Source organism: Malus domestica, chromosome 07 (assembly GCF_042453785.1).
Source record: "Malus domestica chromosome 07, GDT2T_hap1".
In the NCBI taxonomy this organism is placed as follows: Eukaryota; Viridiplantae; Streptophyta; class Magnoliopsida; order Rosales; family Rosaceae; genus Malus; species Malus domestica.
In genome coordinates, this window is record NC_091667.1 from 17,170,571 (window position 1) to 17,242,659 (window position 72,089).

General features: G+C 37.8%; 4 protein-coding genes, 1 long non-coding RNA gene, 1 other non-coding gene and 1 pseudogene across 6 annotated transcripts; 2 read left to right on the forward strand and 5 right to left on the reverse strand.

Moving 5' to 3' along the window:
* Window positions 1–4,426: 4,426 nt before the first annotated feature.
* LOC103439127 (CRS2-associated factor 1, mitochondrial-like) lies at window positions 4,427–23,907 on the reverse strand (annotated as a pseudogene).
* A 1,913-nt stretch (window positions 23,908–25,820) lies between these two features.
* LOC103446659 (uncharacterized) lies at window positions 25,821–27,758 on the forward strand. Its single transcript, XM_008385791.3, has one exon. The coding sequence runs from the start codon at window positions 25,821–25,823 to the stop codon at window positions 27,756–27,758; it is 1,938 nt and encodes a 645-aa protein (XP_008384013.3).
* Window positions 26,337–26,443, reverse strand: LOC114825291 (small nucleolar RNA R71). The gene has a single exon (XR_003773933.1). It is a non-coding gene; the product is annotated as a small nucleolar RNA R71 (small nucleolar RNA).
* A 20,296-nt stretch (window positions 27,759–48,054) lies between the features above and the next one.
* On the reverse strand, window positions 48,055–50,202 carry LOC103439114 (glyoxylate/hydroxypyruvate reductase HPR3-like). Its single transcript, XM_008377667.4, has 3 exons — window positions 49,520–50,202; window positions 48,371–48,913; window positions 48,055–48,275 (listed from the first exon to the last, which is right to left on the reverse strand). Exons 1-2 carry the CDS (start codon window positions 49,973–49,975, stop codon window positions 48,389–48,391), a joined length of 981 nt encoding a protein of 326 aa, XP_008375889.1. The 5' UTR covers window positions 49,976–50,202; the 3' UTR covers window positions 48,055–48,275; window positions 48,371–48,388.
* Window positions 50,203–54,782: 4,580 nt separating this feature from the next.
* On the forward strand, window positions 54,783–55,677 carry LOC139197292 (uncharacterized). Its single transcript, XR_011582535.1, has 2 exons — window positions 54,783–54,977; window positions 55,070–55,677. It is a non-coding gene; the product is annotated as an uncharacterized lncRNA (long non-coding RNA).
* A 7,068-nt stretch (window positions 55,678–62,745) lies between these two features.
* Window positions 62,746–64,797, reverse strand: LOC103439098 (glyoxylate/hydroxypyruvate reductase HPR3-like). The gene is made up of 2 exons (XM_008377649.4): window positions 64,220–64,797; window positions 62,746–63,622 (listed from the first exon to the last, which is right to left on the reverse strand). Exons 1-2 carry the CDS (start codon window positions 64,673–64,675, stop codon window positions 63,098–63,100), a joined length of 981 nt encoding a protein of 326 aa, XP_008375871.1. The 5' UTR covers window positions 64,676–64,797; the 3' UTR covers window positions 62,746–63,097.
* A 6,300-nt stretch (window positions 64,798–71,097) lies between these two features.
* LOC108173690 (uncharacterized) lies at window positions 71,098–71,586 on the reverse strand. Its single transcript, XM_017333234.3, has one exon. The coding sequence runs from the start codon at window positions 71,584–71,586 to the stop codon at window positions 71,098–71,100; it is 489 nt and encodes a 162-aa protein (XP_017188723.3).
* Window positions 71,587–72,089: the final 503 nt, after the last annotated feature.

Consider the following 72,089-nt stretch of genomic DNA (forward strand, 5'->3'; position numbering starts at 1 on the left):
TCTACTTCACCAGAAATCTTCGACAGAATGCCCGTAATTTCCGCAAAGTTGAGTGTGCATGTGACAGGTGCTGACAAGGCTGAAAAAGCAGGTGCCTCTTCGATTTCTGAGATCGGCCCTCGTGGTCTCTGAGCAGCCCAGCTTTTGAGAAAGCAAGCGCCTCTTCGATTTCTGCGATCGACCTTCGTGGTATTTGAGCAGCCCAGCTTTTGAGAAAGCAAACGCCTCTTCGATTCCTGAGATCGGCCCTCGTGGTCTCTAAGCAACCCAGCTTTTGAGAAAGCAAACGCCTTTTCGATTTCTGAGCAGGCGCCTCTTCGATTTCTGAAGCTCCATCGAGTGCAGATTTTTATAGAGGCTGGTATTAAATTCCAAAGCACACTTGAATCTCCACCAGTAGAAGCTCCCTTCTTGCATTTCTAAGATCTTGATTTGTCCGACCTCTTTTCTCTTCAACACCTTTGAAAATGTCTGGCCCCTCCGACCGTCATTTTGACTTGAACCTTGTTGAAGAGGCAGCCACACCTTCTCCAGACAACATATGGCGCCCATCCTTCTTATCCCCTACTGGTCCTCTTACCGTTGGGGATTCCGTGATGAAGAATGATATGACCGCTGCGGTGGTGGCCAGGAACCTTCTCACTCCCAAAGATAACAGACTACTTTCCAAACGGTCTGATGAGTTGGCTGTTAAGTATTCTCTGGCTCTCAGTGTTCAGTGTGCAGGTTCTATGTCTAATATGGCCCAACGCCTATTTGCTCGAACTCGCCAAGTTGAATCATTGGCGGCTGAAGTGATGAGTCTCAAACAGGAGATTAAAGGGCTCAAGCATGAGAATAAACAGTTGCACCGGCTCGCACATGACTATGCTACAAACATGAAGAGGAAGCTTGACCAGATGAAGGAATCTGATGGTCAGATTTTACATGATCATCAGAGGTTTGTGGGTTTGTTCCAAAGGCATTTATTACCTTCGTCTTCTGGGGCTGTACCGAGTAATGAAGCTCCAAATGATCAACCTCCGATGCCTCATCCTTCTAGGATGCTGTCCAGTACCGAGACTCCGAATGATCCACCTCCGGTGCCTTCTCTTTCTGGGGCTCTGCCGACTGCTGAGACTTCTCCTAAGCAACCTTTGTGAAGGCTCCCTCTTATTTGTTTATTTTGACTCGTGTATATGTACATATTTGTAACTTCTTAGAGATATCAATAAATAAGCTTTGTTTCATTCAACGTATTGTGTTAAATACACCAAAGCCTTCTTCACTAAGTTCTTTGAATTTTTCTTTTGTTGAAGCTTGTATGTTGAAGCTTTGTGAGTGGAGCATGTAGGTTAAGGTAGTGTTCCCTTAATTTCCCAAGTGGGGGAAACTTCTCGATTAGAGACTTGAAAAATCCAAGTCACTGAGTCGGGTCGGCTATATGAATCTTAGAACGCCATTGTGCTCGATCCTGTGTCATGTCCTCCGTTAGATCCAAGTACTCTAAGTCTTTTCTTAGAGTCTCTTCCAAATTTTTCCTAGGTCTTCCTCTACCCCTTCGGCCCTGAACCTCTGTCCCGTAGTCGCATCTTTTAACCGGAGCGTTAGTAGGCCTTCTTTGCACATGTCCAAACCACCGTAACCGATTTTCTCTCAGTTTTCCTTCAATTTCGGCTACTCCTACTTTACCTCGGATATCCTCATTCCTAATCTTATCCTTTCTCGTGTGCCCACATATCCAACGAAGCATCCTCATCTCCGCTACACCCATTTTGTGTACGTGTTGATGCTTCACCGCCCAACATTCTGTGCCATACAGCATCGCCGGCCTTATTGTCGTCCTATAAAATTTTCCCTTAAGCTTCAGTGGCATACAACGATCACACAACACGCCGGATGCACTCTTCCACTTCATCCATCCAGCTTGTATTCTATGGTTGAGATCTCCATCTAATTCTCCGTTCTTTTGCAAGATAGATCCTAGGTAGCGAAAACGGTGGCTCTTTGGTATTTCCTAATCTCCAATCCTCACCCCTAACTCATTTTGGCCTCCATTTGCACTGAACTTGCACTCCATATATTCTGTCTTTGATCGGCTTAGGCGAAGACCTTTAGATTCCAACACTTCTCTCTAAAGGTTAAGTTTCGCATTTACCCCTTCCTGAGTTTCATCTATCAACACTATATCGTCTGCGAAAAGCATACACCAAGGAATATCATCTTGAATATGTCCTGTTAACTCATCCATTACCAACGCAAAAAGGTAAGGACTTAAGGATGAGCCTTGATGTAATCCTACAGTTATGGGGAAGCTTTCGGTTTGTCTTTCATGAGTTCTTACGGCAGTCTTTGCTCCTTCATACATATCCTTTATAGCTTGGATATATGTTACTCGTACTCATTTCTTCTCTAAAATCCTCCAAAGAATGTCTCTTGGGACCCTATCATACGCTTTTTCCAAATCTATAAAGACCATGTGTAAATCCTTTTTCCCATCTCTATATCTTTCCATCAATCTTCGTAAGAGATAGATTGCCTTCATGGTTGAGTGCCCTGGCATGAACCCGAATTGGTTGTCCAAAACCCGTGTCTCTTGCCTCAATCTATGCTCAATGACTCTCTCCCAGAGCTTCATTGTATGACTCATTAGCTTAATACCCCTATAGTTCATGCAATTTTGTACGTCGCCCTTATTCTTGTAAATAGGCACCAAGGTGCTCTTTCGCCACTCGTTTGGCATCTTCTTCGTTTTCAAAATCCTATTGAAAATGTCAGTGAGCCATGTTATACCTGTCTCTCCCAAGGCTTTCCACACTTCAATCGGTATATCGTCTGGGACCACTGCTTTTCTATGCTTTATCTTCTTCAAAGCTACAACCACTTCTTCCTTCCTGATTCGACGATAAAAGGAGTAGTTTCACACTCTTCTGAGTTACTCAACTCCCCTAAAGGAGTACTCCTTTCATGTCCTTCATTGAAAAGATTATGAAAATAACATCTCCATCTGTCTTTGACCGCGTTCTCTGTAGCAAGAACTTTTCCATCCTCATCCTTGATGCACCTCACTTGGTTTAGGTCCCTTGTCTTCTTTTCCCTTGCTCTAGCTAGTTTATAAATATCCAACTCTCCTTCTTTAGTATCTAGTCGCTTATACATATCGTCATAAGCTGCTAACTTAGCTTCTCTCACAGCTTTCTTGGCCTCTTGCTTTGCTCTTCTATACCTTTCACCATTTTCATCGGTCCTATCCTTGTATAAGGCTTTACAATATTCCTTCTTAGCCTTCACCTTTGTTTGTACCTCCTCATTCCACCACCAAGATTCCTTTTGGTGTGGAGCAAAGCCCTTTGACTCTCCTAATACCTATTTTGCTACTTTTCGGATACAGCTAGCCATGGAATCCCACATTTGGCTAGCTTCCCCCTCTCTATCCTACACACACTGGGTGATTACTTGCTCTTTGAAAATGACTTGTTTTTCTCCTTTTAGATTCCACCATCTAGTCCTTGGGCACTTCCAAGTCTTGTTCTTTTTTCTCACTCTTTTAATATGTACATCCATCACCAACAAGCGATGTTGATTAGCCAAGCTCTCCCCCGATATAACTTTGCAATCCTTACAAGTTATACGATCCCCTTTCCTCATTAGAAGAAAATCTATTTGTGTTTTTTACGACCCACTCTTGTAGGTGATCACATGTTCTTCTCTCTTCTTAAAGAAGGTGTTGGCTAAGAAGAGATCATATGCCATTGCAAAATCCAAGATAGCTTCCCCATCCTCATTTCTCTCCCCAAAACCATGGCCACCATGAAAACCTCCATAGTTGCCTGTCTCCCTGCCCACGTGTCCATTTAAATCTCCTCCTATAAATAACTTCTCCGTCTGAGCAATTCCTTGCACCAAGTCTCCAAGGTCTTCCCAAAATTTCTCCTTCGAACTCGTATCCAACCCTACTTGAGGTGCGTACGCACTAATCACATTGATGAGTTCTTGTCCTATTACAATCTTGATTGCCATATTCTATCTCCTACCCTCTTAACATCTACAACATCTTGTGTCAAGGTCTTGTCCACAATGATGCCAACACCGTTTCTCGTTCTATTTGTGCCCGAATACCAAAGCTTAAACCCTGAGTTTTCTAGATCCTTTGCCTTAAGACCAACCCACTTAGTTTCTTGTAGGCACATAATATTTATCCTTCTCCTCACCATAACTTCCACTACTTCCATAGATTTTCCCGTTAAGGTTCCTATATTCCACGTTCCTAAACGCATTCTACTCTCTTGAACTCTACCTTTCTATCCTAGCTTCTTCACCATCCCCCGTCTAACAGGATCAAAGTACTTCTTTTGTGTGTCCTGTGTAAAGTTGATAGGAGCATATGCTCCCAAACAACTTTGAGTGGAGTCGTTCGAAAAGAAGTTTCTATGGCCCCCTTGCTCATTTAACACTGCATCCGGGTGCAGATGGAGATACAGCGACCCTTGCTCACTTATCACTGTGCTCGGGCCACACAGCGGTAAGCTTAAGCGGAGAAGAAAAAATAGGCTTAACAAATTACCTGAAGTTTGCAGCCTATTTTCTTGTAATCACTCTTCTCAAATCCCTGGCAATCTACCCGAATCAGCTGACAGCAGAGAAAAACATCTCCGACCATTGATACCAAACTACCATAATAACCATTCTTGGCTGCAGTTTCAACAAGATCGTAAATGATAAGTAGAACTAGAAACGTATGTCAGTTCTCAAGTCATCCAGCCCATAAACCAGAAAAAGTATGTACCAAGTTTTGTTAAAGCCAGGGATAGCTAATCCTCTCTTTCTCATTTCCTTTGTTTCTGCAATGCTTAGGCCATCAATTTTGTAGTTTTGATCAGCTTGGGATATACAAGCTTATGTGGTTTCCACAACATTAATGGAATCACGGGCCTCTTCTTTGGGTTATAGTTCCTGCCCCTGTATAATACAAGTACACCACCATGTCTGTGGATGATTTTTCCAAAGGTTTTGTCCTGCAACATACACATGAAACATGCATTTAGCATTTCTTCCAAGTTCCAAGAAATAATAATGAATCCTGTTATCGTTCTCATATATAATTCAATTCATCATGCAAAGAAGATTATATGTTGCATTCGATTATTTATTGATCCAAAAAGGCGCCTTTCTAGAATGTATGTTCCATAACGTGAAATATCAGTGTTACATTGTTTCAACACCTTCTCAATTACACAATCCCACCTTTGATTCCACACGCGCCCTTCTTGCCAACCGGGCAGCTTCTTCCTGAGCTATAAATTTTCAGTTTTCATTGTCAAACAGCCCCCCCCAAGATAATGATCTCAAATGTCAAGGGCATCTATATTAAAATGTCAAACAAGTATAAAACCTTGCAGCAAGGTTGATGATTAAAAGAACTTTGATGCTTTAGAGCAATTCCACCCCTAAAGACTTTGCGCCAGCACCCAGCGCATTTATCCACTCAAATGAACAGTAATATACCACAGTGAACAGTAATAGACCAAAACATCTCCACCACTAACAAAAAATAGCCTAGTCAATTTTATTAAAATATTATTAATTTTTACTATAAAATAATAATTTGGTTTTTTAATTTCTGACTTTTCTCTCCGACTCCTTTTTCTCTGACTCCTGTCGTCTTCTTCTCCTTCTTCTTCTTCCCACTTGCCAGAAATCAATGGCAGCAACAACACCATTTGCCCCAACACTCAACTAAGAGAGGGAGAGAAGGAGAGAGGCACAGGCGCATTAGCATTTCCCCCTTTGATTTTATTTTGCTGGTGAAAAATGGATCCATGCCCATTTGTGCGGGTCACAGTGGGGAATCTCGCTCTCAAGATCCCCGTCGCCTCCAAGCACGCTCGCTCCGTCGTTCACCCTTCCTTCTCCCCATGCTTCTGCAAGATCAAGCTCAACAACCTCAACCTCCCCCCTCGCCTCCAAGCCCGCTCGCCTCCAAGCCCGCTCGCTCCATCAGGATGGGTTCCAAGGATCGGGATGGGGTTCTAGGCGTTGAATGGGGTTCCAGATGAGAGAGATGTGGCCATGACGTTAGCATGGCGTCAGATGAGCCGTCTCCTTCCTCTGTCGATTTTAGGCCGGCCTGTGGACTGGCTTGGGCTGGGTGCCAGTCTATTCCACGGGCTGGAGTGGATTGACAGGGTCCTAGCCTGGTTTTTTGACTGGGTGCTGGGCTATTCCACCTCCGGTGGAACTGCTGTGCAATGTGTAGTATATAGTTGAGAATTCGTAAACACAAAAGGACCTATGTGAAGGTACAACACAATACCATAATGCCAAAGACATGAGGAAAAGAGAAAAATGAAACAGTAAATAGTTCCATCAGAGGAAAGATGCAGCGCGGTAATTAGAGAACATAAGATGCCTCAAGCTGGTTGCAAACATTTTTCAAGTCAACAGTCGGAACACCTATAAATTTTATCCTCACTGCCCCATCGAATTTCCAATGGTTATGAACATCATTCAGCATATTGTGGGTTAAACCATCTCTCCCTGCAAGAAACCAAACCATAGTACACAATAAGATGATAACAGAGATAAATAAAAGGGGGGGATGAATAAACATAAAAGACACTACTTGTTCTTGTTAAGTAATTGCTTAGTGATGTAGAAACCTTCAAACACTGCAAAGGGGATTTTTGATTGACTAGTGATTGCATCAACAAGTTTGACAAAATAAAACAAATGAGAACAACCGGAAGAAGCAGACGCGCCAAATAGAAACCATGAACATAAGGCCATACTCTTATTACTCACCAAAAGCAGTAAAATCAAAATCCAAAATACCATTATTATCAAATACTCTCCCCAGCTCCCATATCCGAAACCTCAAAACCATGGCAATCAAAATAAATAGCAGACCCCAACCCAACAAAAACGGTAGAGAATACAAAAAACTCAAACTCGATCCATCAAACAAAATCGAAATAGACAATGTACGATACTCTGAACCTCAAGGCAACTCAAACCTATATCGATTACAATAAATACCCAATTCATCAAGCATATTATGGTATCCGAAAAGTTGAAATCTTCTCAATCACAAAAAGTGGAGAACCCAAATATCAATTCCCCACCCAAAAAAAGGGCAAACGCATAACTCCATCCAACAAAGCCAACGAAACACCAAACAAAATTCATACCTAAATTAATTTGCCTCTTGGTTTTAGGCCTTTGCCACTTTTCCACTAAGATTTTCCTCTCAGCTGGACTGAGAGGCTCTCCTTGAACCTTCTCTCTCCTCCTTCTCCATTTCTCCCCCAACTTCGGGTCTTCCTCCACTCTTTCCATCGACCTCACCTTCGGGTCCGCGGCCGGGGCACACACCCCGACCCACTCGCGGTCGATTTGCCTTGGCCCAAAAGGCGAGTACGGGCTCTTGACCCGTACGGTCAAGGGACGACGACGGGGTTTCTGCTTTTTCTTGGGGATATAGTCAGGGTTAGGGTTATGGTGTTGGGGGTTTGGGGAAATGGTGGGTGGGGGTGGAAGGAGTAGCGGTGGTGGAGTTTGGAGAGGATGAAGAGTGCGAGTGGGTTTGGCTTTTGGTGGGTGAGCTTGGTGACCAACATCACATCACGTGGAGGTTTTTATTTTTTATTTTTTTTTATTTTTTATTTTTTTTAAAGGGAGCTATTAATGGCAAACATAGCCTATCCATCCCTTCCAGGTCTAAGATGTTATGAGAAATTTCACCTAACTCATGGCTACAGTTAAGTAGACTCACCAGCTCAAAGCATCAAACACGGGACTTTCCATATTTTTCTTTTTATTGGGGAGCTACAATCCACACCCTTATCATAGAACCACTTGCTATGGTTACGTGGAGGGTTTTTCTTGGATGTGTGATGAGTGTGATGAATCTTTATGTATGCCGTATTAGAGCAACTCCACCCTTGGAGTCATCCCTCCTGGCAATCCACTATTGAATCCACCCTATTGAACGGTAACTGCCTTTAATGAATAGTAACTGCCATTAATGAACAGTAATTACCTTTTGCATCTCCACCCTTGGAGCCCTCCCCCTGGCAATAGGTAATAAAATATTAGTTTTTTTTGTTTGTTTAAATAATACAAAATATAAAAAAAAAACATGGAAATGGGGCTGTAGGGCCTCGGGCTGACACAAAAACAATAAAAAAATGCCTGGCCCTCGGGCTGCAGGCCTGTCAATTCCCCACCCCCCTTGTGCTCGGGCTCCCACCCTCACACGGGCTCTCCAAGGCTAGAGGGTTGTCCACCGGGCCTCGGACCCTTTCCTCTCCCCTGTCCCCCAAGCACTGTCCAAGGCTGGACTTGCTCTTAAGTGGCAACTTCAACATAATATTGGGTAAGAGGATTTTTGAACATGAGACCCCACTCACTCTAGATGTATCAATATCAACATATGCTAGTATTCATTTGTTACTTTATTAATAAAAAGGGTTAATCTTTTACGACAAAAAAAAGAGGGGTTAATCTTTATCTCAGTTTACTACTTTCAAATTTATTGGTTTTCAACATTTCATACATCAAGTTTTTTTTGTCCTAATATGGTACCTAAAGTCATAATTCTAGGACAGCTTCATGCATCTGTTAAGTTTTTCGTCAAACTTTTGTTAATTGATGACGTGACACTCAAGTGGACAATGACTGGATGCCACATATCAATATGAGTGACACACCCCAACCCAGATATCCAAATGACACCTCAATGGCACGTGTTGGTCGACACCTAAGGGTGATGAAAGCCATGAGTGTGTGAAACTATAGGAATATGAAAGAATAAGCAATTCAAAAACTATGCAAGCAATAACATTCACAAAGCAGATGCAACACAGAATAAAACAGAATAACTATAATCCCATTTAAACAAAAAAGAAATAGTATTCAATGTTCACAATTCTGAATAAAGATGTACCAATATGTCCAGAGCATACCACTACATGAAAGTTCTAGAGAAAGTAAGACATCAAGTAACAAATGATCATAAAAGAAAGCCATACTCAAGATGAGGGATGCAAGTCACTGGTTGGGAAACGCCTCGATGCTCGGGTCGTACTATTCATCATTATGTCATGAGAGGGCGCAAAAAGGGGAAAGGTGAGTAGACCAAAGTTTATAATAATACTAATAATAATGAAAACTGATTTCTTTCTGAACATAGTGACCCTTAGTTTTGAAAACACATATAAAAATACATAATAGGTTTTTTCTGAAAACCGTAGCATGCCATGAAATCATTCGTAAAACAAGTATGAGTAAAACCATGCTCAATAAAGGTGCAATCATCGCCCGAAGGCAAAACCATAAATCTCATAAATACTGTACTCTCTAAGGGTATCATAGTTGCCCGAATGCAATACTTATCATCAAAGGTGAAGTTGTACGACACTAGGTTACGCTAGTGAAGAAACATGGTAGGCCCCATCATCCGAAGGTGAAGCTGTACGACTCCGAGTTACGCATGAGAAGAAAATATATACATCACACACCGACACTAGCCGTGGCTAGTGAAGCTGTCCGGCATTACTTTCGGCAATGAAGTTGAGGGTATAACATAAATATCTCACTGCTCCTCAACTGTGTCCTATGCTGTATGATAACCTGCTAGATAAGCATAAAAAACATACCTAAAAAATCTCATATCAAATCTAGAGCTCAAAAGCTCAAGTCTCAACACATAAATCCATGATAATTCACATTTGTAAATTCATAGAATTCATATATGAAAATTCCATAATTCATAACTCATATTCAAAAACCGTAATATAAATCATAACTATCTCGTAAATCGTAAATATAGAAATCTGGAAAACAATATATAAAACATATTCAAATCATGAAGTGTGAAGTGCATGCTAGGCTAATATTTTATAAAAATATGTAAGTTTAGAAGAGGTCCACTCACAAGTACTCCTCTATCGGAGAGCCACTTGAACTAAGGAGGACTGGATCATTTTCAACCGATGCACCTAAACACCAATGAAGACCATTTAATAAAACTTTACTAAAACGATGGAATTTCAAAAAATGGACAACGAATTTGGATTTGGCACGTCGAAAAACCCAAAGAGGGACCTCGGGTTGCCCTACATGACACCACGGGGCAGCAGCCTAGAAGGCCATGGACCGAGTTGAGTCGTCGGATAGTTATCTAGAAAATTTGCAGGCGTCGCCGTCCACAATGGCGAAGCATAGTACCTCCAGCGGAGGTGCGTGTGCTCTATGCGTCGTCCATGACACCCACCTACACGTAGGCCACGTGCTTGCCCAAAGAGCTGGGTTTGGGTCTAGGTTGGATCTGGGTTTGGGCTTGGGTTACATAGTCCCAAGGTTTAGGCCAGGTGTTGGATCAGATCATAGGATCACGGGTCAGGTCGACCCTGTTTTAGGCTGTGGGTTCGGCTGGAATCTGGGCAACACTTCTCGAGCTCCGTTCGAGCTCAAATTAACACCATTTGTAATTATTCAAAATCCAAAATGAAGCTAAGAGAGTAAGGATTCAAGTCGTATTACGATGGGGTTGTGTCAAGGTCGAGATTGGTCGGAAAATGGTATGCAACCTACAGTCATTTGCCAGAAAACTGGAAAATGCTTCCTCAAGCTGTTTTCGTTTTTAGACCTTCACCAAAACCATTTTTCATTCAACAACTAAGAATTCTAAACTACTAGATAAGAAGATCGAAGGGTAGTTTGACTTACCTTCGTCGAAGACGACAATAACTCGTCGGAAATGTTTGCATATTGACCATTATAGTGTCGGGAAAGAGAGAGAAATAGATGAGTGCTTGGTCGAGGGTGAGGATTGTCGTCACTGCCAACAAGTGGTGATGATAGTCTGGTGGTTGTCAGAGTGGGAAGAGCGATGGTGGTCTCAGTGGTTGTTCACAGAGAGGTGTGGACAATTAAGATGGGACAAAGAGAGAGAGAGAGAGAGAGAGAGAGAAGGGAGATGGTTCTAAGGTGAGAAAGATCACGAGAAGGTGAGGAAAAAGGCACCATAAATGGGGTGCCATGAATTAGCCATGTAAAGGCCCAAAGTGGGGAAAAAAAATCTCCACTTGCAAAATTACCAAATTGCCTCTATTGTTCAAAAATCATAGAAGCTTCGTTTTAGCTCCAAATTCGATTCCTATTGCGCCTATGCGTTCGTATTGATGAGAACTATGGAAATAAAATGAATGGAAAATTATAACATGTCTAAGGATAAAAGTCAACCTTCCCATCAAAAGGGGTATTTTCTAAATTTTACTAATTAGAATGCAAATTCCTAAGTAGGTCTTTACAATGGGCCCACATAAATATTAAAAAATTAAGAAAAAAATTAAAAAAAATTCTAATTCCAATTCCAAAATTTTGAAACTCTAGGAGTAATGGGTAAGAAAGAGAGCGATGATGAAGAACAGACGATGGAGATTTAGAGAGGGAAAGAGGTAAGAAAGAGATTCAACGGTGAAAGTGATAGGAGCATATTTATGCGCTTTAGTTAGCTAGTTCTTATGCATTTATGTTGTGTTTTCTTAGTTAAGTTAGTCTTTTAAGCCATTTTCATGTGTTTTCAGGTTTTAAGGACAAAGTAAGCAAAAAGATGCAATTTGGAGCATTTTGGAGCAAAATTGAGCTAGAATGGAGCTCATGCATATGGAGCACAAAGAATGGACGAATTTGAAGGATTGAAGAAGCTAGGAATGTGTTTCAAAGTTGAAGAATTGAAGATGCAAAGTTTCCTAATTGAAGTAGGAAAGTGCCTAATTGAAGATGAAATCCTAGTCAACAAATGATTCCTAGTTGAAGGTGGATTTCTAGAAAATTGAAGATTCCTACTCAAACAAGGTTTCCTACTTAAAGAAGGAAAGTTAAAGCCAAAGAATCAGCTCAAGTGAAGAAACCTTATCCAAAACATTATCCATAACCTTATCCTATCATATCTTATCCTAATCCTAATCCACCTATATTTCAGCTACGAGGGAGGATTCCTAACTATATTAGGATGCTTAAAATCAGATTTCTAGAAGACCTAATCCTTTCCTACAAAGGTGGCGCCTAGAACCCTTCTAGAAGCTTAAAAATCTGCCTTGTATGTTCCTCTAGAAACCCACCTTTTGCCGCACCCTATATCCTATTTCCCTTGGGTTTTTGACCTTCTAGATGTCCTATTTCCTATTAGGAGTGCATAACTATTTCCTAGTAGGATTGTATTTACTAAATCCTTTTCCTATGCTAACTTAGCCATAAATTCAACCTATATATATGTAGTGCCGCACCCTTTCATTCTCACCACCCTCTACCATATTTTCACTACACCATTCACCCAAACATCCCTCTTGTGCCCTGAGTTTGCAAAAGAGAAGGAAGGAGACTCTTGGAGCCGTGCATGCCATTCAAGGAGCTTGGATTGTTAGAGCGTTTCTAGGTGTTTTCTATCTTTATGTCAATGTTTAAATTTATTTATCTTTGTCTATTTGCGAACATGAGGAACTAATTTCTTTGTAGTTATAGGGGAATTCAAAGCCATGATCATATGTTTTATATGACTTGATTTCCTCCAGTTATGATTTCATAAATCGTGAATGTGGTTTACTTATATATTTGATTGATAACATGTTTATGTATGTTGATTGAGGGTCGACACTTAGTTTGCATGCATGAATTTGATGCTAGAGTATAAGAGAATTTCACCTAATCGTTATTAATTTATATTCATAAGTAGTAAAAGTCGCTAGTCACGATTGTGTTAAGTAAATCCTTGGCAAGAGTAACATGCGTATTCCATAGTTATGAATGCCTCGTCAATGCTTATGATTTCCATTGAACTTAATGATCTTTGATATGTGTCTCTATCATGCGTATTCCATAGTTAGGGTCCTTGATAAGAATAATTTGGTTGTAATGCGTATTCCATTCAATTCAATGAATTTAGGGAAATCTGATAATTAATTGGTGCAATCTAGTTAATTTGGGGCATTGTCATTCATGGTTTGTTGAAAGAGTAACTGGAAATCGAGTCGTATGCATATGTTTCATGTGTGGAGAAGGAACCCTCTAACTAGCTTTTCACCATTCTATCTCATCAATTTCGTGAGTCTTTAAAGTTTGTTTACAAAGTTTATGTTTTAAAAATTCAATTTCGTCAAAACCAAACCCCTTGCTTTTAAGTCTTGTTTTTAGAGTCAAAACTTGTTTCCTTTAAGTCTTTTGAGTCTTTTAAGTTTTATTTTCGTCCAAATCACTTGTTAGGTCTAGAATTGAGTGTTTTTATTGTTATTTGCTGTTTTGAGTGTTTTAAGTTAGTTTTGAGTTTATAGAGTCTAGTTTAGTGTTTTTTATCTTATATTTGTTTATTAGCATCCCTAGTTAATCCCCGGTCTAGAACGATCCCTACTTGCATCATTACTACAATTGTCATCAATAGGGTTTAATTTGTGTGTCAACTTAATTTTCACACCAGAAAGGAATAAAAAACTAAACCCTAAAATTTGCAAGAGAAATTGAAATTCAGGAGCACAATCAGGTGGATATCTCGCAATCTTCTAAAATTTAGGGTTTCACTCTGCAACCAATGAAATGGGCAAAAGAATAAGAAGTTTCATAAATAGGAGAAACAAGCCCACAATCTCTGTGTGTGGTACAGCCGCCGCATATCCTACCTTTAGAAAAGCCGCTGCTCTGCCAGTGCCTACCTTGATGCCTGTCTCAAAAACTATAACTGGAGTGAGAAGGCATTGTGCCGAAAGACTATCAGAGCTGGGAAGACTAGGTACCTAAGGCATGTGATGTGAAGGTTTAAGAGCGGCTTCTTGGAAGGTGCACATGTTGCTCCAAGGAGGAAGGGAGCTACTGCTGCTTTTTCATAAGTTTCCAAAGCCCATTAAACTCAAACCGGCTTCCTCATCAGCGATGTGGTTGTAAGGAGGGTGGGGCTAAGAGTCAATGGTAGAGATGCTGGAGCTCTTCGATGGCATCGGGGAGGTTGTTCACGGCCTAGTGGAGGCGACAGTGGACATCGAAGCTGTCTAAGGGAGGTAGAGATAGAGGAGATGAAGAAAGAGGTTTAGGGGGAGAAAATGAGACATGCGAAGAGGAAGCACAACGATTAACTCAGTGATAAAGGTGCAAATTGCAGCTTACCAATAAACAAAAGAAAAATGTCGAAGGTCCCGGGTTCGATGCTCCGAGCTGGTGATTCTACTTGACTATGTCCACGAGTAAGGAGAAATTTTCCATAGTCTTTTAGATCCAGAAGGGGTGGATAAGCGTGTTTTGCCGCCAATTGTCTCCCTTTTTAATTTTTTTTTTAATTTTTAATTTTTGTGTGGGCCCATCATAGTAACACATCGCGCCAATCATTGTCCACATGGGCACCACATCATCAGTTAACGAAAGTTTGACGGAAAACTAATGGATGTATGAAACTGTCCCAAAATTATGACTTTAGGTACCAGACTAGGACGAAAAAAACTTTATGTATGAAATGTTAAAAATCAATCAACTTTAGGGTAGTAAACTGAGATTTACCCTAATAAAAATTACACAATATGAACTTAAGACATCCCATCTTATGTTTATAGTTTCTTTAGTTTATAGTTTTAGTTTGTGTTTTTAATTTTGGGGGGACAAGTGAAGTGAGCACCATAATTTTTAGCTGTTTCTCAACAATTTAAGGAACGAGTTAGTAAGAAACAAGTAAAAGAAGATTGTCATGATTGACTTGGAAGTTGGAACGATTGGATGACTGAAAAGGGGATCGATCAATAGTTCCGGTTGATGTTCTTCGGTTCAATTTGCAACCAGTGAAGTGTGGATTGACAAAACATACAAGTAATTTAGACAAAAAGAAAATGCCAAATTGGATTAATAGTCCTCGTGGTGAGAGGGTATTCGAAAGATAGCCAATGTCGTAAGAAATCTCGGATTTAACCCCTTGTGGTGAAGACTGTTAGCAAATTTACCCCAAAAGTGTGATTTTTATCCATTATGCGTTAGATGTGGGAATAAATATGTCCATCCTCACTCTTCCTTTTTGTTAGCTTTCCTCTCTCTTCCTCTTTCTCTTCTCTCTGTGTAATTGTATCAAGGCTTTTGTCACGATCTATCACTTTGGCATGCCATAAGCACTGCAAGTAGAATATGGGGACTATTTGAATTGCAAGTTTGTGTAAGTTTTGTTTCAGAAACCATTTCGCAAGTATATATATCTATGGAATCTCCTGTTGTAAATAGTGTTCTAGCAAGACTTCAAACTTCCAAGGCTATAATGACCTTCGCTTCAAGTTATTTGGAGACAAAGTCAAACGTTGGTTCACCATTAATAAGTAGAGTGATCTTGCAATGTATGGCCATGAGATTGGGATTGCCCACACCAGGAAAGTGTTCTTTCCTCATGCTGTCGTGGTAAAACTATATAGAGAGAGATGAGAGGAGAAGATGGAGGTACACAGAGAGATAAGAGAGAGAGGCGGAGAGAAGAAAGCTAACAGAAAGAAAAAGTAGGGATGGACATATTTATCCTCACATTTAACAGACAATGGATGGACATCTCACTTTTGGGGTAAATTTGCAAATAGTCTTCACTACAAAGGTTTAAATCCGAGTTTTTTTTTTACCAAAGGGGCTATTGATGCGAAAATTAACTTAACACATAAATTTAACCCTTTTTTGACAATTGTAGTATAAGTATAAGTAGGGATCGTTCTGGACTGGAGATTAGGAGGGCTTGCTAATAACCTCTAAACGGACTCAAAAACATAAAACTAAACTTAAAAACACTTAACAAGACTCACAAGACTCAAAGCAAACTTAAAATACTCAAAACAGCTTAAAACAACCAAATAAACTTAAACTAGACACTAGGAATGACTTTGGACGAAAATTGACTTTTACTTGAATCAAAACATTTAAAAACACAAATTAAAACAGATTCTAACTAATTAGACACACTAAAGTAAAAGGGGAGTGAGTTTTGGACGAAGTTGAAACAAACAAACAAGTATGAAAAACTAGACAGATTGTAAAACAAATGTGAGAAATAAGATGATGGATAGGATAGCTAGAGGTTTTTTCTCCACACATGATATGTATGCAAACAACTCGATTTCCAGATACTACTTTATTGAACTATGAATGACAATACTCTAAACTAGCCGTGACATCACTAATTAACTCTTAGATTTTCCTTGTTTTATTGGATTGGATGACATCATTCGACAACCCAAAACATTCTTCAAAAGTTCCCTACATGACATCATAATAGAGATACAATCAAAGATCATTACGTTTAATGAAAATCATAAGCATTGACAAAGCACTTGCAACTATGACATCATGTCACTCATGCTAGGAATTGAACTTAACGCGATCGTTTATAAGCGACCTTCACTACATGTAAATATAAGTTTGTAACGATTATGTGAAACTTCCTTATATTCTAGCAACGGATTTATGCATGCCAATTAAGTGTCGACCCTTAATTAACAAATACAAATAAGTTATCAATCAAATAGTTAAGCCAATTGAATTCACGATTCAAGAGTTCATAACTAGAATTTATCAAATTATATTGCACACATAATCATGGCTTTGAAATCACCCCTAGCCAAGAGGGGTTTAGCCACTCATATTTACAACAAAACGAAAGGAAATGAATTTAAACATTAGAAACAAAAGAAACAAAACACCTAAACGCTCCAATGATCCAAGTTGGATAGCAAGCATGTCCAAGCACTTTCCTTCCCTTCCTTTGCTACGGCACAAGGTGTTGGTGAGTGTTTGAAGGTTTGTTTGTATGGAGGAATGGATGTGAAGATGAATGGATGTGTTTGGATGAAGGTTGTGTTGAAATAGGAGTGAATGATCTAACCAAGTATGAACTCAATTAATGTTACACACACTTCCTTTTATAGAGGAAGTGCATGGCAATGGAGGGGAACATGGAGTGGTGTAGCAATTGAGTGCAATGATTCAATGTAATGATGCATGAAATCTGAAATGATGGAAGGAACAAGGAATGGTGTAGCAATTGAGTGCAATGATTCAATGAAATGATGCATGAAATCTGAAATAATGAAGGGGACAAGGGTGATTATGCATGGCATGGGTGGAAATGCGAGTAAGTGGTGAATCAATGACTGCAAGGAGGTGAAAGGATATTGTGCACATGGTAGACAAAGGAAAGGAAGGTGGAATGATGCAACAAATGAGTCAATGGAGGGAACATGGATGATGATGCACGGCATAGGAATCCAAAGGGAGTGCAATGGTGGTGCACGACAATGATGGAAAGGTGAATAGTGGAGTGACACCCCTTTGTGGTTGAGCTCTTTGTCCTTTTTACATTAATTCTTCTTTTTCTTTAACACATTCCTAGCCTCTTTAGTCTTCAATTTAGTCCATCCACCTTGCTCCATGCATGTGCTATTCATTCCAAGCCCAAAACTGCTCCAAAATGCACCAAAATGCATCTTATTGCTTCATAAGGCCTATGGACCTACAAACACACGAAAATAGCTTAAAATACATAATTAACTAAGAAATAACAACATAAATGCATGAGAACAAACTAACTCAGTCGCATAAATATGCTCCTATCAGCTATCTTCCGAATACCTTATTATCATGAGGACTATTAATTCGATTTGGCCAAAAGAAAAATGAAAATTTACAGAACCAAACATTTTTTGTGTGGTAAGTTACAAACATTTAAGTTGATTCATTGATCAATAATTACAAGGCTATGCAAGGTTCTATACTGATTTCACTGTTGGAAAAATTAGGGTCTACTTGCAATATTAAATCATATAGAAAATTAAGAAACAATTCATGCAATTATATATCAAAATTAATGCATGCACATGAGTAACCAATATTAAATGAACATGACATAATGGATTAGAAAAACCTAAAAATTTGGTCAAGGCAAATGTTAGACACTTTGTCCTTAAGACAAGTTTACGCCCACTACGGTGCTCATGGTTGATTGGCGCTTGTCTCCCAAAACACAATGACCACGTCCTTGTAATAGTAGCACTCCAAATCACAAGGCTTCGTGAATCACAATTGTGTTGAAAACTCTCTTATATGGACTCGATGAGACTCTCTAATATTTCGTGCACTTTATATATGATTATGTAAATAATGAAAAGTTATTTATGATTACTCTTTGGAAAGTATGTGTGTGACAACCCGTCCCAAAATATATTTTATTGATGGTGAAATGGCTAGAATACCCTTGGACGTTGAGTTGTGTTGTGCGTTTGAGCTTAATATTTTGATCAATTAAATCATTTTCCTAAATGTTTGGGATCAATTAGGACTTAAGTTTTTTTTTTTTTTTTATGGGTGCCCAATCCGGACACCAACACGTGCAACCCTTTCTCTCTTTCTCCCTCGAAATCTCTCTCTTTGTCCGTACAATCGTACGGCTATTCACCATCCACCCTCAACCATTCGCAGATCGAGGTTATGGATGTTAGTATCGTGCTTCTTTCAAGCTCAGGAGTCGAGTAGTGGTTTTGGTTGGACGTGAAACCCTCAAAAACCCGAGAACCAAAAACCCCCGAAGAGGTGCACAGTGACTCCGTCGTGATCATGGAGGTTTCATCGAGTTATATGGTTCTAGTGAGCCTTAGAACTTCTTCATGAAGCTTAGGGAAGGATTTTGAAGGGTTTTGGACGTCGGGAAATCCCAGTTCGCGGAGTTGCAGAGGTGGCCGGACTGTCAAGGTTTTCCCAGCCAGATTTTGCAGTTTTAGGTCCCCAAGGTGGTAAGGATTTTGATCTGAAATATTCCAACACTCAAATTAAAACCCTATGATTGTAGTATATGTAAGTATGGATTGTTTTAGGCCGGGGATTTGAAGGGATGCTAATCTACTCAGTTTAAACTTTAAAACACTAAACTAGACTCAAAAATAGAAAACTAGACTCTTATGACTCAAAACTAACCAAATTGACTCAAAACAGCAAAACTAAGTTAAAAAGACTCAAAATGTGACATCCCACATTGCCCAGGGGAGTGATCCTTAAATGTATATTTCCATCCCTACCTAGGACGAGACCTTTTGGGAGCTCACTGGCTACGAGTTCCGTATGAACTTCGAAGTTAAGCGAGAATGAGGCCAGAGCACTCCTAGGATGGGTGACCCACTAGGAAGTTGCTCGTGAGTTCCCAAAAACAAAACCGTGAGGGCGTGGTCTGATCCTTAAATGTATATTCCCATCTCTGCCTAGCATGAGGCCTTTTGGGAGCTCACTGGCTTCGGGTTCCGTAGGAACTCTGAAGTTAAGCGAGAATGATGCCAGAGTACTCCCAGGATAGGTGATCCACTAGGAAGTTGCTCATGAGTTCCCAAAAACAAAACCTTGAGGGAATGGTAAGCCCAAAGTGGACAATATCGTGCTACGGTGGTGGAGCGGGCCTAGGATGTGGTGGACCACGGGTCAGGATATGACAATAATGGTATCAGAGCCAATCCCTGGTCGAAAGTGTGCCGACGAGGACGTCGGGCCCCTAAAGGGGGTGGATTGTAACATCCCACATCGCCTATTGGAGTGATCTTTAAATGTATATTCCCATCCTTTCCTAGCATGAGGCCTTTTGGGAGCTCACTGGTTTCAGGTTCCGTAGGAACTCCGAAGTTAAGCGAGAAAGAGGCCAGAGCACTCCCAGGATGGTAACCCACTGGGAAGTTGGTCGTGAGTTCCCAAAAACAAAACCATGAGGGAATGGTAATTCCAAAGCGGACAATATCGTGCTACGGTGGTGGAACGGGCCCGGGATGTGGTGGACCCGAGCCGAGATGTGACACAAAACAACTACTAAAGAGTGATTTGAACGAATTCTAAACTAACTTGACTCAAAATACTAAATGGGGATAGATTTGAACGAAATTAACTAAACTAAGACACCAAATAAGAACTAAGGAGGTTTTTGGACGAATTTGACAAAACTAAATAAATTGCAGCAAACCAAGTAAGTCAAAATGAAATTAAGGTGAATTCAAAGGTGAAAAGCTAGTTAGAGGGGCCTTCTCCACTCATGAAACATATGCACATAAATTGATTTCCAGTATTGTTTCTTCAAACCATGAATGACAATGCTCCAAATTAATTGTGAATGCACAAATTAACTCTCAAATTTCCCTAGATTCATTGAATTGAATGGACAACGCATCGTAACCAAATTATTCTTCTCAAGTTCCTTATATGAACAACATGATAGAGATATATTCAAAGATCATTAAGTGCCATGAAAATCATAAGCATTGTCAAGGCTATCTTAACTATGAACTGCATGATACTCTTACCAAGAATTTACTTAACACAATCGTGACTAGCAACCTTCACTACTTGTAAATATAAGTTTGTAACTATTAGGTGAAACTCCCTTATATTTTAGCATCAAATTCATGCATGCAAACTAAGTATGCATCCTTAATCAACACACGAGAATAAGTTATCAATCAAACATATAAGTAAATCACATTCTTATTTTACGAAACAATAACTGAAGGTAATCAATTCATATTAAACATATGTCCATGGCTTCGAATTCACCTCTAACTAAAAAGGAATTTAGTTTCTCATGTTCATAACAATTGAAAAGCAATCTGAAATAAGCATTGAAACTAAAACGAGGGAAGAAAGAACTTTTAGAACTCCAATGGTTGCAGGTGGCTTGTGGCACAAGGTCTTCCTTCTTCAATGGGATCCACGGCAAGACTTCTTCTTCTCCAAAATTGCGACTGAATGTGTTTTAGAATTATATGGGGGTTAGTAATCGAAATTATGGCTAAAAACATATATTTATAGGCTAGGGTTTGGCAGAATTTTCTGGAGGAGAATGCTTAGGGTTTGCGGCACAAGGCTTGGCCCAATCCAAGGGGGAAAATAACTAGGGTTTCTGAAAGATTTTAGGGTTTCAAGAAGGGAAGGGGTGCGGCACTCTTTTAGGCTTCTAGAAAGAAAATGTTTTGTGCAGAAATTGGGACTTCTAGAAGGATTTGGGGTGCCACCTTTTTAGGGCTTCTAGAAAGGTTGGTGCGGCACATGCATAAGAGAAGGGATAGGTCTTCTAGAAGGGATTTAGGTCCCCTTGTAGTTGATTACTAATCTTCCAAGACCTGAATTTATTTCTCCATCTCTTTAGCACGTTCCTAGCTTCACTTGATCTTCAAAAACTTCCATTCCTTGTGCTCCACATGCATGCAATCCAATCCAGGCCAAAAGTGCTCTAAAATACTTCAAAATGCACTTTCTTGCCAACTTTGCCAATTAGACCTACAGACACACGAAAATAGCTTAAAACATTATAATAAACACAAACTAACTATGAAAATGCAAGAAAAGAAGCTAACTAAGTTGCATAAATATGCTCCTATCAAATTCCCCCACACTTAGCTTTTGCTAGTACTCGAGCAAAACAAAACAAACAAAACAAACCTAAACCTTCGAACATTCGCCTCAGGGATTTCCAATGAAACATGACATATTAAAAATCACTACTCATATAGATTTTAGTTATCCTTACCCTCGTGCACACACTTAATCACAGTCACCACTCACTAGCTCGCATTTAATCAATTTAAAACAATGTTTTGAATGTAGTAATATGCCTTAGAGAATCCCTCAATTCCTTACCGGATATACACTCTATTTTCGCATAGAATTTCTGACTACACTCCCTATACTAGGTATATGTGAGAAGTTTGATGTAAAAAAAAAAAGCACTTTCTGGAATTATTAATGCATGTATATATATATGATCTCATGAAAGGAATGCCACTACTTAGACGCGAGAACCAGAGATACCATATGCTCATACTAATCTCAAACTCCACATATTGAAACACACAACAACCAAGATTAAAGTCTAAGGGTTGTAACGGGGCTAAGGGTATTAGCTAACAAAGAAAGGTAAGGATAAATAAAGGTTCTTAAAGTAATAGTAAACAAAGTAATGAAATCAACTTAGAATTCACTCTTGAATGCAGCAAATAACTTGAAACACTAAGGGGATTTCGTACATACTTAGGGTTATATTCAAACTTTTTAGACCCTTTCTTCAACAACCAATACTTGTGAGTTCATTCTCACTTATTTTCAACTTATTTTTTCTTTTCTTTTTTCCACTTTTTCTTCTTTTTCACGTTTTTTTTTTTTTTTTGCTTTTCTCTTTCTACTCATGTACATAACCTTCCGCCACACTTGATTTCTGCAATATGTTTGATCAAAAGGAATTCTCTCTAAGTCATGCTCCACTATACTTTAAGAACAAGGGTATGGATAATCCTATTCTAGGCTAGGTAGGGATAATGTGGCTAACAATGAAAATAGGCTAAAAAAGGCTCAAAGGGGTTAAACCTACAAAACAAATGCATGGGATGAAGGCTTTTTGGCTTTGGTGGTAACTACTAAACAACTTCATCTTGTTATATGTTATGCACTCAATTTTAGGCTTTGAATGAAATGGCATGAGTTCTAGTATTTGGAACTAAAATGATAAAACGCATTCTAAGTAGCAACCAAGCAAAGAATAATGAGATCATGCAACAACTTTAGAAAACAAGAAATCACAGATTAATAACTCTCCAAATAATATTTAGGCTCAAGTTTCTCAGGGTTGTAGCGTTAGTTTGAGTTCCTTCCTTCAAGCATGTTACAAAAACTGATTTTTTTCCTTTGTGATTACATGTGAATTCGTAAATGACAACTATAACCAAGCATAAACCAAAGAGCATATCAAACTTCCACCCATGTTTGTGGCTTTCTTTAATAGTCGTGCAATTAAAAATCAAATCCTCATCATTGTGTTGGAAGGTACCCTACGACACATACACACAAAAACGACTCTTTTTGGGTTTTTCAAAACTTTTTCTATATATTTTTTTCAAATTTTCGTATTTTTCTTTCAAAGCACACTAAAACACTTCAAAACACACTAAAAACACTTAAAAACAGTGAAAGACAACTCTAGTGGTGCTAGGTGATAAAAACTCACGAAGTTTCAATAAAAACACTTGTTTACCCCCCCCCCCCACACACACACTTAAACCAAACATTGTCCTCAATGTTTCAAACATAGACTAACACGCAGGCAAGTAAAGAACACAACTAACAAACACGACAATCATGGCAAAGTAAAAATAAGAAAGAAAAGGGGGTAAGAACGCAAATTTGTTTATGGAGTTAGAATTCCATCAAGCCCTCGTATAAACACATGGGTTGCCTCTCAAGAAGTGCTTTCTTTAACGTCTTCCAGCCGGATGATACCTCTATTCAAGCTTCAATAGGGCCAACGGCATGGAAGGGTACATCCGCCACGACATGCTCCTCAAAAGTCTCGTAGTAGGGCTTCAAACGGTGTCCATTTACCTTGAATTCATGTCCCGTCTTCAAACTTTGAATTTGGAGTACACCATAAGGAAAAACATTAGTAACAACAAAAGGTCCAATCCATTTAGAATGTAACTTACCTGGAAACAAACGAAGCTGGGAGTTGTAGAGTAGCACTTTGTGCCCGATAGAGAATGTCTTGCCACGAATCATCTTGTCATGGGCCGCCTTTGTTTTCTCCTTGTAAATGTGAGCATTTTCATAATCTTCATACCTAATCTCTTCAAGCTCATTCAATTGGAGCTTCCTATGATTTCCAGTGGCATTAATGTCCATATTGAATGTCTTGACTGCCCAATGTGCACGATGCTCCAACTTCACGAGAAGATGACATGGTTTCCCATAGATGAGCCGAAATGGGGACATTCCAATTGGTGTTTTGTAGGCTATACGATATGCCCACAATGCATCATTCAAACGCAAGCTCCAATCTTTCCTAGTTGGTCTAACCGTCTTCTCCAAAATCTGCTTGATTTCCCTATTCAACACTGATACGACCAATATTGCATACATTTTAATGCCCTTTAGTTTAGATTTTTGTTATGTTTTTTAGTGAATTTAGTTTGTTTCATTTAGTCTTATGTTTTTCTTAGATTTGAAGAGTGAAGATGAAGAAAGAAGAAAAATGAGCATTTTGGCGATTGAAGTGAGTTATGTGCCCTGGAAGCAGAAGCTGTTTGTGCAGATCAGCCAACTTGACGGAATAAACTGTACTTCCTCAGAATGAACCAGCTGTTGAGCCTTATACCATTGGAAAGATATGGATGTTAGCTTTCAGAGGAATTTTACGGACTGTGATTTCGAGTTTCCTAGACGATGTTATGAAAGTTTTTGTACAAGACGTCGGTCAGCCAAGTCTACGCGGAAATTGCAAAGTCTGTTGGGTTTTTCAAGTCATAATTCAGTCGAAGCCCAAAGCCCAAGATAGAAAACGTTGGAGATGATTTTAGTCCTATTTCAAATGGGTCTGGAGTAATTTACTTGGTAAACTTACCTGCCACATCATCAATTATCCAATACAAATGAGGAAAAGATTAAAAAAAAGACCTAAGGATGCTAGGATTTTGACGAATCTATAAGGGAGAGATTGTAGGAAGCAAAGGGGGTTCTCTGGTGAGGGATTCTCTGCGTGTTTTTGGAGGAGCAGCAGCCGCTTTCCATCTTTCCTAAGTTTTTCATGTTCTTAATACTTTTAATTATGTTTTCTTATTTTATGAGTAACTAAACTCTTTTTCTAGGGTTAGGATGATGCCCTAGCATGAATGTCTATGGTTTTTAATGTTATTCATTGGATTTCTAGTTTCTTTTAGATGAATGCTTAATCACTGTTTGAATTGTTACTGTTTGTTTGAGTTCTTTGATTGATCACCTTAGGACTTTGCATCTAGTAAGATTGGAAGATGAATTTGAGGCTGAACTAGCAATATAATTCAATTAGCTTCTTGTGGTTAAGTGTGGTAAATTACATTATTGCTTGACAAAGAATAATGGTTTGCTTGGTTCCCTTGTTTTCTAGAGCGTAAAGAGTCCTACTTGTTAAATTTATGCCTTAACCAGGATAGACTGCATGTTAGGATATACGACCTCTGCCTGAACTAGGAGAGAATCATTCACTTAAGGAAAACTATGGTCTAATGTGCCTGACAAGGACTTAGATACGGGAATTATCATCTAAAGAATTGAAAGATCCATTGAATGCATTGAAACCTAAATTAGATTGCTTGTGGTTGATTCCGAATCCCTAGACTTTTCATCACTTGCCTTAAAACACAACATTTTCTTCTCTTTAATTTCAGTTTTTACTTAAGGTTCTGTTTTTGTTCGTTTATAAAATCATCACAACAAATGCTTCACATCCTTGATTGATTTTATTAATTAAGATCGAGTCTAGTCCGTTGTTTGAATTTATAGTTTTGTGTTTGTGTGTTATTAATATTATTAGATTTGGTTTAGTTTATCGAATTGGAGATTGAATTAGAATCCTCGTGGGAACGATACTTGGACTTGCAAAACGCTATATTACGACTACTTTGTGCACTTGTAAGTTTACACCAAGTTTTTGGCGCCGTTGCCGGGGACTCTAATTGAGTCCCCCAATTTGATATTTTATTTCATATCTAATAAGTAGTTATTGTAGATTATTCAATTTGATTTTGTTTTGTTCTCTAGTTTCGAGTAAGAGTCATAACTATTAAGATAAGTAAAAGTAATTTTCGTCACTGTTTTATTTCAGTTTCTGTATCACTGTTTCGACACAGTTTTGGACTAAACTATTCGATTTTTTACCAGGCATATTGTATATCGTTGGAAAGCCCCAGAAGTCTAGTTTTCAACCCAACAAACAGATCAATGATTGGATTTTTGAGCTGCAAGAAATTTACAAAATACTGAGCAGTGGTCAAACAAGGAGCACAGTCTGGTCGTATATGCAAGGTAGACGTTCGTTGCAATTTGAGTTGATTCATATAGACCAAGAACTTGAGAGTACTTTAAGAGAACAGCGGAGGCAGCAAGTGTTTCAAGAACCAGCCATGGGGGAAGTCAATAATGGTAGAGATAATCCTCCACCATTGCCACCACCACAACCAAGGCTCATGCGTGATTATACAAAGCCAACGGAGTACAACGCACCGTCATGCATTGTTTTGGCTCCAATTGCGCAGCGATTTGAGATTCGTCCACAAATCTTTCAGTTGCTGCCTATATTTCTTGGGAAGGAGGAAGAAAATCCATACCATCATATCAAGGCGTTTTTCAAGCTATGTTCCACATTCACATTCACCAATGTTACTGAAGAGCAAATTCGACTTCGGTTATTCCCATTCTCTTTGAGGGATAAAGCAAGCAGTTGGTTGGATTCTCTTCCCGAAGCATCTATCGACACATGGACAGAATTATCCAAGAAGTTTTTGTCCAAGTTCTTCCCCGCTCGAAGAACCAATGCTCTGATCAATGAAATCATGAGCTTTCGGCAACAAGAAGGTGAACAGTTTCATGAAAGTTGGGAGCGATATAAGGACTTGTTTCTTCAATGTCCTCATCATGGTTTCAACACTTGGCAAAAGGTTCATTATTTTTACAAAGGTTTGAACTCTCAATGTAGGAGTTTGGTTGATTCAACAGTTGGTGGAACCTTGATGGACAAAACTCCAGAAGATGCCATTCATGCCTTTGAAACTATATGTGAAAATTCTGAGCATTGGGATTTTCCTACAAAAGATTCGAGAGTTCCAACTGCATCGTCAACAAAAAGAGGAGGCATTTATGAAGTTGATACAAGGACGGGTTTAGAGGCACAAGTAGCAGCTCTCACGAAGCTTCTCACACCACTAGTAAGCAAGATAGCCACGCAGCCATGTAGCTTATGTGCAAGCATCGCCCATGACATGGAACATTGTCCAGCAAATCCTAATCTAGAAGGCATGCATGAGGTCAAAGCATTTAGTGGGAGGCCCCGAAATGATCCGTACTCAAATAATTATAACCCGGGATGGAGAGAACACCCGAATTTTTCTTGGAGAGATTCCCAAAATAGCATGGGACCATCCAATTCAACAAAGCAATATCAGCAGCCTTATCAAGCTCCTCCAATTCAACAAGAAGACCCTTCTATCAAGGACATGCTATCTCAACTCTTAAAGAAAACCGATCGGTATGAACAGGAAGTTGTATCGCTTAGACAAAGTCAGACGGTGTTGGAAAAGGCTCAATCTAATTTTGAGATTCAATTGGGACAAATAGCTACTACTTTGAACAAATTGGAGCGAGCACAAGGGCAATTTCCAAGCCAAACAGAAATTAATCCAAGAAATAATGAGCATGTGATGGCCATTACAACCTTGAGAAGTGGGAAGATGATCGACAACAAAGTAGAGATGCATGAGAAAGTTGAAAAGGAGAAGGAGAGGGGAACGGATATGAATGACCAGCAGCAAAATCATTATTTTAAGAGTTCAAAACAGCCACTATCTGAGCCGAAAAGAACTTTATTTGATCCAATGCTTAAGGATGTGGTGTATGATCCTCCTCTACCATTCCCTCAGCGTGCAAAGAAGGGAAGAAAAGATCAGTACTCGGGGCATATATTGGACCAATTCAAGAAAGTTCAAATCAACATTCCATTGCTTGAAGCCATCAAAGAAATTCCATCATATGCAAAATTCTTGAAAGAACTGTGTACTCACAAGCGAAAGTATGGAAAATATGAAGAGGTGATGTTATCAGAAACGGTAAGTGCAGTGCTTCAACGAAAATTGCCACCAAAACTCAAGGATGCATTATTGGAGAAAGAAAATTTGAACGAGCCTTACTTGACTTGGGAGCAAGTGTCAATCTTATGCCTTATTCTGCGTACAAACATCTAAGTTTGGGGGAGTTAAAACAAAGTTCCATGTCTTTACAACTTGCAGATCGTTCTGTGAAATATCCAAGGGGCATTATTGAAGATGTACTTGTCAAGGTTGATCAATTCATTCTTCCTGCTGACTTCATTGTTTTGGACATGGAAGAAGCTGAAATTCCAGGCAATGAGCTACCTCTCATTCTTGGTAGACCTTTCATGGCTACTGCAGGTACTAAAATTGATGTAAAAGCTGGTTTACTAACCATGACTGTGCAGGACGTTACCGTAAAATTTCAGATCTTTGAAGCTTTGAAGAGTCCTTCGGATCCTCATGATTGTTTTCAGATTGATGTTGTGGATCGAATGAAAGAGAAGTTTGAGGTTGCTCCTGACAAAGCTTTACCTCGGAAATATTTTGAACCAAACCAAAAGGTTTTGTGGAAAAAGTCAAGGTTCAAGTTATTTCCCACTAGGCTTCGATCTAGATGGACTGGACCTTATCTCGTTGTGCAAGCGTATCCCCATAGTGTTGTGGAAATTCAAGATATGAAGAGTGGTTTGATATTTAAGGTGAATGGCCATCGTTTGAAGCAATACCTGGACCCTATCCCACAAATGAATGAGGAGGTTTTGTACCTCAATGATTCTCCATTCATTTGAAGGTCGCTAAGTCCGGCTGAAGACTTTAAATTTAGCGCTTCTTGGGAGGCAACCCAAGCATTTGATGCAAGAAGATGGAGTTGGTATGTGCGGCAAGTCTGACTTTAGCGACCACTTAACCAGGGGAGTCCTAAACTTTACTCTTTATTTTTCATCTTATTTTTATTCCGTTCTACTTTTCCTTATTCGTTTAACTCATTGCATGCCTTGTTTTTCATTTCACATTGAGGACAATGTGTTATTCAAGTTTGGGGGAGAGATCTCATTTTGATAGTTTTTCCAGTTAGTTGTTTTGTGTCATTAAACGTAGGCTCTCTGTTTTAGTAAATTCTGGAACAATCTGTTGCTGATTCTGAGTTTTGGTCCGCGTTGTGTTCTTTAATTTTTCGTTCTGAATCCAACCATATAAAGAACGTTGAATTCTACCAAGTAGTTTGCAAGATATATGTAAAAAAATGAACAGAGGTCAGAAATTGGTTATTGCAGAGCATGAAGTCTTCGTTTTCAAGTCTTGACTGTTAGTTTTTGTTAGTTGTCCTGTTCTGTCTTTGTTAGTTGTCCTGTTTTCATTAGTGTCTAAAAATAAAAATAAAAATAAAAATAAAAATAAAAAATAAAAATATAAAAAAATAAAAATAAAAATTATTTTTTGCTCTTCTCTCAATCTTGTTGGTTAATCCTTTCCAAATCCAATGATAATAACTCGGTTGCCACTTAAATATGGTTCTAAGAAATTGATAAGCATTGTTTGTGTTCTTTGTTTGATTCTTTGGTTAGCTATGCTTTATAAGATCATTCTTTACACCTTTCTCATGCACTTAGCCAAGGTTAATGCAATTGTTTGCTTGCTTAGAGAATTATATGCAGATTAAGTACTCATTAAGATCTCAACGAACACTAGAACTTGCTTCAATATCTCTCGAGGCGAAATCCTAAATCATGCAATATTGGGGAGATGATTTTGGCCATTTTTGGACCGTTTGAGCCTTTATATACCCAACCTCTTATGTTATGTTATCCTTAGTTAGCCCCTTGAAGCCAAACACTTAACTTTTTCTTTCATTACCCACATTAATCCTTACCCATTTAACCAGTATTAGCCATACCTTATAGCTTGAGATGAATACCAAGATGATGAAGACAGCGATAAAGGTTGAGTGTACATCAAAGATGTGGCGTGTACCGAGGTACTTTGTGTTATATTACTATTCAGTTTTGAAAAAAAAAAAAAAAAAAAAAAAAAAGAAAGAAAGAAAGAAATAAAAAGTTTGAAAGTGTTCCATTCCTAACATGAGTCCTGGACGCCAAGAATCATATTTCAAAAGCGGCTCGACCGAAATACATATGAAGAAGTCTTGGTATATCTCAGGTTCTAGTTTTTTTTCCTACCCTTTCTTTCATAGCCAATAACCTAGCCTAACGTTACAACCTTTGTAAAGTCCATTTGATCTTTGGTGTTGCACTGAGTTACATTAGTGGAGAGATGATATGAAGAGCAAGCCTATGGGGTTCGATATATTCGTTATCCAGAGATCATCATACCACACTTGTGTGCATATACCTATCCGAGTTGCAAGCGTTGTGATAACTACTGGCTAGTCATATACGTACCAGAAGAATGGTTGTGTAAGGTGTTGTTAATTTTTGAATCATGTTTAGAATTCTTACAATGTTTCTCTATTCTTTGAGTTATATTTTCCATGCAATCTTTGAGAAATATATTTGGAAGGTCTAACTGCATTGTGTTTTGTTTAAATTTAATTTTGAGTCTTTGTTGTGTTTGCTTGAGGACAAGCAAAGTCTAAGTTTGGGGGTATTTGATACGACCAATATTGCATACATTTTAATGCCCTTTAGTTTAGATTTTTGTTATGTTTTTTAGTGAATTTAGTTTGTTTCATTTAGTTTTATGTTTTTCTTAGATTTGAAGAGTGAAGATGAAGAAAGAAGAAAAATGAGCATTTTGGCGATTGAAGTGAGTTATGTGCCCTGGAAGCAGAAGCTGTTTGTGCAGATCAGCCAACTTGACGGAATAAACTGTACTTCCTCAGAATGAACCAGCTGTTGAGCCTTATACCATTGGAAAGATATGGATGTTAGCTTTCAGAGGAATTTTACAGACTGTGATTTCGAGTTTCCTAGACGATGTTATGAAAGTTTTTGTACAAGACGTCGGTCAGCCAAGTCTACGCGGAAATTGCAAAGTCTGTTGGGTTTTTCAAGTCATAATTCAATCGAAGCCCAAAGCCCAAGATAGAAAACGTTGGAGATGATTTTAGTCCTATTTCAAATGGGTCTGGAGTAATTTACTTGGTAAACTTACCTGCCACATCATCAATTATCCAATACAAATGAGGAAAAGATTAAAAAAAAGACCTAAGGATGCTAGGATTTTGACGAATCTATAAGGGAGAGATTGTAGGAAGCAAAGGGGGTTCTCTGGTGAGGGATTCTCTGCGTGTTTTTGGAGGAGCAGCAGCCGCTTTCCATCTTTCCTAAGTTTTTCATGTTCTTAATACTTTTAATTATGTTTTCTTATTTTATGAGTAACTAAACTCTTTTTCTAGGGTTAGGATGATGCCCTAGCATGAATGTCTATGGTTTTTAATGTTATTCATTGGATTTCTAGTTTCTTTTAGATGAATGCTTAATCACTGTTTGAATTGTTACTGTTTGTTTGAGTTCTTTGATTGATCACCTTAGGACTTTGCATCTAGTAAGATTGGAAGATGAATTTGAGGCTGAACTAGCAATATAATTCAATTAGCTTCTTGTGGTTAAGTGTGGTAAATTACATTATTGCTTGACAAAGAATAATGGTTTGCTTGGTTCCCTTGTTTTCTAGAGCGTAAAGAGTCCTACTTGTTAAATTTATGCCTTAACCAGGATAGACTGCATGTTAGGATATACGACCTCTGCCTGAACTAGGAGAGAATCATTCACTTAAGGAAAACTATGGTCTAATGTGCCTGACAAGGACTTAGATACGGGAATTATCATCTAAAGAATTGAAAGATCCATTGAATGCATTGAAACCTAAATTAGATTGCTTGTGGTTGATTCCGAATCCCTAGACTTTTCATCACTTGCCTTAAAACACAACATTTTCTTCTCTTTAATTTCAGTTTTTACTTAAGGTTCTGTTTTTGTTCGTTTATAAAATCATCACAACAAATTCTTCACATCCTTGATTGATTTTATTAATTAAGATCGAGTCTAGTCCGTTGTTTGAATTTATAGTTTTGTGTTTGTGTGTTATTAATATTATTAGATTTGGTTTAGTTTATCGAATTGGAGATTGAATTAGAATCCTCGTGGGAATGATACTTGGACTTGCAAAACGCTATATTACGACTACTTTGTGCACTTGCAAGTTTACACCAGACACCTCGGCTTGCCCACTTGTTTGAGGATGATAAGGTGTTGAAACCTTATGCATGACATTGTATTTCTTGAGTAGCGCCTCAATGGTTCGATTGCAAAAATGGGAACCCCCATCACTGATTAGTACTCGCGGCATTCCAAACCTTGCAAATATGTTAGTTTTAACAAAATCTGCAACCACTTTAGAATCATTAGTACGGGTGGCTTTTGCTTCCACCCATTTCGACACATAATCCACAACAAGTAATATATAAAGGAAACCATGTGAGGAAGGAAAATGACCCATGAAATCAATACCCCATACATCAAAGATTTCGACAGAATAGATAGGATGCTGCAACATTTGGTCTTTTGCACTTATATTACCCGTTCTTTGACAACGATCACAAGTCATACAAAAGTTCTAGCATCTCTAAAGATAGTAGGCCAATAAAGTCCACATTCTAAAACCTTATGTCATGTGCGTTGTGTGCCAAAATGACCCCTACATGCATAAGTGTGATAGAAAGTTAAAATCGAGTGAAACTCGGAATTATGCACACACCTACGTAGAATCTGATCAGGGTAATATTTCCACAAATAAGGGTCATCCCAAACATAACACCTAGCATCTCTCTTGAGTTTATCACGTTGGTGCTTATTGAGGGTGCTTGGAATTTGTTTAGTCACTAAGTAATTCACCAAATCAGCATACCATGGCTTACTTACCTCAATGGATAGCAATTGCTCATCTGGGAAAGCTTTTGGGATAGGTAATGGGTCCTCATACTGCACCAAATTACTCAAGTGTTCAGCCACCACGTTTTCACTCCCTTTCTTGTCTCGGATTTCCACATCAAACTCTTGGAGAAGTAACATCCAACGAATAAGCCTTGGCTTAGCCTCCTTTTTGTGAGCAAATACTTCAAAGCTACATGATCCGTGTAAATTATAAATTTAGTTCCAAGTAAATAAGAACGAAACTTATCTAAAGCAAATACAACATCAAGAAGTTCTTTTTCAGTGGTGGAATAATTCAATTGTGCATCATTCAAGGTTCGGGATGCATAATATATGACATGTGGCTTTTTGTACTTCCTTTGTCCCAAAACAACCCTTAATTCATAATCTTAGGCATCGCACATAAGCTCAAAAGGAAGGCTTCAATCTGGTGGGACTATGATGGGGGTCGAAGTTATCATCTCTTTGAGGTGATTGAACGCCTTCTCACACTTATCATCAAACTTGAATGGCACATCCTTTTGTAGAAGTTGGCAAAAGGGTTGGGAAATCTTAGAAAAATCTTTGATAATTGCCTATAGAATCCTGCATGTCCAAGAAAAGAACGAACCTCTCTCACCGAAGTGGGAGAAGGTAAGTAGCGTACAAGATCTATTTTTGATTTATCAACCTCTATTCCCTTTGCTGAAACTATATGACCTAAAATTATGCCTTGTTTAACCATAAAGTGACATTTTCCCAATTTAAAACAAGGTTAGTTGCAATGCACTGTTTTAAGATTAAAGTGAGATTATCTAAACAACCATCAAACAAATAACCAAATACGCTAAAATCATCCATGAAAACTTCAATGATCTTCTCAACAAAATCTAAAAAGATACTTACCATGCATCTTTGGAACGTGGCTGGTGCATTACATAAACCTAATGGCATTCGACGATAAGCAAAAGTACCAAATGGACAAGTAAAAGTAGTCTTTTCTTGATCATCTGGAGCTATAACTGATGCGAAATATATAAGCACACAAATTAAACCCTCTTTTTGTCAATTGCAGTAAAGTATGTAAGTAGGGATCGTTCTCGACCGGGGATTAGAAGGGATTGCTAAACACTTGAAAACTGACTTAGAAAAGTAAAACAAAGTTTAAAACACTAAATTAGACTCAAAGAATGCAAAACTAAAGTTTAAAACACTAAAACAAACCAAAAACTCAAAATAGCAACCAAAAGAGTCAAAACTGCCTTAAAAACACTTTTTGGGCAGTTTTGAACACAAAGCACCAAATTGGACGAATTTGGGCTTTAACTTGTACCAAAACACTTAAAAACATAAACCAAAACACTTTCTAACTAATCTAGGACTTCAAAATAAATGGGGGTTTGATTTGGACGAAAATAAACTGACAAAACAGATTGCAAAGTAAAAACAGATTTGAAAACGATTTTGGGGTTTTAAATGGATGATGGATTAGTTAGAGGCTCTTTCTCCACACATGACAAGTATGCAAACAACTCGATTTCCAGTTATTCATTCATTGAATTATGAATGACAATGCCCCAAATTAACCGTGACATCACTAGTTAATTCTCAAGTTTTCCTTGTGTTATTGGATTGGATGACATCATTCGACAACCCAAAGCATTCCTCGAAAGTTCCCTACATGACATCATAATAAAGATACAATCAAAGATCATTACGTTCAATGAAAACTATAAGCATTGACAAAGCATTTGCAACTATGACATCATGTCACTCCTGCTAGGAATTGGACTTAACGCGATCGTGACTAGCAACCTTCACTACATATGAATATAAGTATGTGACGATTATGTGAAACAACCTTATATTCTAGCATCATATTCATGCAAGCCAATTAAGTGTCGACCCCTAATTAACAAACACAAATAAGTTATTACTCGCACAGTTAAGCCAATTGCATTCACGATTCAAGAACTCATAACTAGAATTTATCAAATCAAATTGCACACATAGTCATGGCTTCGAAATCACCCCTAACCAATAGGGGTTTAGCCACTCATGTTCATAGCAAAACGAAAGGAAAAGAAATTAAACATTGAAATCATAAAACGAATTACACCTAGAATGCACCAACGATGAAGCTTGAGCCTCCAAGAGTCCTTCCTTCATTCTCCTTGCTACGACACACAACTGGGTGAGTTTTGGGGGTTATGGATGGTGTAGAACAATGGGTTTATGGCTGGGATAGGTGTATGGGACGGCTAGGGTGGTTTTGGGTCAGAAAATAGGGTGGTTTTGGGACGGCTAGTGCGGCAGAGAGTGGGATGGTGTTTCTGGCTTGAATGGGAGTGAATGGTTTCCTTTGTGGCTGCACAAGGATGTATATTTAAAGGGATTAGGAAAATAAAAACCCTAGGCTATTTAGGTAATCAGAAATTAAGTCAAAAGCTTCTAGAAATAGGAAATCAAATCAGAAAATTAAAGGAAAGGGCAAGGAATATGCGGCAAGGGTCTAAAACACATTAGGAATGTGTTTTAATGCTTAAAATCAGGAAAGGACCCTCTCCCTTGCACGGCAAGGAAGAGGAAAGGTTAAGGGGGTACGGCAAGGTATGTTTTTGTGCAAGGAATGTGTATTTGATGCTCTAGAATGCTTAGGAGACCTTCAAAGTTGATAAAACTTAGGAACATTTAGGAAAGGTCAAACCAAAGTAGGAAACCTTGGCATAACTTTCCTATTTCAAGTAGGAATCCTTCTTGGAGTAGGAATCCTTGTTTTTCTAGGAATCCTCATGTGTTAGGAATCCATCTTCAATTAGGAATCCTTCGTCGATTAGGAATCCTAATTTCTTCAAGTCTTCAATTCATCCATTCCTTTTTCTCCAAACATGTGATAATCATTCCAAGCTCCATTTTGCTCCAAAAGGCTCCAAAAGGCTCCAAAATGCATACTTTGCCTTTAGAATCTGAAAACACACAAAAGTAACTTTAAACACTAAAATAGCTAACGAAACATAACATAAATGCATGAGAACAAGCCACTTAAGTCTCATAAATATGTTCCTATCAATAACAATTTGATTATATCCCAAATAAACATCAATAAATCAATAAAAAAATGACCAGCTAACCTTTCAAGCATTTGATCAATGAACGGCAAAGGGAAGTGATCTTTCCTTATGGTGGCATTGAGCTTCCTATAGTCAATGCAAACTCTCCAACCTATTTGGATACGAGTGGGCACAAGTTCATTCTCTGCATTCTTCACCACGGTGACTCCAGATTTCTTGGGAACAACTTGCACCGGTGAAACCCAATGGCTATCCAAAATTGGATAAATCACTCCATAATCAAGAAGCTTGATAATTTCCTTTTTCACAACTTCCATCATTGGAGGGTTAAGTTGGTGTTGAGCCTTTCGAGTTGGTTTAGCCCATTCCTCTAGAAGTATGCAATGCATGCAAGTTGTAGGGCTAATTCCCTTAATGTCGGCCAATGTCCATCCAATGGTTGTTTTGTGCTCTTTCAACACCCGAACCAATTTCTCGTCCTCCATTGCCGTGAGTGATGAAGAGACAATGACGGGCAACGTCTCTTTATCTCCCAAAAAGACATACTTTAAATGATCCGGCAATGGTTTAAGCTCAAGGATAGGTGCCTGAATCACTGAAGGTAACAACTTATTAGTAGAAACAGGAAATGGAATTGAGATCGAAGGCTTACCAACATGTTGTGGAAATGACTCAAGGGCAGTAACCATCTCGGCATTTGCTACAGGAATAGGTTCTGCCAGATTGGGTTTAAGCCCAATTCTTTGTGCAATTGTTGTTTCAAGGGCATCCTCATTCAAGGAATCATGATAATCATGTGCCAAAGCATCAAATACATCAATAGAAAAACAAGAATGATCATATTTAGGATACTTTATAGTTTCAGAAATATTAAAATCAATAATCTTGCCATCAAATTCCATTGTTAATGTCTCTTTAAACACATCTATCTTGGTGCGGGCTATTTTCATGAAAGGTCTTCCAAGGAGGATCGGCAAGGGTGTAGAATGGGCCAAATCTTCCATCTCAAGCACATAGAAGTCCGTTGGAAATACTAAGTCATTAACCTGCACCAAAACATCTTCCAAAACCCCTTTTGGATATGCATTAGAACGATCGGCTAATTGAATTATAACACCTTCATTTTTAAGCTCTCCTAAGTTCATAGATGCATAAATAGAGTATGGCATGACATTGATGGAAGCACCTAAATCTAACATGGCATGTTCAAACTTGGTATTTCCAATAACACAAGGATTGTAAAACTACCTGGATCTTTGCATTTTGGTGGTAGTTTCCTTTGCAAAACAACACTTACATTTTCACTTATCCGAAGGAAAAGGCATAAACCTGGAAGGAAAAGGCACATTTGGTGGAATTAGATTATAATTGGTCGAATTAGGAACAACCTTACCTGATAGTGACAGTTTAGGGTCCTTGGGAGGCTGCGGCAAGGATGGTTCCACCTTTGCCGTGGCCTTGTCCATCTCCTCCTCTTTGAGCAACAGCTTTTCATCCTCTTTTTTACTTGATTTGGACGTGTTTGGCTTTATTCCAACCCCTTTTCCACTTCTCAATGTGATGGCCTTAGCGGTTTCAAAACCTCATTTTGGATTGATAATGGTTGAACTAAGCAGTTTGCCTGTTCTCTAAATTGTCCCATGAACTCTGCTACTTGTCCCATTTGTTTCTTCAATTCATCCACCTCTTTAGCTTGATTTTGCATCTCTTTGGTTTGATTTTGTATTCCCTGAGTCAAAGAGGTTAGTACTTAAAGAATTTTATCATTGTCCAACGACGTACCTGAATTTGTTGGGGCAGATTGTGGTAGTGCAAATGGCCTTTGATAGAGCCCCAGAGGTGGCTGTCTATATCCTCCTTGTTGTTGAGGTTGTTGAGGCTCTCTCTACTTGAAGTTTAGGTGATCTCTCTAGCCCAAATTGTAGGTGTTAGAGTATGGATCATTCTATGGCTGATTTTGGCCTTGGTAGCCCACAACATTTGCACTTTCCTATCCTCCATTCTTTATCAATTGAGGTCATTGATCATTGAGATGCCCTTGCATTGAGCACACTCCACATATAGCCGAACCTTGCACTTTGGATCCATTGACAACCTATGACAAAAGAATAGTGAGATTAGCCATTTGAAATTGAAGTTCAGAAATTACACTAACCTCATTGACATGTAGCTGCCGTGGGGGATCTCTTTGTCCAACTCCTTTATATTGTTATGCATTCAAGGCTCGGTTGGCAATTAAGATCTTTGCAGCCACCAGTGTTTTATTAACCAAAGCACCTCCTGCTGAAGCATCAAGCATTTGTCTCTCAATTGGAAGGAGTCCTTCATAGAAATATTGAATCAAGAGCTCTTCCTTCATTTGATGTTGTGGGCAGGATGCAACTAACATCTTAAAACACTCATAATAAGCTGGAAATGATATTCTTTGGTTTTGTTGGATTCCACTAATCCTCTTCCTTAAAAGAATGACTCTTGAAGTTGGAAAGAATTTCTCTAGAAATGCTCTCTTCATGCTTTCCCAAGAAGTAACGATTCCAGGTGCCAATTCGTATAGCCAATCTTTAGCCTTTTCCAAAAGAGAAAATGGAAAGGCTTTCATCTTCAAAATGCTCTCATCAACGTTGATGGGTGTCATGCTTGAGCACACCACTTCAAACTCTTTCAAATGCTTGTTTGGATCTTCCATGGACAACCCATGGTATTTGGGAATATGATGCAGCAATTGACTTCAACTCAAACTCATCGATCTTTTCTTGGGCAGCCATGGGGTATTGAATGCAAAGGGGCACGAAATTGTCCAATCTCTAGGCTGATAGTTCTTTCATTGTTCGATTATCCATAGCCATGTCTAGTTCTTCCTCTTCTTCTTCTTCTTCAATTTCATATTCAAAGCTAGAACTAGGTGGATTAGGTTCTGGCTGTTTCCTCTTCATTTTCAAAGTTCTTTCAAAATCGTCGTCAACTCCAAGATATTTGCACTAATAGGTTGAGAACTTCGAGTCATAAACTAGTACCTAAAACAAAGGAAACAAACCAAAAAAAAAATCAGAAACACAAGAAAAATAAAAACATAAACAAAAGGAAAACACACGGCAATAGCTAGGGGAAGATTAGCAAATTTTGCTAATCCCTGGCAACGGCGCCAAAATTTGATGTGAAATATTCCAACACTCAAATTAAAACCCTATGATTGTAGTATATGTAAGTAGGGATCGTTTTGGGCCGGGGATTAGAAGGAATGCTAATCTACTCAATTTAAACTTTAAAACACTAAACTAGACTCAAAAACAGAAAACTAGACTCTTATGACTCAAAACTGACCAAATTGACTCAAAACAGCAAAACTAAGTTAAAAAGACTCAAAACAACTACTAAAGAGTGATTTGGACGAATTCTAAACTAACTTGACTCAAAACAATAAATGGGGACAGATTTGAACGAAATTAACTAAACTAAGACACCAAATAAGAACTAAGGGGGTTTTTGGACGAATTTGACAAAACTAAATAAATTGCAGCAAACCAATTAAGTTAAAACGAAATTAAGATGAATTCAAAGGTGAAAAGCTAGTTAGAAGTTCCTTCTCCACTCATGAAACATATGCACATAAATTGATTTCCAGTATTGTTTCTTCAAACCATGAATGACAATGCCCCAAATTAATCGTGAATGCACAAATTAACTCTCATATTTCCATAGGTTCATTGAATTGAATGGACAACGCATCGTAACCAAATTATTCTTCCATGTTCCCTATATGAACAACATGATAGAGATACATTCAAAGATCATTAAGTTCCATGAAAATCATAAGCATTCACAAGGCTATCATAACTACGAACTGCATGATACTCTTGCCAAGAATTTACTTAACACGATTGTGACTAGCAACCTTCACTACTTGTAAATATAAGTTTGTAACTATTAGGTGAAACTCCCTTATATTTTAGCATCAAATTCATGCATGGAAACTAAGTCTGCATCCCTAATCAACACACAAGAATAAGTTATCAATCAAACAGATAAGTAAATCACATTCATGTTTTACGAAACAATAACTGAAGGTAATCAATTCATATTAAACATATGTCCATGGCTTTGAATTCACCTCTAACTAAAAAGGAATTTAGTTCCTCATGTTCTATTCAATTGAAAAGCAATATGACAAAAGCATTGAAACTAATACAAGGGAAAAAAGAACTCTTAGAACTTTAATGGTTGCAGGTGGCTTGCGGCACAAGGTCCTCCTTCTCCAATGGGAGCCACGGAAGGACTTCTTCTTCTCCAAAATTGCGGCTGAATGTGTTTTAGAATTATATGGGTGTTGGTAATCAAAATTATGGCTGAAAACATATATTTATAGGCTAGGGTTTGGCAAAATTTCTAGAGGAGAAGGCTTAGGGTTTGCGGAACAAGGCTTGGCCCAATCCAAGGGGGAAAATAACTAGGGTTTCTGAAAGATTTTAGGGTTTCTAGAAGGGAATCGGGGTGGCACTCTTTTAGGCTTCTAGAAAGAAAATGGTTTTTGCAGAAATTGGGACTTCTAGAAGGGTTTCGGGTGCCACCTTTCTAGGGCTTTTAGAAAGGTTGGTACGACACATCCATAAAAGAAGGGATAGGCCTTCTAGAAGGGATTTAGGTCCCCTTGCAGCTGATTACTAATCTTCCAAGACTTGAATTAATTTCTCCATCTCTTTAGCACGTTCCTAGCTTCACTTGATCTTCAAAAACGTCCATTCCGTATGCTCTACATGCATTCAATCCAATCTAGCCCAAAAGTGCTCCACACGAAAATAGCTTAAAACACTATAATAAACACAAACTAACTAAGAAAGGAAAGAAAACAAGCTAACTAAGTCGTATAAATATGCTTTTATTAGATTTGTTCTTCTAGTCCTAGGCTTCATTTTGGTACAAATTTCATCAAATTTAGTTGAGAAATGAAGAAAATATGAAGTTTTAAAGATTTTTCTAGTTTTCGGTGATCGCAGCGGCACTAGTTTGCCGGACTCTGGCGAACCAAGGAAGAAGGAAGAGAATATGCCATCAAAGTTGACGGAATATGCTAACGCCTTCAGGTAATTATAACGGTATACGTTGATTTTTAACAGAATATTCCCTAATGCTGTTAGGGAATCTGTTTGGTGTGCTTACACGTGGGCTGCGCTCACACTTTCTATTTTGCGCCCCTCTAGGTTTTTAGGTAAGAGTGTTGGTTGGTGGCTTACGAGGAACTCACGGCAGCTCTGACAGATTATCCCCAATGTAGGATTACCCTTGGGTGTTGTATAATTAGTATTTGTCCTGCTGGACTGCACTTAGGTTACTTTTGCTCTGATTGTGAACTCACACTTAATATCACACTTGCACTTCTTATATCTTTATTGCTTCCGCACTGTGCACATGGCTACGTCACCCTCATGTGATGGCCAACATGCCTCGATCTAGGTCGGGGTGTGTCAATGTGACTATTCATGAAGAGCCAAAAGTTGCAACTCTTCATTTGAATAGACACATCTTTCTACCAAAAGACTCCACTTCTAATTTCCATTCAATTAATATGTTTAATATTAGAATAATAATAATAATTTAAATTTTCTAACAATCCCCCACATGAATGGAAATTGACTCAACACTATGTTAATTACAATGCAAACAAGAGAGAGAATTCAGTTGGGAAAGTACTGCATTGGGATAGGTAGCTTTTGGCTTTGAATTGTCCTTAGTGAATTACTATCAGATTTACTTGGCTAATCAGTGAACGCAATTTCTTAAATTGTTTAGCCGTTTGTGTAAGCCAAGACAATAATAATCACCCAATACCCTTCTAGACACCTCGTGGGTGCTCAGTTGTGTTCATTTTGGCCTCGAACAATTCTCGGTTGCTCATGAGTGCTTTAGAGAATTAAGCTCTTCAGAAAATTCTCACAGGAACATCCCCTATTCCTCACTCAAGATAGGTGACTTCCCATTAAGAGTATCCTGCAATACCCCACTTGGACTTCTAAGCCTTCCAAGCTATAAGAATACTTAAAATCCTAAAAACTTAACCTAATCTCAATGGCAGGCAGCACTTTTATTATTATAGGACATGGGTAGAAGGAGAATATACCTTCGCAGTGCTACTCCAAGTTGTCATAATTTAGCTGTCCCTTTTGAACCTAGATCTTGGGATCTTCAGTCAACTAGGCTGGGTTTTCACTATGACTTCTCTAATTATGAGCTTTTAACCCATTCCCCTCGATGATACAACTTACTCTCTAGTCAACCTTTAATTAATTGGACCCACTAGGTTGATGACTATCTTTTATGGTGCGCACTTCCATTTATGAAATTATATTTCATTTGAGTAGTTTTTCAACGTAGTTCTGATTTGAAAATTACTTTGAAAATTACTTGACACACAAATTAAACCCTATTGATGACAATTGAAGTAGAGATGTAAGTAGGGATCGTTATAGACCGGGGATTAACTAGGGCTGCTAATCAACATAAATAAGACTCAAAAATACTAAACTAGACTCTATGGACTCAAAATAGACTCAAAACACTCAAAACAACAAAACTAAGTTAAAAAGACTCAAAACAGACTTTAGGGATTATTTGGACGAATTTAAGACTAGTAAGACTCAAAACACTAAATTGGACAGATTTAAACACTTTTCTAACTAATCTAAGACACTTAATTAGAAGGGGGATTGATTTGGACGAAAATTACCTAAATTAAACAGATTGCAAAAGAAAGTAAATTAGGTGATTTGAATGGTGAAAACTTAGCCAGAGCATCCTTCTCCACACATGACATATGCATATAAACCAATTTCTAGTATTGTTCCCTTAGACTATGAATGACAACACCCCAAGTTAACCGTGACAACGCAAATTAACCATCAGATTTTCCTTAAATCATTGAATTGGACGGGATACGCATCACAACTAAATTATCCTTATCAAGTTCCCTAACTTTGAAAAGCATGAGAGAGAGAGACATATCAAAAGTCATTAAGTTCCTTGAAAACCATAAGCACTGATGAGACATTCGTAACTATGAAAAGTATGATACTCCTGCCAAGAATTTACTTAACACAATCATGACTAGTGACTTCCACTACTTGTGAATATAAGTTCATAACGATTAGGTGAAACTCCCTTATACTCTAGCATCAAGTTTATGCATACAAACTAAGTATGCATCCTCAATCAACATACGTAAACAAGTTTTAATAACTCAGATAAGAAAATCGCATTCAAGACTCAAGAAACAATAATTGGATGTAATCAATTCATATAAAGCATATAATCATGGCTCGAATTCACCTCTAACTAAACAGAAATTAGTTTCTCATGTCTTTGAAAACATAAAACCAAATTAAAAGCAACATTGAAACAAATCTAATGATAGAATACACCTAGAAACGCTCCAGCAATGGCAGATTCGACTCCAAGGGTCTCCGCTCCTTCCTTCCTTGCAAATCTGCGCACAAGTATGTATTTTCTGATGTTTTGGCTCTTGTATGTGTGGTCCACGAAATTGTGGTGATAAATATGTATTTATAGGCCTAGGGTACATCACAAAGGTTGTAGAGGAGAAGGATTTGCATAGTAGATTCCTAGGGGGAAAAGAATTAATGTGTTTAGATGGATTGGGACTCCTAAATTCAGATGGGAAGGATTTAGAATAGGATAAGGACTCCTTTTGCAGCTGGAGATAAGTTTAGATAATGTTGGATTAAATAGGATAATGTTTGGATAATATGGGATAAGATAAGATAAGACTAGATAAGATAAAGTTGGATAAGGTTTTGGATAATGTTTCCCTCTTTTGGCTGATTCCTTATCTTCTTTGTCTTGGATTTATTTTCTTCAATTCCTTAGCATATTCCTAGCCTCTTGAACTTCAAAAACGTCCATCCACCTTGCTCCATGCATGTGCTATCCATTATTGGCCCAAAACTGCTCTAAAATGCTCCAAAATGCACTTTCTTGCTAACTTTGTCATTTGGACCTACAAACACACGAAAATAGCTTAAAACACTATAATAAGTAGAAACTAGCTATGAAAATGCAAGAAACAAGCTAACTAAGTTGCATAAATATGCTCCTATCAAATTCCTCCAAACATGCGTTCAGACTTGGTAAGTAATTTGCTAACACTTGAGTAAACTCTCCCAAATTTAAGGTATTTGCTAAAAGATCTCCAACCTTTGAATACATTAAAACTTCAATTATTAGCAATGTTCTAAAAATCAGCCTAGGCAGCTGCATAGGCGCTGGGCTCTGGTCAGCCGCCGCGATTAAGCCCAAGTCAGAAGGCAAATCGAGGAAGAAATTAGGCCAGTGACTATGGTGTCTAGGTGGGCGCTGAGAAGCCTAGGTGGTCTAGGCGTGGTTCAATGAAGAAGGCAAAGTAGAGGCAAAGCCGCATTTCCTCTCTCCCATTCCACGTGGAACGTTACAAGCACTGGGTTGCCTTCTTTTGTAAAATTGTATCCAATAAGGCTCTGCCATGTATCATCTTAATTAATAAAGGCTTATGAATTGGGTGGTGGTACATATCTCAAAAAAATATTGGGAGGTGTGGTGCCCCCACATGTCTTATATGTCTCCACCACTTAGCCAAAAAATCTATGTTTAAACTAATTTTTTTTTCAAATTTATTATAAATTTATAAGAACTCTTAAAAGCATTTTAGGAAGCAGTACAGATTCATAATCACTTGAATTTTTATCTCATATCATCAAATTATTACGATACTAAAGCGAAAAATCTGATATTTTGTATGTTGTATGTTGTATGTTAAATCATAAACTTAATTAAAATAGTAAACCAAAATTCCTAATATAAGCATAGTTTTTAAGTGTAAATAAGCACTTGTTTATATAATATATTATAATTTTACTTAAATCCGCCTAGGCTCCCGTCCCGCCTAGACGCTTGGTTCCAACCCGCCACCCAACTAGCGCCTAACGTTTTTTAGAACCTTGATTATTAGAGATAATCGTTATCTCCTACTAGAAGCAAAATACTTTTACATTCTTTTTAAGTATATTCCATTTCTCAAAAATAGCTGAGCCACTCCCCCACAATTCACACACATTGTGGTTGCTTTAATGCTATTAACAACTGATTCATAAACTTAAGAAGTAGAAAACTATGAAGATTAAGGACAACATCACTCTTTGTAATGATAATCCGGTATCAAATTTCTTGAACTAACCATGACTAACATGAACAAATGACTTTCAACATGACTAGTAGGGGTAACTACAAGACTCTATTATGATTTTCATACTACTTGACGTCTTTTACTAGTATTTTTTAGGGTAAATTACATAAAACTATCTTAACTATTGGGCCAGTCACAGTTTCATAACCTATCTTTAAAACATTTCAATGTCATACCTCATCTTACAAATTTGTTACAATTTCATACCTTCCGTCAGTTTGTCTGTCAATTCTTCCGTTAAATAGTGATGTGGCTTGAGACGGGACCAACTCTCTATTAAAAAATTAATAAAATATTTAAAACTAAAAATATAAAATCATTTAATAATTTTTTTTTAACATGGGGGACCCACCCCCTTATCCCCTTCACCATTTTTCCCCGTTCCCGTCTTCCCGTCAACCCAAAACCAGAACCACCCCAAACCAAGATCCCACCTGCACCAACATCTCCCCCCACCCTCCTCGGGCACTCATCCCACTCCCCCACTCTTCTCTTCTCTCCCCATAAACAAACAAATTTTGAAACAAAAAAACCCATAATTTTTTTTTTTTTTGCAGGTGATCGATTTCGCCGATTCTTTCCCCACTATTTTCTTCTCTTTTGGCCGATTCCGCTGTTGCTCCCCCCCCCCCCCCCACGCCCCCACAGCACGTCAACATTGCTCCTCGCCTCCTCTCTTGAACCCCAAACGAAAACCCAGAAAAACCCAATCGAACCTCCTCTCATTCGACCCCAGAACCCAAGCACAGCTGCCTCCCGTCCCTTGAGCCAAAACCTACAAACCCTTGAGCAAAGCCCGAAGCTTTCTCCGAAATAGGCGAATTCAAAATTTAGGGTTATGGTTTGGGTGGAATTGGGGTATTTTGTTTGAAATTGGTTACATGGATTAATTTGGTAAGGGTGATGGGTGTTTAGGAGGAGAGGGAGGGGGAATGGGATGAGCACCATGGGATGGAGGTGGAGATGGAGGAAGAGAGCGGTGGGGGGTTCTGGTTTTGGCATTGAAAGAAGGTTGGGGGGACACAGGTGGATGGGGAAGAAAGGGTGAGAGGGATAAGGGGTGGGTCCCCCATGCAAAACAAATTATTAAATGATTTTACTTTTTTAGTTTTTAATATTTAATTGATTTTTTAATAGAGAGTGGGCCTACCTCATCTCAAGCTATGTCACTATTAACAAAAGAATTGATAGACAAACTGACAGAAGGTATGAAATTGTAACAAATTTGTAAAATGAGATATGTCATTGAAATGTTTTAAAGATGGGGTATGAAGCCTGACCCAATAGTTGAGGCAGTTTTATATAATTTATCCTATTTTTCGTCTCAAGATGTAGTCTGCATATTTATAATGCAACAAGGTTATGGTCTGCAAATGTTCCTTGTAATGCCCTGCAACGCCTTATGGCGAAAGGAGCATAGGCATTTTATGCTTCAATTTTAGCGACCATCATCACCTTATTGTGGTAACTATCAACAAATATACACGATTACTACAATCTTGTGGTGTTTTGAAATGGTTCAGACAACTCTTTACCAACTATATAATTGTTGGTGTCTGCAGTCTGCAGGTGCTTTGAGACATGATCGAACTCAAACGATTCTCATCACATTTTCAGTGATTCCTCTCAAAGGAATTTCCTTTGGTTATATCCATGAGCAAAACTCATTTTTGTTGTCACATTTAACTATTAATAGTTGAACAAAACACATTCAGGAGACTAAAGTCTCCTCCATCATCCTCGTGAAATCTAATTATCCCAAGTGACTTGGTTGGTTATTTTCTTTCACCAAATATTTTGCCCAAATTTAATAAAAACTGTGTACGTGTGGTTCATAAACAAGGTATAAATCAATCTGCTTTACAGACATGGTTTGGCCTTCCAATCATATCTTTGGCCTATGATTTCACATATGGCCAATGATCAATCCAAGTTTTTCCTTTGGCCAAAATTTCGATATGCTGCCACCGCAAATGGAGAAGTCCATTCAGACGGTAGCCATGTCTGGTTTTAGCAAACATACATATTGGGAATGTACCGTTCCGAAATTTAGAGATCATTCCCAGGCACTTGCGCATCAAATTTATGTCATAACTTTGATCTGAAAAGTTATTATCCAACAAACACAATTAACTGGCGAACAGCGACAACCCTTCGTAAAGAGTTACTCAGACTTTGACATTTCCACGTATGTCCTTCATTTTTCTTATATCTTTTGGTTTGCAATTATGACAAACAAACTTTTCTGGAAAACCAAAAACTTCCAGAAATCGGTGCAGGTTTCCCAACCACACTTACACGGCTGAGATATTTTCCAAATTTTGAAACAATATATCAGACTGATTTCACAAGCCATGTTTGCATGCCTTCCAAGGAACACAACTTCCCAAATAAAGATTTTCATAACAGGTGTCCCACCTTTTCATATATTAACATGGAAAGATTGTAATCGATTATTCAAATATATCATTGTTTCAGAGAGAGGACAAACATGCATAAGAAACTATGTGCAAATTAACCGTTTGGCTTGGAATTCTGTTTCCAAGAACCTTTTTTTTTCACTGCTTTACGTATACTATGAACTTATGAATCACTTCGCGTATACGACATTAAGCATATGTAAAAACACAAAAATAACACATATAGTTGGCATGTTCTTCGAAACAATACATGTATGAATACAAAATACGTTGTCTACAAACTGATCATGCACTTATTAAATTAACGGTCAAAACGAACATGAAAAACCCAAGCATGCAATCATGCAAAACAAGCAGCAACTATGAATTAACACTTATGTAATGCCAATTCGGAATTGATGACAAAATTATAGCAACCAAACCTAAACTTGTCTTAAGATTGTTGGAAAAATTAGGGTCTACTTGCTATATTAAATCACATAGAAAATTACGAAATAATTCATGCAATTATATATAAAAATTAATGCATGCACATGAGTAACCAGTGTTAAATGACCATGACATAATGGATTAGGAAAACCTAAAAATTCGGTTGAGGCAAGTGTTAGACATTTCGTCCTTAAGACAAGTTTACGCCCCACCACTCATGGTTGATAAGCGTTTGTCTCCTAAGATACAACGACCACGTCTTTGTAATAGTAGCACTCCAAATCACAAGGCTCCATGAATCACGGGGCTTCCCTATTTATAGAAGTTGAGATACCACTTTGGAAAGCATGTGACTATTTATGAAGAGTCAAAAGTTGCAACTCTTCATTTGAATACACACCTCTTTCTATCAAAGGACACCACTTCTAATTTCCATTCAATTAATAAATTTAATATTATAATTTAAATTTTCCAACATTCACAAGGCATGTAATCGGATTGAGAATCTAACAATCAATCCGTCATTATTATCTTGTCACCTTATTCGTTGCAAATCATATAACTCCGCAAACAAATACAAATAGCAATATGACACTTCTTCCTCCTCCTCTTCTCTCGTTGCCTTATTCATTGTATCAACTATCTGTACCCTACATCCAGTCAGCAAAGTGTTCGTACCAACTTAGTAGCAAAAAAAACAAATGGATTGCAAGCAAGTTGGTACACAAAATATGAAAGCACTAACCTGCGAACAGAAAGCTATTCAATAATTCACCACTTCGGAAAGCAATGGTTTATTTGAGAAGAATGCCTCCAAATTCGCCATTGCTAGATCAGTCACATCCGTGAAACAGTCTGCTGTCAAGACAGCTTTATGCGGCGACAAAACAACATTATCTAGTTCAAAGAGCTCTTTCGGAACTTGAGGCTCATTCTCAAACACATCCAAGCCTGCACCTTTGATCTCTCCTTGCACCAAACACTGGACCATTTCCTTCTCATCGATAATAGCTCCACGCCCTACATTAACAATCACTCCCTCTCTTCCCAACGCCAACAAGACTTTCTTGTTAATCATGTGGCGGGTTTGAGCAGTCAACGCGCAGCAAATGACAAGAACATCGCTGTTAGCCGCAAGTTCACAAACATCGGAATAGAAAGGGTAAGAAACAGAGGGTTTTTCCTTCCTTGAGTTGTACAAGATTTTGCAGTCAAATGCCTCAAGTCTTTTAGCAACTTGTAGGCCAATATGTCCCAATCCAACTATACCAACTCGCTTCCCTCCTACCTGAAATTTCCAGTCATCAAAACCACTTTAAAACGCTACCACAAAGAAAGAGAGAAGAAGATGGATTCATAGTTCAAGTATCTATATGCAAATTTCAATAGATAACATAATTATAAAGTTGTAAAGAACTGCTCCTCCGAACTCTGTTCATTTGTTATCGAAAATCTGTAGACTGTAGCAATCCTTGACCATAATTCAAGACTCTACACAAGATATAATAGCCCCCACTATATTACAACCAATGATTTGACATGATAAGGGGAGGAGAACTAAATTCAATTTCAGGCTCTCGACCAAAAAATTTCTAGAATGCACCGGTGTATAGGATTCACTGCTTCAATTGAGAGCGGAATTTGCGTGCTCTAATCTAAATATTTCAGTCTAGCGGCTCTAGCCAGCCGGTGATAAAATTAGAAGAACTAAAAGCAAATAAAAACCAATCAACAAAATCCCTATTTCGACAATCTTTAATTTTCACATCACATCACCAAATAAAGAGTATGACTATATCGATTAATCTAAATATTTCCCAAAGCACCAAAAAAAATTCCGCCTATTAAACTTCACATATACAAAATAACTACAAGTAAGCCAAGACGTGATGACCTTAGAACCGAGAACAAAATCTCCTCCGCTAACCCAAAACCCATCTCGGACATACCGATTCGCAGCGGAAATCTTCCTCATGACGTCCAGAAACAACCCCACAGCCATGTCAGCGACATCGCCAGCGAAGATTGGAGAGGAATTGGCAATGCGCACGCCGCGGGCTCGACACGCAGCCAAATCAACGCGGTCGAGGCCTGCGCTGATGGTGATTAGGAGCTTCAAGGAGGGGAGTAATTGGAGAAGCTGGGCGGTGATGGGGGTTTCTTTGGGGAAAGAGAGGAGGACCTGGGAGGAGGTAGCGTGGGACTGGAGGAACTGGGCCTGAGGGAGAGGGGAGTCCCAGGCTTTGAGGAAGTGGAACTTGTGAGAGGCTTTGGACTCCAGGGCAGTGAAGCAGTGGCTTGGGAGAAGAAGCAGGACTTGATGGGGTTGGGTGGGATTATCTTGTGCCATTGGAGTGAATAGGACGACGGCGACAGCAGAGTGGAAGCGATGGATTCTGAGTTCTCCGAGATCCGAAACTAGCAGACGATACGACTTTGGGTTGCGTAGTGTGTGCGATGTTGGCGACGCGAGCAGAGAGAGGAGAGGGAGGATGCGACCCAGAGAGAAGGCAAGAAGACGAAGACTCTCTAACGAAGGAAATAATCCACGCGAGTCGGGTTTATCCCATTAAACTTAATCCGTGTATGTGACAAACACAGGACTACACGTAGTCCAGTCTAGTCCAATGAGGGCACGTTTGTTTGACAGGATTAAGAGGGCTTGGACTGGACTAGACTATAGTCCGACGTTTGGTGTGCATCCGGATTAGCTTTAATTAGCTGAACTTGGACTCGCTTGGATTAAGTACCTCCTTAGCCGTTCTTAACGAGCAACCCCAAAATTGGGCGGATTGGTAAGCCAGAGCAAACTGAGAGATTTTCTGCGTCTTCCCTTCGTCCTGTCTTCCCTTCGTCCTCATCTCTACGTTCCCTCAACGTCATCCTTGCCGTGCTCCCTCATCTTTGTCCTCCTAACCCTAATCTCTGCGTCTTCCGATCTCTGCATCTGCTCGCCCTCATCTGAGTTGTCTGGTAAACTTCGATTCTTCTATTAATTTCGTGTATTTGTGTTGCAGATGGTAATTTTACTAAGCTTTATTTGATTTTGTTGTTTTTGGTTTGAGAATTTTTGAATCATAGAGATCTGCACTTGAACAAATTAGGGTTTTGATATTTAGGTGAAATTGAAATTAGAATTTGGGCTTTTCATAAGATGAGATGGAACTTGGGAATTTAGGATGTCAAAGTTGTCAAACTTGGAAGTCCTACCCACATGTTGTTTTCGATTTTTAAAAATTGGGGTTTTAACAATGGGAGTACTGTGTGTGTGTGTGTCTGCGTGTGTATGTGTGTGTGTTTGTGTACTCTCTGTGTGTGTGTGTGTAATTTATGTGTGTGTCATTACCAAAAATCCTCGTCTCCAAGCATACTCTCTCCAAGCACCTCTTTCACTGTATGTTTCTATTTGTCTTGATACGTATTCATGCTTATAAACAATAAAAACTTGAATGTGGCTAATTTGCTCTAGAAGCCTCATATCATTGGAACATATTATATAATGTAGTTTTGCCTTGGTCATTCTTTTAGTTGTAACTTGTAACTTATAACTTAATGCAAATGTCGTGGAAATGAAGTGATCACCAATCGTGAGTTAGCATATTCATCTATGTCCAAGGACACTCACTAGCATTTAGCTGTAGATACAATCTTTTTTCTTGTATGAATTCTGCGTAACTGGCATGTTATTTAGTTATGTCTTCGTTTTAGGCTTCCCTTCCCAGTGGGTGCACCCACATCAATCCTACCTTCTGTCAAAGTCTAAATTAAAAAATCACCCATGATCCAGACCTTGCAAGGGATAGACTTACTATGTTGATATCCCGAAGCCTAACCTTAATGGATGAATTGATGAGTTAGTGCATAAGAGTTTCCTCTTCTCAATTTAGTGTTAAAGTCATGTCATTCACTAGAAGGCCTTTCACTGCCAAATTAGGTTAATCGAACATAAGACGTCACACTATTGTTTCTCTGGGCATAGTTGTTTTGTTATGCTTTAGCTCATATCGAAACATTTGCGTTTCTCTAGCTTAACTTTTCTGGATGATGAGGTCAATTATTCTGTTTGCATATTCTAATGTCACTGAGCATGGATAACTTGATTGTGCATTTCTCTTTTCTCTTAAGTTTTTGTTTTCATTTTTTTAATTCTTGTTTCATTTTGTTTCTTTATAACTTTCTTGGTCCTGGGATATATGTTGATTGAGTACAACGAATGTCCAACGTTAGTTAGCTGTTCAGGTATTTGGCATATAGGTTGTGTTGTTCAAGAAATTTAACATTTAGCTATTGGCGGGTAAGATGGAACTTTTGAGTCTTACTATCCTTGTAGCAGCCTGCCTAACATATTTTGGCTCTACACTTTAGCATGCAATTTAATGAAAGTTTCAATGATTGGACCATACTGATTGCGGTAATGAAAAAATAAAAAACAAAACTATGATATTAGCATGATGGATAGTATTTTTAAGTTCTTCTAAAAGTTTTTTGTTCTAGAGTAAGATTTACCTCAATTATTTTGTTTTGTTTTGTTTTGTTTTGTGGGAACCCAATCAATTCCCCCATGTGTGTGTGTGTGTGTGTGTGTTTGTGTACTCTGTGTGTGTGTGTGTGTGTCTGTGTGTGTGTCTGTGTAATTTATGTGTGTAAGTGTGTACTCATTAACGTGGGGGGGGGGGGAACCGAATCAATTCCCCCGTTTGTGTGTGTGTGTGTAATTTTTGTGTGTTTGTGCATACTCATTAACGTTGGGGGGGGGGGGGGGGAGCAAGAGAGGGTGGGCAGGGAAGGGGGTAGGGTTGGTCTAGAATTTTTGTTCCAACTGGAAGTCCTCCCTGCAACAATCTCTCTGCTTTTCTCCTCATGTTGCGGTTTAGTTTCATTCAAAAGATCAATGTCCGGTTTGAACTATTTTTGTCTTACTTAATTGCTCATCTTTTGATCTTGAACTAGAATGGATGTTTTTTTGTGGTTGATTTATTATTTAGTTTTGGTTCAATTGTCCACCTTTTCAATGGAAGTACAAGAAATAACATTGAATTATTGAAAAAAGTAACAGATAGAGAGCCGTTACAAATTTTAAGGGTAAGTGAGTATTGAGATATCAAATTTAATGGTGGAATTTGGGGACAAAGAAGCCGTTATTAAATTCTTCAAACGATGGGGGGGGGGAATCCGTGAATTGTAAACCTTGTACCCCAATTAACTCCCTTTGTCGGAGCAAAAATCCGTTTACAACATCATTTTTTTGTCTCTGTGTGTGTGTGCGCGCTCTGTAAGTGTGTGTGTCTACGTGTGTGTGTATTTAGTTGGTGTGTTTCTATGTGTGTGTGTATGTGTGTGTATCTTTAGTTGGTCTGTGAGTGTGTGTGTGCGCGCTCTGTAAGTGTGTGTGTCTGCGTGTGTGTGTATTTAGTTGGTGTGTTTCTATGTGTGTGTGTATGTGTGTGTATCTTTAGTTGGTATGTGAGTGTGTGTGTGTGTGTGTGTGTGTATTCTGCACATTTGGTTAAACAGAGGTTTACAATTATCTACTTGGTTTATAACCATGATATTACAATGTGAATGTTTTGTATGCTGAACTGCAATATTCTGTGGTTGTTGGTTGCAGAGAAGAGAAGCATAAACGGAAGGATAAGGCTAAGGCTACTGCATTACAGGTGTCCTTTAATTTCCCTCTTGACATGCAATGCCTAGCAATGACAGCAATCCTCATGCTAGTCTGTTCTCTACATAGTTAGCATTGACTACTCTTGTTAGACACACGTTTACAATCGTTTAATAAGCATTTTGTATTTAGAGTTTAGTTTTAATTTTTATGTTAATAGAGGAAGAATATATGGGATAAATAATAGATGTATAAGAGTAGAACATTTTGAATATGAATTTGATTCTTGGACAAAAACTTTTTTTTTTTCAATATCAGTCGTATATTTGTTGGCTCGAATCGAGAAAAACTTTTTGTTTTTTCAACATCAGCAGTATATTTGTTGGCTCGGGCTCGGATTCAGTCAGATTGAGAAAAACTTTTTTTTTTCAACATCAGCCGTACATTTGTTGGCTCGGGCTCGGATTCAGAAAAACTTTTTTTTTTTCAACATCAGCCGTATATTTGTTGGCTCGGGCTCGGATTGAGAAAAACTATTTTTTTTCAACATCATCCGTATATTTGTTGGCTCGGGCTTGGATTGAGAAAAACTTCTTCTTCTTTTTTAACATCAGCCGTATATTTGTTGGCTTGGGCTCCGATTTAGAAAAAGTTTTTTTTTTTCAACATCAGCCGTATATTTGTTGGCTCGGATTGTGACTTGACTGGTTATTTTTTTTGTTGACTCAACATTAATTGTGACTTGGCTGCTTATTTTTTGGGCTGTTAATGCAGTTACTTGTTTTAGAATTCTTTGTATACCGTTTATTTTGATCTAGTTCATTTCGTATCATAATCACTTCATTTCCATCACCCTTAATAACAGTAAATATTACATATATAATGTCCTTATTTATTTTTCCTTTTTTTTTTTGTTTGGATAGATATGGATCGAAGGAAGCTTTTATTGATCTTATTGTTAGAGATGTCTCATTTAGAGACAATTTGGATTTGTACGATTCTTGTGTTGATGATGGTAAGGGCCAAATAGAGACATGTTGAACGACGCACTTTGACTAACCGTTCACTTGTTAGACGAGAGATTAGTTTGTGTTATCTGAATGGTATAATAGGGAATACTGATATTGAATGTGTCAACGAATTGAGAATGGATAGAAGGACTTTTGCCATATAATGTGACTTACTTCGTCAAGATGGGAGGGTAAAAACTGATGGTTTGGTGTCTGTAGAGGAGCAGGTGTGTATGACTTTACAAATACTAGCACATCATACTAAGAATCGTAGTGTTGGTGGTAGATTTTATAGGTCGGGAGAGACTATAAGTAGGTATTTCAATAGTGTATTGCAAGGAATTTTACGATTACAAGGTATCCTACTAAAAGTACCTCAGCCTGTGCCTATTGATTCTACAGATCCTAGGTGGCGATGTTTTAAGGTATGATAATTTTTTTTCATTTTCCCTAAGCTTGAACTCTTCATTCCCTTTGTATAAATTAACAAAAGCTTTTTTGTTTTTTTTAGAATTGCTTGGGAGCTTTAGATGGAACACACATTGATGTGCATGTACATGAAATTGACAAACCAAGATACCGAACAAGAAATGGTCGAGTCACAACTAATGTGTTAGGTGTGTGTTCAGGAGATATGCAGTTCATATATGTGTTTCTGGGGTGGGAAGGTTCCGCATCAGACTCTAGAGTGCTACATGATGCAATTACTAGGCCTAATGGTTTTAAGGTACCAACGGGTAAGACTATTAGTTAGTCTCAACTTTGTTAGTTAGGTCTAGTTTTGTTTGTCAACTACAAAACACTAATAACGTCTGCTTTTTTTTATTAGGTTATTATTACCTTGTAGATGGTGGTTATACAAATGGTGAAGGATTCCTTGCACCCTATAGAGGAATACCTTATCATTTATCTGAATGGGAGGGACGAACACCTTCTAATAAGGAAGAATATTTTAACATGAAGCATTCTAAGGCAAGGAATGTAATTGAACGCTGTTTTGGCTTGCTAAAAGGAAGGTGGTCGATACTAAGAAGTCCATCTTTCTATCTGATAAGGACACAAGATCGAATAATTACCGCTTGTTGCCTACTACACAATCTTATTAGGCAAGAGATGTTTGTAGATCCACTGGAGAATTTGCCAATAATACAAGATGGACAAAATACAGAAGAAGGTGAATATGTTGGTAGTGTTGAAACATCTGACCAGTGGACTACAAAGAGGAATGTCATTGCTCAGGAAATGTATAATGAGTGGAGAGCAATTAGGAACCAGCAACCGAACTAGCTTTATGTGTTAATGATAACATTTTATTTTAGTATTCCTTTTTATCATGCATTTGTTGGATATTAGAAAAATTATTAGATTGCTCATCAGTGAATGTTAAAACTTTTTTATTGATTGGATGGTATGCAAATTGATTGGATATTATGCAAATTGATTATTTGTATTGTATTTTAGTACATTCAAATCTTTTTTGTTTAGGTATGGATAACGACAATATTTTGAATGCTACTCAAGAGCCAAAAGGAAGAAGGCGTAAATGGGAAGCATTTGAGGAAGAAGTATTACTATCCGTTCTTGAGGATTTTGTTGCTCGGAAGCAACGGTGTGGCACCGGTGCTTTCAAACAAGGTACTTTGATTGAAATAGCGAAAGCTATCAATGTTTTATGTCCTCATTCCAATATAAAGGCAACTCCACATATTGAGTCAAAGTTGAAGAAATGGAAAAAAACATATAGTATGGTCGTTGACATGATAAATACAAGTGGATTTGCATGGAATGATGTCAAAAAGTGCGTTGAAGTTCACAGTGATGATGCATGGCAAACTTATGTGCAGGTTCATATCCTATTTTATTTATACATTAGTTTTATTCTTGCTGCTATATTTGTCACGCATGCTAAATTTTAGTTTTGCTATGTTGATAGAATCTTAGAAAATTAAAGAAGCCGATGGATGGAGAAGCAAACCTTTTCCACTGTATGATAGATTTGCATATATATTTGGAAAAGATCGGGCTACGGGTAATGTAGCCGAAACCCTACTGAAATGGTGGAGGAACAAAGTCATGATTAGGTTGGTGCAAGTGATATTGGAGGTGAAAATGTTGTTTCTTCAATGAACGAACAAAGCCAGCAAAGCACCCCATCTGAAAATAGCCAACGAAAAAGGAAAAGAGGTGTGGGAAGTTCAAGTGATGGAACCGAGGCAATTATCAGTGGACTGGAAGAATTTTATGTTAAAAGTGGGAAGAGGATGCAAATGGTAACTGAAGTTTTAGTTCAAGGTACTGCAGATCATAGTGACATAGCTAACGAACTTGAAGAAATGGGTCTTTCTCCTATGGATCAAATTGATGCATTGTCTCTTATTTTGGATAAACCAAAAAATGTGGGAGTGTTCAGGGCAATCAAACCGGAACTCAAGAAAGTGTTTGTCCAAAGGCTTTTAAGCAACAAAGCAAGCGAATGAGTATATTATGTGGTGCCTTTTGACATGGATGTATTTTATTAATCGTACAATCTTAGGTTATGGCTTATAATTTAGCTTTCCACTATGAAGTATTTTGGCTAATGTTAATTAGGAGTTTGTAAATTATGGAGATCTACTTTGGAATTGTATACTATAGTTCACTGGTATTTTGTAAAATATCCTGGATGAAAGTTTAGTGAATGATGTTTTAAGAGTCAATCAATGGTAAAGATTGACTTGTCACAAGTATCTTCTTATGTACTTGCTTTTGCTTGTTAAGCTAGTCAGCTATGAATTATGCCACATGGAAAATGAGGCAGCCTTTATAGCCTGTTTAATTACCATGCTTTTCTATCTTCTTTTCTTTTGAGCAAGGTTTGTTAGGTACACTTGGAGGATTCTTGAAACCAAAGTATTAGTACTCACATTTCCCCTTCCTTCAAAACCCTACCACCATTGGATCCTAGTCATCTTCACCCAACAAAGAACCAGAACACCATATATCATGCACGTGAATAACTTAAGTGACATTTTCCAAGGCAATTTTACTTGCTTCAGACAAATATCTAATATGAGTTCCGTTTTCTTAAACTCTATAATCCAAGAAAACTATCATTAGTTAATGTTCGATTTTCTTGCATAAAGTTTAGGATTACTCTATTACACAAGTATCTTCTCATGACATTTGTAGCATTACTCTATTACACAATGGCAAAAATTTGTAGTCCTAGTGTAAGCAAACATAAATCTGGTGAACAGTACTGTTTTTATTATCCTGCTTCTTAGTCCGACACTGCACCAAACACTTCACTAAGTTAGTCCAGCTTAGTCTAGTCTAAGCCAGTCCAGCTTAGTCCCTGCAGCTAGTCCAGTTCGAGACAGTCCGGCGCAACAAACGCCCCCTGAGTGTTAACAAACCCAAACAAACACACCTTTTATATCTACTAAGAGTCGCCACCTAGGTAGGTCTACGTGAGCTAGGTGGGCGCCTAAATAGGTCTAGGCTGGCACCTAAGCAATTCTAGTGCTCTTTCTTAATTTTCAAACAACTCGAAGTTAATCAGAGTGATGACCAGCCGCATATGTTAACCCAAACAAACACACCTTCTATATCTACTAAGAGTCGCCACCTAGGTGGGTCTACGTGAGCTAGGTGGGCGCCTAAATAGGACTAGGCTGGCACCTAAGCAATTCTAGTGCTCTTTCTTAATTTTCAAACATCTTGAAGTTAATCAGGGGCGATGACCAGCCGCCTAACACCTAAACGAGGCATAGGCGGCAGCGTTGGAACAGTGCATTTATCCCCAAATTTCTAGTCGTTTTGTATCAGACAAGACTGCAAATTTGTGAAGTTTTGTGCCAAAACTTAAGATTTTAATCAGACATCAATCTTAATTTCATGTGTGTCGTGCTCCTTTACCTTTTCCCTTGAATTTTTTTTGTTTAAAAGAAAACGCTTGGTTATGGATTTGAATGGGCACTGCTTGTCATGGGAGGACGAACTTCTGCAGAAATTGAACCTTCTTTAGTGGTGGTTTGAATGTGTCTGTTGAGCAAAAACTGTACATAAGATGTAAACAAATAATTAATTCGACATAATTTCATTTTCGTTCATTTTGTGAGGAGGTTTTATTAATTTGAGTTCGATCCATTATAAACTATGCGTCTATTAATTACAATTCTTCGTTAAAAAGTAAAAACCCTTTGATTCCAATCTGAATGAATCATAACTTGAGGATTTGAGTGTTTATTTGATTTGTACATCGGGAACAAAGTGGGAGGATTACGTCTCCACTTTCTGATTTATTCATTTACTTTCTTGTAAATGGGTGGCTTAGATTTCTGTATGTTAATCTCCATTGTTGATTTTAATTGCCACTAACATCTCCACTTTTCTTGAATGCAAGGACCGTTTCCATTTATTTTTTATTCACTTATTTTTCTTTTTGGCACACAATTTTTTACTTCAACAGTGACTCTCACAAAAACTTTTGTAATGTAACAAGGCTTGATTTAATCAGAAAGCTAAAATCTTTGGGACAATCCCAAAACAGTTAAAACTTTCAAACGGCCCATGTAATTTGGGGCAAAATTTTACTAGGTTCAATCAAAGTTTCAAACTTTACACTGAAATTTCAAAATAGGTAGCTGTAAATTTGTTCAAAAAAAGTGTTCAATCAAAGTTTCAAACATTACTCTGAAATCAAAGTTTAATCAAGATTTTAAAAGATTCTCTAAAATTTTAGATGTTCAATCAAGATTTTAAACGATTCTCTAAAATTGTGTAGTGTATTCAATCTGAATTTTAAGTGAGTTTATAAAAGTCGAGGTGTAAATTTACAATTTGTATTAATAATCATTATTGGAGGAAAAAAAAATATGAAGCGCCTCGAAAGGAGGCTTCCAAAGAGTCAAGCGAAAGTAGGGTTAGGGTTTTTGACGATGTAGTCTAGGGTTGAGAGCAGCCATGCTCAACGAGAAATGAGGCTTTGACAGTGGAGAAATAACAGGAAACGATGGGAGATCGTTTGAGGGAGTACGATTTGGATGAGTTAGGGCTACGATTTGGGGCGAACCTTCATTTGTCAGATCGTTCTAGAGTGTATGATTATAGTTGTTTCTCAACAATTTAAGGAACAATTTAGAAAGAAACAAGTAAAAGAAGATTATCATGATTAGCTTGGAAGTTGGAACGACAAAATGTGTTTGGACCCAAATTGAACATTAGGCCTGAAGCGTGACTCAAACGCACGCAAATCCATAGGAAGGCACTAGACCTTTGAAGCAAGGAAAGCTGAAAAAGGAAGCTCGGCCCATAATTCAAGATATTAGCTGATGTGGCAGAAATGGACGGCAAACCTATGCAACTGGATATGATAGGGATTATTACGAAGGGTTTTGCAGAAAGCAAAAACACCATTTTAGGGGGTAAAATCCCCGTAATTTGGAGAGGGTTAAGTGTGAAATCACCACTTGCCTGTCACATCAACCCAAGAGGGTTTAATCCAGACGGAGAAATGTGCTATAAAAGCTACAAGAGAACACGAAGAAAATGACACTAAACGCAGAAAAACACTTAAAAGCTCTATCATTTTCTTTACATTCTCTTTGCACCCCCAGTCATTCCCTTTAGTTATAGCTTTCTTTCAGCCTTCTCGCAAGTATCGATTTAATTTGCAGCCATTACTGCACCCCTTTTTTCCAAAGCTGGCCCATACTCTGTAAATTTGCAAAATGAGTGTTTCGAGAGGCAACGATTCGAGCCCGACGAGATTTATAACGTGCCCGAACTCACTTGTTTACTTTCTAATGCATTAAATACTGCTTTTATTTACTTTGTGCTCACTTTTGAGTTCATTTATTATGTTTTAACATGAATTGTTCTGCTTATTTATTGCTTAAAACCTTCATTGTCGCTCTACTTTTGGTTGTTTTCTATCAATTCTAATGAAACTATGGACTAAACCTGATAATCTTGACCTAATTAAAACTTGGTAATTAACATCAGCACAAATCCTTGATCTCAAGGCAAAAAAAGGGACCTTTTATGGACTTAACCCCTCCATAAACAATCCCTTGATAAAAGAAGTCATTTTACATGTGGCGCAAGTAATCAATCGAGTCATGCTCGAATAACCCACAATCTATTGGTCTTAGCCAATAGTGGCACGCTCAACATTCATTTGGTTTTGATAGATAGCATGAGAGCCTAATCAAAGCCCCGCAAAGGCATCTATCAAGTTAATCATCACTTTCACCATACACACAAGGGGAGTTGTCCGAGGTGTATCCAAGGCCAAACAGAGTGACTGAAAAGGGGATGGATCGATCAATAGTTCTAGTTCCTTTTCTTGGTTTCAATGTGCAACCAATGAAGTGTGAATTTGGAAAACATACAAGTAATTTAGAGAAAAAGAAAATATTCGTGGAAACATGTGTTTGAGTGGTAAGCTACAAACATTGAAGTTGATTCATTGATCAATAATTACAAGGCTCCCTATATTGATTTCACAAGGCATGAAATCAGATTGAGAATATAACAATCAATCCGTCATTATTATCTCATGGCTAAATAGCCAAAATGGTCCCTGAGATTTGCATAACTCATCACTTTGGTCCCTAACATTTCAAATCGATAAAAGTGGTCTTTGAGATTGTCCACCATCCATCATTTTGGTCCTTCATTTAAAAACTCTATTAAGTGTCCCGGAGCTCTTGGCCGGAAGTTTGAGCAATTTTTAAAGCTTCGTAACTCAATCGTTTCTTAACCAAATTCGACCCATAATATATCAAAATGAAGATAGGAAAGTGGAGATGGCCGGAAAATAGCCTCAAAGTTGACTGGTCCGAGGGAAAATTGGAAAACTCGCTGGAAACTGGGTAAACTTTAAACGTTCATAACTTCTTCAACACTCAACGAAATCAAGTGATTAAAAAACGAAAATCATACTTCTCGATGAGACGAAGAGAATGGCACATTTGTTTATGGCTAAATTGCCATGGTTTGGCCAGAAAGCGGCTCGAAAGTGGCTAACTCGAGACCAAGACATCCAATTTCGAGCCGTTTTCCGGCCAAACCACTACGATTTAGCCATTAAAAAAGATACCATTCTCTTCATCTCGTCAAGAAGTATGATTTTCATTTTTGAATCACTTGATTTCGTTGAGTATTGAAGACGTTATGAACGTTTAAAGTTTACCCAGTTTCCGGCAAGTTTTCCAGTTTTCCTTCAGACCAGTCAACTTTGAGGCTATTTTCCGGCTATCTCTGGCAGCCATTGGGCTTCCAAATAGGTATAATCTTATTCTACACTTTCCTATCTTCATTTTGATATATTATGGGTTGAATTTGGTTAAGAAACGATGGAGTTACGAAGCTTTGAAAATTGCCCAAACTTCCGGCCAAGATACTTAACGGAGTTTTTAACGGAAGGACCAAAATGATGGATGGTGGACAATCTCAGGGACCACTTTTATCGATTTGAAATGTTAGGGATCAAAGTGATGAGTTATGCAAATCTCAGGGACCATTTTGGCTATTTAGCCTTATCTCGTTGCCTTATTGGTTGTAAATCATATAGCTTTACAAACAAATGCCAATAACAATATGACACTTCATCCTTCTCTTCTCTCGTTGTCTTATTCATTGTATTAACTAATTGTACCCTGCATCCACTCAAAAAAGTGTTCGTACCAACTTAATAGCGAAAAAACATAAGGATTGCAATCAAATTGGTACACAAAATTATGAAGGCACAAAATTATCAAATTGCAAGACAAAGATGGTCATGAACTCTATTGGGAGGTAATTTAGTAAGCAAGACAAAGATGGATTCAAAATGTCCCAGCAATTCATGCAGTTGCTTGAGCTGTAAGGAATTTAATTCATATGCTTCAACCATCCTATTTTCCATGGAGTAAAGAAACAACCCAAGATAGAATTGAAAATCTCCTTGTCTAATTGTTGAAGAGTCATTTCTTGAGGTCCACTCCACCGACCACACCTTCAGGTCCACGGCCGGAGCACACAACCCGATCCATTCGTGACCGATTCGCCCTGGCCCAAAAGGTGAGTACTTGGGCTCTCGCAGCCCGATGGACCTTATTGGTGGGTTAATGTATAGGCATTTGACCCGTACGGCGGAGGGACGGCGGCAGATGGTACTGGGGTTTCTGCTTTTTCTTGGAGATATGGTCAGGGTTAAGGTCATGGTGTTAGGGGTTTGGAAGGACGGGGTAGGGGTTTGAAGGGGTAGCGGTGGTGGAGTTTTGAGGGGGTGGAGAGGTGGTGCGTGAGAAGGAGTGCGAGTGGGTTTGGCTTTTGGCGGAAGAGCTTGGTGACCAACATCATATAGAGGGTTTTTCTTTTATGTGCGATGAGTCTAATGATCGAGTGCGAGTGGGTTTGTATTCATTTATTACTTTATTAGTTCGTGTTCTTCGTTTCAATTTGCAACCGGTGAAGTGTCAATTTACAAAACATACAAGTAATTTAGATAAAAAGAAAATGTACAGAAACAACCATGTGTTTGAGTGGTAAACTACACACATTTAAGTTGATTCATTGATAAAAAAAATTACAAGGCTATATAGGATTTCACAAGGTATGAAATCAGATTGAGAATATAATAATCAATCCGTCATTATCATCTCGTCGCCTTATTTGTTGTAAATCATACAAGTCTGCAAATAAATACCAATAGCAATATGACACTTCTTCATCCTTCTCTTCTCTCGTTGCCTTATTCATTGTATCAACTATTTGTACCCAGCGTACACACAGAAAAGTGCTCGTACCAACTTAATAGCAAAAAACTAAGTATTGCAAGCAAGTTGGTACACAAAATTATCAAGGCACTGACCTGTGAATAGAAATCTATTCAATCATTCGTCACTTCAGAAAGCAATGGTTTATTTGAGAAGAATGCCTCCAAATTCGCCATTGCTAGATCAGTCAAATCCGTGAAACAGTCTGCTGTCATGGCAGCTTTATGTGGCGACAAAACAACATTACCTAGTCCAAAGAGCTCTTTCGGAACTTGAGGCTCATTCTCAAACACATCCAAGCCTGCACCTTTGATCTCTCCTTGTACCAAACACTGTACCATTTCCTTCTCATCGATAATAGCTCCACGCCCTACATTAACAATAACTCCCTCTCTTCCCAACGCCAACAAGATTTTCTTGTTAATCATGTGGTGCGTTTGAGCAGTCAACGCACAGCAAATGACAAGCACGTCGCTATTAGCTGCAAGTTCACAAACATCGAAATAGAAAGGGTATGAAACATATGGTTTTTCCTTCCTTGAGTAGTACAAGATTTTGCAGTCAAATGCCTCAAGTCTTTTAGCAACTTGTAAGCCAATATGTCCCAATCCAACGATACCAACTCGCTTCCCTCCTATCTGAAATTTCCAATCATCAAAACCGCTTTAAATTGCTATCACAAAGAAAAAGAGGAAAAGATAGATTCATAGTTTAAGTATCTATATGCAAATTTCAGTACATAACATAATTATAAAAACTGCTCCCATTTGTGTGAAAACTCCTTATCCTCCAAACTCTGTTCATTTGTAATATAGCCCCCACTATATTACATACCAATGATTTGACATGATAAGGAGAGGAGAGCCAAATTCAATTTCAGGCTCCCCACCAAAAAAACTTTCTACAATGCACCGGTAAATAGGATTCATTGCTTCAATAGAGAGCGGAATTTGCATGCTCTAATCTAAATATTTCAGTCTAGCAGCTGTAGCCGTTGATAAAACTGGAGCATCACGATTCACATACGCTGATGTAACGTAGAAGAATTAAAAGCAAATAAAAACCAATCAATCAAAATCTGTATTTTGACAATGACAATCTTTAATTTTCACATCACATCACCAACAAACAAATAAAAAGTATGCTTCTATAGATTGAAATGCCCCAAGTATCTGATGTTCTGAAGCACTAAAAAAACTTATCGATTAAATTCAAGTAAGCTAAGAAGTTATGACCTTAGTACCGAGATCAAAATCTCCTTTGCTAACCCAAAACCCATCTCGGACAAACCGATTAGCCGCCGAAATCTTCCTCATGACATCCAAAAACAACCCCACAGCCATGTCAGCGACATCGGCAGCGAAGATTGGAGAGGAATTGGCAATGCGCACGCCGCGTGCTGCACACGCGGAAAAGTCAACATGGTCAAGGCCTGCGCTGAGGGTGATTAGGAGCTTCAAGGAGGGAAGTAATTGGAGGAGCTGGGCGGTGATGGGGGGTCCGAGGGCGGAGGAGAGGAGGACCTGGGTGGAGAGAGCGTGGGACTGGAGGAACTGGGCCTGAGGGAGAGGGGAGTCCCAGGCTTTGAGGAAGTGGAACTTGTGAGAGGCTTTGGACTCCAGGACTGTGAAGCAGGGATTTGGGAGAAGAAGCAGTACTTGAGGGAGTTGGGTGGGATTGTCTTGTGCCATTGGATTATTTAGTCGTAGGATTTTGGGACTTCGGACAATTGGGTGATGTTTTTCTGAAATTGGGGATCGGGAAGGAGATGAATCTCTCCTAGTATTGATTAATGTTTAATGCGTTTTAATAACATTTTCTTTCAATTAGATGCCGGTTGGGTTTAGGGACATCCAAAATATTTGTCCTGTTTGTCTCATGTGTTTGTTTTGTTTGCATGGGCTGTAGATCCGCTTGATATAATTCGAGTTCCTACAGCTTGTCTCAAATTTGTCTCGTTTATGCATTTAATTTGAATTTTAAGAAATTTAATAGATTTATAAAATTTTGGAGTTTGGTTAAGTTTTTATTGCTTTTTAGATATTTCGAGAGTATATTCCCTTGAAATTGGGGTTCCTAGCTGAACTCGCAAAAAGCGAGTCTAACAATGAATATTGTTACCATTCAGTACTACGATATGGTGATATTTCTTTTTATTTGTAAGAGAGAGGTCTTAGGTTCGAATCTCGTCAATGGCGAATTTGATGCCAAATTAGGTTCGAATATGTGAACTTTTGTGCGAAAACTTAAGATTGAGGCGTTTTTATGTAGCCTCCTTGTTTTTAGGCTTCTTAAATTAAACATCTGCTTGTTTTAACAATTTGATTATACAATCTCCTACAATTGTGGTGCCATGTGTATTTTAATTAACCCATTCTAATGTACCTAAGTTACATGACCTGCCATAGCCTTTAACAAATTAGATTTTGTTGTTTAGCTTCTTCATGTGAAAAGAAAGGAGGTTCCAAGATTCTTGCAAACTAATGTCTCAGATAAGAAGGATTTGAATTTAAGGATATTCATCATGTTAATTTGCTCTTGTGAAGAGCTTGAGGCTGGTACGTTGTGTGGTTTTTCAGTTTCAGTTTTTGCTCTTTGCTGGTACTAGCCATTAGATTCTTATCGGACCGACACAAAAGATTGCTTCAAGATAAGTGTTGATTTGAATGATCACATTCTTCCCATCAATGAACGTACTGTAAGTTTCAAATGCCGTCTTTCCCTGTCAAGGTCGGCATTGCTATTGAGGTTCCAATTTTTGTTTTTTATTCAAATTATTGGTGCGTTGTTTTGATCATCTTTTGAAGTCGAAGGTTCTGTTTATTTTGTGCGTTGGCTTTGGTTGGTACATTTGTTATCGTTCAGTAGTTGGTTTAACTTTGCTATTTTTTTTTGTTATGTTATTATATTACAGTAGCAATGGGAATGATTGGTACGTTTTGGTACGATTCTTTATGGGGAATTTTTTTATTGTTACATTTTGGTTCGATTTTTTTTTTGTGGGAATTTTATAGCTGATTGTCATTTTTGATTGGTCCATTTTGGTATGGTTCTTTTTGTGGAAATTCTTTTTGATTTTGTATATATAAATTGGTACAAATTATTTGGTTCTTCAAATATTGGCTGCTTTTCAATATTTATAGCTCCTAAGTTAGTTAATTCCATTCCCAGATTGAAATAGCTAAGGTGCAAACATTAAACATATTTTCCTTTTGTCTTCAAAACACACTGGAAAAGATAAACCTAAACCCTTTATGCATTAGCAGTTGAAAGAAAATAGTAAAATAGAAGCATTTATCTCTATCATGTAAGATTTCTTCTTTATGTAAAAAAAAAAAAAAAAAAAAAAAAAAAAAAAAAGAGATAAATGTTGAGGATTGATTATCATTGTGACTGGATGATCCAATTATTTAGTTTGCGTACTTGTTTTTATTCTATTGTAGCAACTACTGATTAAAACTATTTCAGGTACATGATGGCGTTACCAACGACTAAGAATGGGAGCATGAACTACCGATCAAATCTTCTACACTTTGTTGGTTTGTATGGTACAATTAAAGAATATGTTAAAGTTGGACACAATATTCATATGAAGGCAACACCATTTTGGAGACTATACCGGGCATACAGAGATAAGCTTGTGACAGCCAAGCACTTTAGTGCTTTGGACAATGGTATCATTTTTGATAATCGAATAATATGACAAAGACCGAGGGTGCTTTGTATTCGGCATTCCTAATAAGGGGAAATATTTGGAATACACGGGCACGCCAAGAGAGAAAATAAAGAAAACAATATTCATGTCTAAATATTTCTCAGATGTGGTCGACCGTGTTACCAAGACTAAAATTGAGGTATCCCTAAGAAATGTAGTTGCAAGAAGATCAAATGAAGAGCGTTTAGACTTTGCACATTTGATGTGCCTTGATTTCTGTAACACACTCTTATTGTGCAATAGTTCTACCCAAATTTTGTGGAAACTTATGGGTATATGTGAGAAATTGGATCAAATTCAAACATATAATTGGGCAATGACGATTGCTGAATGTTTGAACAAATCTCTTGTACATATGCCAGTAAGCCACACTTAGTAATATGATGTGTTCTAGCTTTGTTGGTAAGTTTTTCGTAGTGTTTTTTTTCTTCTTTTGTTTAAAAGTGTTATGTCTACTGAGTCTGATGGATTATCCTACTATTTAGGTTTTAGACTTTTGGTATGGTGGAAAAACAAGACTACTTACCCCCATCGTTGGTAAAGAGAACAAACTACCTAACTTTGTAAGCTGGAGTTTGGTACAACTCTACAAAACATTAATCAACATGGACTTGAAAACTTTGGTACTATGTTTATATATGTTGCATAATGACATTATGTTTTTTTTTATTAACTTTATTTATTTATTGCATATTACATTGAAACTAAATGGATGATCATATATTTTTGTTGAGTGCTTTCATTGTTTTTATGATCTGTTTTTGAATTCTTTCTATCTAAAGTCAATCGTTATAAAAAAAAATGTACCGACATTATATTATTGAAAGAACCTAACATTGAACACCAAATGGATCAACATCATTTATTTGTCATGAAGAAAAAAAAAGATATAAAACCTTTTATCAGTTGTGTGAAACATTAATCTAACAACTTATGGTGGTACATTTTAAAATTTATTTGAATTGATATGTTTGTTTGTTTCATTTTTATTTTATTGAAACCTAAGTGGTGGGGGTTTTGTTGATGTAGGCCTATGATGAAGATGATGCATTGTCTGAAATACATATAGAAATTCAGGCAGATGATCCTATTAAGCAAGATGAAGACGAACAAATTAATGATGTGCTTAAAGATGTTGGGATCGTAGTTGTTGCACATTTGATTGTACCTATTTCACCTATATTACATACTCCTACATCCAAATCTATAGAAAACAACATTAAAAATAACATGTGCAGTGTGAAGACAAGAAGTTCTCAATTTGAAGCACCTACATGGGATATAGTTCCAAGTTAATTCAATTCCCAACTATAAATATTTGAACAAGTACAACCGAATGGCATGGATGGAGTGGAAAACATAGATCAACTTAGTGCTGAAAAAAGAAATTCTGAAGGAGTTGGAGCGATGAATATTAGGGGTGAAGAAGCTGATGTAGAAACTATTATGTTAAGCAAGGCATTGGCTACAACTGAATCTGAATTGGATGAAGCAAATGAAAGAAAACAAGCATATCCAAAAATAGAATCCATAATCAGAAGAGTGAAAAGAAAACATGTGCAAAAGGTACTTCAAAAAATGTACTATGAATATGCAAATACAAAAAAAAAAATGGACTATGTGAAACACAAAAATTATGGTTTTGTTGAATCAATGAGGAATGTTGGTAATGTAGATAATGAAAAAGCAAAGAAAGGAAAGGAGATGAAGCCATCTGGATGCCTACCACCTCATGATCCAATTACAGAGGAGATAGATTGTGATACTTATGTTATGAAGAAGGTTGCAAGAAAATGTCTTGAGAAAAATATATATTGTTCTGTTTGAAATGTTTGTGAGTTCCATATTTGATGAAGATGGTAATAAATGCCTTCAAAACTTCATAAATAGCGAGTATTCAGGGTAAGTAATCATATACACCATTGTATAGTCATATTATAGTACATGTACATTTATGCAATTCAATTGGAGCATTGTACTTAACATGTCTTATACTTATTGTACCATGTATAACATGATATATTATGGTCAGGAAAGACAACTCGAATAATGCAAAAGGATGTAAAGTTTCTAACCACAAACAAGGGAATCACCACGCAGGTGATTAATGGGTCAGTTGAAGGTATAAAGATTAGTAAAAGAAAAATCTATGTAGTGTATTGTACTTGTAGACCATAGATGCGTACGCGGAAGTGCTATTTACTAGGCTAGCAAATGATAAGAAATTGAAACATAAGTGACCATTCTTGTCTCGATATGTATTGAAATGATATTTGCATATTTGGGTTTATTATTTTTACAAATGTTGGCAGATTTTTAAATTTTTTTTTTTTACTTATTGAATGTTATAAGTAGTTCATTATGTATTTGTTATGATCATGTCAAAATAGGAATACCACAAGATGAATGATATCTCAAAAGTACAAAAGGTTCTTTATTGTTAAACGAGTATGGCAAGTATGACCTTTATTCTTCCCCTTGAGGAATGATGAGTAATATCACTTCATTTTACTTATCCTCCACATGCCTAACATGTTGTGGCTACACTATGATAAAAAACTGCCAAGAAGTGGAATTGCTTATAATCCATGCTATAAATATGCAGAAAAAATGGTGATCATTCTATACCCTTGTTGGTACGTTGAAAATATGATTGGTTTAGATGAATTAACAAGGTTTTTGTATGTGATTACAAAAGGAAGATATAATGACATTCTTACTTCATCATAAGAAAGGAGCAAAGTTGACATTGCGTAGTGAAAAAATAACAAACGTGTAGTTATACGTACCAACACTATAAGTGGTGCTGGTGCTATCAAACAACCTCTAAATGACAATGAAATAGCAACTTTGGAGATTCTAAATGGCATGGACCTTGATATCCTAATGCAGGGAACCTTACATAACCAGCAACAAGAATCAGGCTCATAAGTACATAAATATGTACACTATCATTGCTTTGTGTGTGTAACTAACATTTATCTATTGCAGATTAGATTGTGGTGTTGCAGTTATAAACATCATAGAGAGCTTGACTAATGACATATCTATTTTCGAACATTTTGAAGACGATGACATGAAGGAAATGAGAGCCAAAATAGTAAGCAGTCTCGAAAACAATGAACTTAATTGGAGCCAACAGTAGGCAAAATGCTACTATATAAGTACTAGTCGAATTGCTATCTTTTCAATTACATTCCAATGATGCACTTGGTTGGACCTTCATTATGACAATATTTTGGTTTAGTAGAGAGTTTGATTGAAAAGTACTTGTAAGTTATTTCCTTTGCACTGTTAAAAATGTAAGTCGAATTTATGCTATTTTATTTCTATTTGTGCATTGGTTCAAATATACCGTTACATTTTTAATTTGGTACATTATTAGATTGCAAATTTGTAATGTACCAAGAGTTTGGTACGTTATTTAATATTATGCTGACACATATTGATCGTTTGGTTCATGAAATAATATTAAATTACACGTACCAAAATGTTTGGTACATAAATTTTTTATTATTGAAACACATCGGTTTGGCAAAACGTTATACAATGTGCATATATTATGCACCAAGAGTGTGGTACATTACTAATTGTTATGTTGACATATATTGACAGTTTGGTTCATGAAATAATATTAAATTAGATCGTATCAAACATTTGGTACGTAAAGTTTTTACTTTTGAAACGTATCGGTCTGACAAAACGTTATATAGTGTGCATATAAATGTACCAGGAGTTTGGTATGTTACTTAATGTTATGTTGATGCATTGATCATTTGGTTCATGAAATAATATTAAATTAGATTGTACCAAACATTTGGTATGTAAAATTTTTATTTTTGAAACATATAGGCCTAGAGAAATGTTATACAAAGTTTGTTTGTAATGTACTAGGAGTTTGGTACATTACTTAATGTTATGTTGATACATATTGATCGTTTGGTTCATGAAATAATATTAAATTAGATCATACTAGACGTTTAGTATGTGAAATTTTTATTTTTAAAACGTATCAGCCTAGAGAAAGTGTGCTTGGCCTAAACATGAATATAATATGTTGTTTGGTTTTGATCATCTTCTGAAGTCGAAAGCCTTGATCGCCATTTTCAACTATTAAACTTATTCGTAGTTTGACACAATGCTTTTGGTACGTTTTGGAAAAGTTCAAAACGGAACTAAGGTGGAATCTATTATTCTATATCGAACCTATCAAAGAAATGATAAAAAAAAAAAAACATAATGATTTATTACCAATTAAAAAATGCGTGATTAAAATAAAGTTCCAGTATTCCAAAGAAAATGTAAAACCATAGTCAGCACAAGCAAATTTAAAAAAAAAAATGATAGATATGAATGATAATCAAAAGGGTGCTGGGCAAGTGTTCTTAGGTGTCCAAGCTACTTACACCTCTCATAATTCATTGATGTTGGTTCTTCCTCATTAGACTTAATCCTCTTGACTCTTGGTCTACTGGGTTGTTTTCTTGTCACTGGAGGCTTGATGGAAAAATCCTTCACTATATCAAGTGGGGGTTGATGGATGTTAGGAATTGGCTCAATTGGAAAAGAATACGAAGACTTATAATAATCAGATGTGAAATAGTCTTTAATGTAATCATAAGCATTGCTCGTTGTGCACGATAGCTGCAACTGCATGTGAGCAAGGGAAACCTTTAACCTGCCATTGACGACATGAATAATACCATTTTCCAAGTCCACCATCACCAAATCATAACTATGTACTTCAGATACAAACTCGCTTGACCGACTAATGTGCCAATGTCTTCCCACCTCCAATAACTTATCCAATTGTTTCTCCATTTCGGGGCATAAATAAGAATTCAATTTCTCTGCAGCAATACGTCTGTCAGTATTGGTAACCATCATTTTAACTCTTCACTCAGAATAAGAATGGAATGGCAAGATGAAAAGCTAGTCTTCTTACCGCTCCGTCGGTCCTTCAAACTTGAAAATTGTAGACAAGAGTGAGCAGAGAAGAGCTTTGATTGCTAATCCATGCGATAAGGGTATTTATTACGAATCATGTGCAAATGCAATCAAGCATTCCTTTCTACCAATTGGAATATTGGTAATAATCGTTCTTTCCTAATCCAAGAATTGAATGGCTCGACACCACATCTCACCGTACTTGCCAAATAAAAATTGTCAATCAAAACAGTGCATAATCCTAAAATTATGTTGTTCCATAACCAACTTTTCATACTAACTAAGAACTCCTAAAAATTATATGGTTCAATGAAAGCATAAAAAGAGAAGGGGGATGGGGGAAATGAAGAAAATGAATAGTGGTAGGAAAGTAGGTTTTAAACCAAATCATGTACACAAACACCTCTTCATTAATACTCAATATAACAAATGTACCTGACACT

Bases quoted from the DNA above. Each gene is read 5' to 3' on its own strand.
- LOC103446659 (XM_008385791.3), top strand. From the start codon at position 25,821: ATGCAAGGTAGACGTTCGTTGCAATTTGAGTTGATTCATATAGACCAA.
- LOC103439114 (XM_008377667.4), bottom strand. From the start codon at position 49,975: ATGGCACAAGATAATCCCACCCAACCCCATCAAGTCCTGCTTCTTCTC. The intron at 48,914-49,519 runs GTCATCACGTCT...TGGAAATTTCAG, and splicing joins ATTTTGTTCTCGGTTCTAAG to GTAGGAGGGAAGCGAGTTGG.
- LOC103439098 (XM_008377649.4), bottom strand. From the start codon at position 64,675: ATGGCACAAGACAATCCCACCCAACTCCCTCAAGTACTGCTTCTTCTC. The intron at 63,623-64,219 runs GTCATAACTTCT...TGGAAATTTCAG, and splicing joins ATTTTGATCTCGGTACTAAG to ATAGGAGGGAAGCGAGTTGG.
- LOC108173690 (XM_017333234.3), bottom strand. From the start codon at position 71,586: ATGATGGTTACCAATACTGACAGACGTATTGCTGCAGAGAAATTGAAT.